We start from the raw sequence: 72,089 nt of genomic DNA, 5'->3' as shown, positions 1-72,089 counted from the left end.
AGGAAAACTTAAAGGTCACAGTAGAGTCGATTTCAACACAAATGGACACTTTGAAACTTGGTTCAGAAAAACACACTGAGGAAATGTGTTCACTATCGGAGAAAGTAGCCGAACTTTCAGATCAGTTCATTAACTTATCTACAAAGGTAGATGATGATCTGAATGATACAGAAGAGTGCGAACAAATTAGGAAATTCAAACAAAATCAGAATCAAATTAATACACAACACCTAAGAGAAATCCGGGAAGTGCAAGATCAGCTGACACAGGTAATACAAGAATTACGTATTTCAAAGGACAGTCGCGCTCCAACACGGGAAGAGGGACTTATAAATACGGAAAAGCCACAAAATAGTAACACAGGGCATTTCGGAAATTGTGAAAGAAATTGGCAAGGTGCACCGAATTTTGAGATGGAACTGCCGACACGACGTAACAATGAACGATATGCTACCCGCCGACACGATGATTTTGACTATAAGCTGTTCATTACTACACGTAAATTCAAAACATTTAAGAATTCTGGCAACGACATTCATCCACAAGCGTGGCTCCATCAATTTTCTCATTGTTTCCCCCCCCCCCCCCCCCCCCCAACTGGTCATTAGAGCACAGATTAGAATTTATGTGTGGCTATTTAGAGAATGAACCAGCTGTAAGAATGCGATCGGTCATTCACGATTGCCATAGTGAAGGAGAATTTTACCATGCCTTCCTCTCAGCATATTGGTCCCAAGCCACACAAGACCGAGTAAAACATGGCTTCATGATGATGAAACATTTCGAACAATCTGAATTTTCCAGTCTTGTGAAATATTTTGAAGACATGTTGCACAAGAATCAGTACCTGTCAAACCCATACAGCCCGTCAGAACTCATCCGCATTTGCTTAATCAAATTGCCTGAACATTTACGGTATATTATTTTGGCAGGCCGTTGCAAAGACGACATTGAAGCTTTTCAGGGACTCTTACAAGAATTAGAAATTGACACTGACAATCGCGGAACGCGAAAACAGGAACACAACAATTACAGGTCACATCCGTCGCAATTCCGCGATGAAAGAAATAATAACTGGACACGACAAGGCTATTCTCACAATACAAATCGTGACCAAAACAGACACCACCCGTATGACAACCGTTGGCAGAGTAGTAATAATTACAGGGAAAGGTCACCTCTCCGCAGTAATGACTATCACAGAGACAATCAGAGAAACAGACAATATGGGAACCAAAATAATTACTATCAAGGGAGACAGAATAACTTTAGTCGCAACGGTCCAGCGCGCAGTTACGATTCAGAGAGAAATTCTCCACCACGTGACCGACAAGAAAGAAACTATGGAATCTACCGACATGACGACAGACGATATGATCGTAACGACAGACCTGAATTGCAGCAGAACTGGCGGGAATCAAACAGAGCAGGGCCCTCTCGACAAGGTGAATTTGTAGAAGTTAGGTCTCCAAATCCCAATAACGGCGCGCGCCAACAAAGAAACAGACAATGACTCGCAACGCAGGCAACCGCCTGCGCCGACTGGCTCAGAGAAAAATAACATAAGCTAACCTTGAGCAAAATTCCAGTGTTCCTTACCGACGTAATCACATGATAATTGCTTTTCAGTTGAAACTCTGAGTACTATGAAGAGTAAAGCATTGCACTATATTTCACATGTAAAACCGTTTAGTGAGAGACAATCTGCTTTTTAACTTAGTCTTTACCATAAAATTTTTCACTTCACGCTACTAGTACAATTTGTCACACTGAGAAACTAACATGCGACAATGTTTTGAAGTTAACTATCCAGTCTAGAACCTACGGAACATATTTAAACAGAAATTACGAATGCATTGTTATAGTGAACAGACGTCACAGTGTTATTGTGTGTGTACATTTTTGCTTGTTAGTTGAACGATTACGTAACAATTATAAGGCTGACATACTTAGAACATTTACCAGTACTGCTAATGAGATTTTAATGCAACATTTTGGTTTAGTTGAAAAGACATTCTGGATTTAAAGTACTTTCTGTGAGATACCTGATGACACAGTGGTTAGTTTATGTGACAACTACACGATTTTATCACGACGCTATTAATGAGTGACAATTTACAATGTTGCTTTTGCACTGTATCTGTTTTATATCTGCATAGTTTTTCTGAATTCTTCTGGAAAGGAAAACATGTTTTAGTAGTAACTTAGTGGTATAGCTACAATGAGACACACTTTATCGTAGCACAACAATACGTTACATTATAGCACTTTCTTGAACACGGTAAGGTACGTAATAACTACGATATCTATACGGAAAGCATTTCACTTTCGTTTATGATAAGGTAAGTACATTGACTTCAGCAGAACTTTGCTTACAGAGGACGATAGCTACGACAGTTCCACAGAATTATCTTACAGCAAAACGCACATTTAGCACTACAGGGCACGTATTTGAGTGATTAATTTTGTACTTAAAACATTTATTTTTAAAGATATTTTAAGTACAATGATACAAAGGTTTTCCGTGATAAATTTCATTCCATTGCTGTAATCGGTAACACCTGAGGGTATAATTACATTATTCCTCAGGGGGGTGCACGCTTACTTTGTGTACCATGTGTTTGGCAAGCACAAGGAGCCCTAGCTAATATGGTATTTGTTTATACAACTTTACACATCGGTACCATATTTCTCTAACACAGAGTTACACAGCTATCTGATTATTTGACAGAGAAACAAACATATTTTACTACGTCAGTGACACATGTTTACGCAATTACGCAGGTGGATAACTTCACACTTATGAAATTATATTTTGTCTGTACTTTGTGAACTGTTCATATTTTTTCGGAAACATTGTGATACTATGAGAGCTTTGAATGACATATTTGGTATGGGATCACGATTTTTAAAGTACGTTTGAGGCAGATGACACTTTTGACATGAGCAGAGAATTTTTTTTAGGTTTTGAAATTATTGGAGGAAGCTACGGAGATTTTGAGAATTTGACTGTGGTGTTATGATGTTATTATTACGACGACGATGTGAATTATGCTGCTGAAGATGCTTAAGCTGATGCTATATGAGTTATTTGGTTATGCTACGAATCTGTTATGATGACATATTGAAGAAGTGTGACGAATATACATATGTGTAATAAGGTAAGGAATAATGAGTAGTGGTTAGGGACTCTGGTTTGTGAAAAAGGATGTTGGAAACCAAGAATCGTACTTTAAGAGTTATGAAATGTGTGTATACACGTGAAGGTATCACAAGGCCGCCAAAATTTTTTGGACACAATTATATTTAAATGATTTTATTTCTTGACCTGTGAATTTTTTTATATGAGACTGCCACTGTAGCGGAAACTGGTGTCGTAAATATTTCGATAAGACAGTTAAGTGACCACCTGCATGTAATGCGTCGTGGGTACCCAGCTGCGCGACAACCACCTGACAAAAGAAAGCCATTAGTGTGTGCCTGTCAGAGGCACAGGTGAAAAGAAAAGAGGCCATTATCCTCGCTATTGAGATTCCTTTGTAGAAAGCATCGCAAATACTACACACCCAAACTTGAAAACATACGATTACACTGTGGAGCTCTTAATTTATGATATTTACTAAAATGCCTAATGAAACGACGAGAAACATTTCATGGCTATTGTCCTGCTAGTTGAGAGAAATGCCATGTGGCTTGCTTTATGCATTTATTTACTCATTTTGTTTAATATCTAGTTTCTAACTGCACTGAAGCATTGGTTAAAATAAATTTTATGGATGTACTAATATAAATATTTTATGCCTACAGATCCAGTAAATAATAACTTTATGATGTACTTAAAAAAACGAAGTAGCACAAAAAGACATTTCCCTTCACAGAAATTGCATACAGAATTGTCTTTTCAAGTACATGGTAATATTTTTTTACAATAAATTTTTGTGGTGCACCACTTTAATTGCATAGACATTAAGATGTGAATAGACATTGTCCTTATCTGCATTGTTGTCTTTAGTGTAACATTTTTTCTGATTGAGCTTAGTCATGTTAAGGTATAAGTTATAGCATTTGCTGCGGCTGTTTGCCATTCATAATGTTACTGAATTTGACTTTGTATTACTCTGTTAAGCCAGTTTTACTAGGGATTTATTTGTCTTGTTTGATGCACAGCGCCTCATATTAGTTGTAATATTGTTGCTTGCTTTGACAACTTTCATTTTTTTATTGTCTTATATTAGTTTTAATATTGCTGCTTGCTTTGCTTACTTGCATTTTTTTGTCATTGCTGTTTGTATTAATTGTTTTGTGCTGCTGCATTGCCTCATCCCTTAGTTAAGCATCTGAGCTCAGTAGATTTAAGTTAGCTTAAGAGGGGGTAGCCTATATAAGAGAATGATTTGCGATGGATTGGAAGAAATGCATTGAGAAGTTATACGAAAAAAGTACAGAAAGCAGGTATAGATAGGACTTTTTGGAAATAATGAAGAACGAAGGGAGATCTCCGAGAAGTAAAGAAAGTTTTGTTTGCAAAATACTGCAGTAAAACAAACCCTGTCCTTTCCTTTTGTGTTATCCCACTATGTGTTTGTGTACTTTTGTGTATTTGTTTTCTTCTTGTCTCTGTGTGCTGTTTCATAGAATTTTTTCTCTCCTAATACTAAGCTACATTCACTATGATGAGGAATACTGTTATCCTCAAATATAATTTGCGTTAATAACATGTTATTTACTTCGTAAAGATGTTTACACATTATTTATTCTGTTTTGTTCTAATGCTCATGTGTGAAGTTGATGTTTCAAAAGTTATTCTGATCTTTTATGTATGTACTTATGTCGTAATTTTTGTAACATTGATGTATTTGTTATTTCGATTCTTTTGTAAAGCCAGTATTACAGCAAATGTTATCTGTACTATTATGTTCTTTACTGATATATTTTGTCCTTTGTTATTGTATTCTTATGTTATAAAATTGTAATTGACACCAGTTCATCAAATTAAGTAACTTGTAAATTACATTTCACTGCACACGTTTCTGTTGGTCATAGTATATGGACAATATGTGAGAAGTAGGGGCTGATAGTGTTTACACATGTGTTAATAATTCAGTAAGGGACTGGATAACAGCATTGCTGGTTGTAAGGACATTTCAAAAACAATTTTTGTGAGTGCACAAGTGGTGGTTATGGACTTGCTATATTATCCGCAAGACTCTTCAATGGTGATTGTGCGCCTGCACAGTCAAACAGATGGCTGCTGGCTATCTCTACAAGGACTAAAGTGGGTCTACACCTTTGATGACCCACCAATACCATTATTTCTACAAGGACTGCAGTGGGTCTGCACCTCTGGTGGCCCACCAATACCGTAATCTCTACCAGGACTACAATGGGTCTACTCTGTGACGACCTACCTAACAATATTCTTTAAAACTTCGACTGACTCTGCTGTGGGTTTGCTCTGTTGTGACCCATTACCTGTCTGCATGTCAAGAGCCAGCACTGTCTTTCCGTTGGAAGGACAACGCTACTTCTTCAAGACTGCATGGAAATCCACTACTTCCGTGTGCATTTTCTTTTACTACTCAGACTTTGAGAAAAACACTGCAGTTTTACATTGATGAATGATCATGACTGTCTTTATGGACTGTGAGAAAATTTTAGCTTTTGACCAACATTGTATCGATAAGTGTGTGCATTTCATCTCTTTGTTATTGTAATTATGAAAAAACTTTTCAAATCTGTATTGGCCACTGCCCAAAACAACTTGTAAATTTTTTTGTGGGGAGAATGGGGGCTATGTAAGTAGGCTGTTTAGGTTTTCTTATTGGTAACGCCACATAGCGCTCTGTATGAAAAATCACTGGCTGTGCTGTGCGCAGTCTGTGGCTAGTTTGCATTGTTGTCTGCCATTGTAGTGTCGGGCAGCGGCAGCTGGATGCTAACAGCGCGTAGCGTTGCGCAGTTGGAGGTGAGCCGCCAGCAGTGGTGGACGTGGGGAGAGAGATGGCGGAGTTTTGAAATTTGTAAGAATTGGTGTCATGAACTGATATATATATTGTGACTATAAAGGTAAATACATTGTTTGTTCTCTATTAAAATCTTTCATTTGCTAACTGTGCCTACCATTAGTTAGTGACTTCCGTAGTTTGAAACTTTTAGTTAGCTGGCAGTAGTGGCGCTCGCTGTATTGCAGTAGTTCGAGTAACGAAGATTTTTGTGAAGTAAGTGATTTGTGAAAGGTATAGGTTATTGTTAGTCAGGGCCATTCTTTTGTAGGGATTTTTGAAAGTCAGATTGCGTTGCGCTAAAAATATTGTGTTTCAGTTTAAGCACAGTCTTGTATAATTGTTTTAAGGGGACGTTTCAAGCACTGTCCACGTGGATATCGCTATGCATGAGATAGCATGCGCTCCGTAATATGTTCTAAAACGCCGTCCATAAAAGTTGGATCGATCCGATGTTCATACCTCAGGTTCTGTTCGTGACAGAAAGGTAGGGTCAAGCGTTTTGCATAGCCCTTGGGCTATGGACCATTTGTATAGCCAGCAGAAGCATCTAATTAGTGCCACAGTACAACGTCAGAATGTTGATATTACACTCTTGCTCCTGCTTAGGCAAACGGAGCAAATTGGTTGATTCTTTTTGCACTTTATGTGGTCTACGATGGGCTTCATGGGAATTGTAGTCGGACCGTTCTAGGGCTATTCCTCGGGAAACCCCAAAAAAGGTTTTTAGTGTATAGTATGGTAACTTTTGCATCCAATTTCCGAAATATGATACACATCTCCGGCTGTCTGGTACGCACTAGACAGAGTGAGTACTACATATTCACACCTAAGGTACGCTCGATATAGAGTACAACATGTCCGGCTCTGAAGAACACCAGAAACGGGGTGGCTATTACATATCCACATCTAAGTAACGCGCGATACTGAGATACGTGTCCGACCGTCCAGAACGTCTGGAACAGTGTGACTAGCGCAACCGCAGTACTTCATCTCCCAGGCGCGCCAAAGCGATACAAAGCCGAAGCACTTCGGTTGCAATATCGTTACTCTTATAGTTCTCATAACTAGTCAAACTTAATAAACAAAAGCAACTGGCTCGTAGGTTAACCATGAGAGATTGTCATACTAAAAACTGGGTTAAAACAATGAAAAGTATATAAATAGTTAATAAGAGAAGTTAGGCGTTTTGCCACCTAGCACCCGAAGGTGACGACCAGTGAGAAGCAAGTTCAGTACAACAGGACCGGTACATACTGCACCATCTGTCGCTATTGTACCTCTCTCCACTTTTGTACCGTATGCTTCTTCACGTGTATCAAGCAGCGCCAAGGCGAGCTTCTACCAACGTAAAATACCGGCTGCCACAGCCAGGAATATCACAACTTACTAATGGAAGAACCTGAATGGCGAGACATCTATTAGAGCGCCCTGAAATTATTTATTCGATGCTCAGTAGGGACAGACAAAGGCTAAAGTATACTGAAAACTCTGTTGAAGGTACTGTGTACAAGTCCACCAAGTCTTAGAGTGGGTGTAGAGATTAAGAGATTAGCGGAAGCGGGATGGAGGACGACTTCTAACCAGTTTCAAGACCGGAGTCCTCAGAAACAAAAGCTTGTCCGACTAGTTAAGAGTGAGAAAATATTAGTATTCAGTACAGCAAAACAATTTGCGACTGACGTAATTCGCGGCTGTCTTTTTCTGGCCATACTCCCTCACTGGTTCTCACTATAAAAACGCAATGATTTGTAATGTAAAATATCCTGTTTCTTGCAGGTAACCACATTAATTGCTTGTGAAGCCGGTCGCTTTGTAGTGCTGAGGTGTGAGCGACCTTCGAGTAGGCAACGCGAAATTTCCCGGTCTCTGAAGTCACGCTGACGACGTGTACCGTAGCAATGTTTCCAGGATGTGAGATGCTCCCTGACGAGAGCAACTGCTGTCTGGTTTTCAAAATACGAGAATCTGATGTTTGTAAACGCTGAAAAATCACGTTTATGTAGAAGGCATATCTCCAGTTGATTTTGTTTCTTCACTTTCGTCTGTTTGCAGTCTAGCTTGCGCCTTAACCACTATTGGAAGTTCGTCAGCAACTACAGGCATAGTTTCAGGAGATAAACACTAGAGATGAAATGATGAGAACAACACAAAGACCCAGTCCCCGGGAAAAAAATCCCCAACCCTGCAACCCTGCCTGGAATCGAACCCGTGACCCTGTGATCCAGAGACATCAGCGCTAGCCACTTTTTTTTTTTTTTTTTTTTTTTAAATCTCATTTTGTTCGTGTTTGTTCGTTGCTTCTGCTCGTGGCGGACGTCGCAAGACGCCCGTTTCAGTTCGTCGTTGATCAATTAACTCAGTTTTTTTTATTACAGAGGGCAGCTAACCCTCTGACCGAACACGCTGAGTTAACCGTGCCGGCCCATCACTAGACCACGAGCTGCGGACTGGATAAAAAATGATTTTGCTGCAGCCCTATTACTTTCTAGTATTCTGGTAATTTATTCGTTAGTGCCTGTTTAGGAAACCATTATCCATATCTACATTTACGTTTGTACTCTGCAAACCATCTTGCGGAGTGTGGCGGTGACTACTTTGTACGCCAGGGTCACTTTCCCCTTTCCAATTCCTATCGCGTATGGTTCGCGGACAGATAGATTGTTGGTAAGCCTCCGTGTGGACTGATTTTATCTTGATGGTCTTTTCGCGGGGTATACGTAAGGGAAAGCAGTATATTGGTTGACCCTTCTAGGAACGCACGCTTATAGGTAGCACACCGCGTGTAGTACACATCCACCGAGGCGCTCGGTGGCCACAGCACAGTTGCGACACCTGAGGCTGGGCTTGTGAGAGACCGAAACTGGTCGTCAAAATTAATGAAATTTACGACTCAAGCGGTATTTTGAACCTCTCATATAATGCTCAGTTGCGGGTGTTCTTCCAAAACGATTATTTGTAATTTTATATGGTAGTTCCTCTTCAAATCACACCATACGTACACTTCTAAATGTTTTATCGAAGTAAATGATTCCACTGATAGTTCTGCAAATGTGTAATCATACAATAAATGATTTTTCTGTATTTGTATTCGCAGTATGTTACATATGTTTGAGGGTCAATTTCAAATCTCCGTACCAAGCGTCGATTATCTACAGGTCTTCTTGAATTTCGCAACAATTTTCTAGTGCCGCGACTTCTCTGTATAGAACAGCATCATGCGCGAGAAGCTTCATAGAAACTCCGATGTTATCCAGTAGGTCATTTATATGAATTGTGGAAAGTAATGGTCCTATACCACTCCCCTCGGGCACGCCAGAAGTTACTATTACGTCTGGGAACTTCTCTGCGTTCAGATTGAATGCTGTTTTCTGTTTGACAGATACTCTTCAGTCCAGGCACGCAGCTGCTCTGAGATTCCGCACCCTCGTATTCTGCTCATTAGGCGGCAGTGCAGAACTCTATCGAATATCTCCCGGAACACGGCATCTACCTGGGCTCCTGTACCTACTGCTTCATGCATCTCGTGGACGAGCAGTGCGATCTGTGTCTCACACGACCGTTGTTTTCGATACCCATGCTGGTTACTGCAGAGGAGATTTTCGGTGAAACTTCCTGGCAGTCTAAAACTATGAGCCGGATTGTGGCTCAAACTGATAACCTTTGCCTTTCACGGGCGAGGGCTTTACCAACTTAGCTTCTGGAGCACGCCTCACGACCCGTCCTCACAGCTTCGTCATGTTCTACAATTTTGGAAGGTAGAAAATGAGATACGATCGAACTGTGAGAACGGTTCTTGAGTCGTGCTTAGGTGGTCCAGTATGTAGAGCACTTGTTGACGAAAGACAAAGGTCCCCGAGTTCAAGTCTCGCTCTGGCAAACAATTCTGAACTGCCAAGAAGTTTCCGATTAGCACACACTCCACTACAGAGGGTAAATATTAATTCTGCGATTTTTGATCTCCAGAAACGCCATAATATGTTATCTTTCAAAATTCTGTAATAGATGACGTCAGAGATACTTCAGTGTGTCTATTCGACGACTCTTCTTGAAACGGATATCACCTGCGTTTGTTTCCATTAATTAGGTACGCATCTGTCTCTCTCCTCCAAAGACCTACGGCACACTGCTGCTGGAAGATGGGCGAGACTTGTTACATACTCTGTGTAGAATCTAAATCAAACGCCGTGGTGTGACGTCCAGTGGCTTTTTCTCTGTAGACCGTTTTCAATTGCTTTTCTATGTCTTGGTCACTCGTTTCGTTATCGGTCACCTTGTCGTTTGACTGACGATGTAAAGCACTCACTACTCTGCGATCTCCCTCTGAGAAACAGTTTTGAAAAAAATTCTTTTAGTATTTCGGCCTTTTCTTTTTTGTATCAGCGCAATTATGGTCACGAAGTGCGTGGAAGATGGCTTGTATTCGTTTATTGACGTAACATAAGATGCGCACTTCTAAGGAGTTTTTGTCAAGTTGGTAGATGAGTTTTACTTTGTATTCGTTTAACACTTCCCCTATACCCCTCCTTACACTAATTTTGGTGTTGGTCTTAGAGCAGCTTCCTAAAAAGCTTGTCGACCCACAGTGGTGCTTGATGAAGGTATCTCGGGTCTCCAGCAGTGTGGTGGCGTTGATATCTCGCGACGTTTCGGTAAGTTTCACACTACTCATCTTCTGGCGAAGAAGAAAAACGCTACCACCCGGCTGAAGGCCCGAGAAACCTTCATCTATAGTTTACGCCGGGAAAGTCTACAGTGGGGCTTTTCCATGCCTTGCAATATTTCCCCGTCCATACTTGTCTAAAGCGTGCTGTACCATGCTCTCAACGTTTTCGTTATCGTTCGACTCTGGCAGTGCTGGAGATGATTTTATGATGACCTGCCAGCTAATCTGAAATCTGTCTCATGTCGCTATTTCTCAGCAGGAAGATCTTCCTGACTTTGTTTGTATTCCTGCTTACAGCCGTATTCAGTGATGCTCTGATGGCTGTGTCACTGATTCCCTGTTCTACGCTGAGTCGGAACGTTCGGAACTGTTGGTTACCAGCAGTCTGCTTGCCATCAGATGGTCTAGTATGATATCTTCACAAGTCAGGTCTCTGACTGAAGGTAATTTTCGGAAAAGGCTTCGAACAGTATCACACGGTTCTCTGTCCCTGCTATCCGTCGTAATCACCTGTCTCCCAGTAAATAGCTGGTACGTCAAAATCGCCACCTAAGACTACATAACACGTCAGGAAATTTACATTTCCCTCTAGCCTTCGGGCACTACTATTGTTGAGGCTGTCGGTCCATAAAAGTACCCGAGGACCATTTATGATACATCTTAACACTTATCTACACCCGAATTATTTCACATTCTGAGTCTGTGGTAATCTCACTACATATTACATTTTTCCGTAACATATATACTACTGGCCATTAAAATTGCTACACCACGAAGATGAGGTGCGAAATTTAGCCGACAGGAAGAAGATGCAGAGATATGCAAATGATTATCTTTTCAGAGCATTCACACAAGGTTGGCGCCGGTGGCGACACCTAAAACTTGCTGACATGAGGAAAGTTTCCAACCTATTTCTCATACAGAAACAGCAGTTGACCGGCGGTGCCTGGTGAAACTTTGTTGTGATGTCTTGTGTAAGGAGGAGAAACGCGTACCATCACGTTTCCGACTTTGATAAAGGTCGGATTGTAGCCTAAACCGGTGCGGTTTATCGTATCAGGAAATTGCTGCTCGCGTTGGTCGAGATCCAATGACTGTTAGCAGAATATGGAATTGGTGGGTCCAGGGGGTGTAATACTGAACGCCGTGCTGGATCGCAACGGCTCGTATTTGCGATGGTGTACTCAACGACGAACCTGGGTGCACGAATCGCAAAACGCCATTTTTTCGGACGAATCCAGGTTCTGTTTACAGCATCATGATGGAAGCATCTGCGTTTGGCGACATCTCGGTGAACGCACACTGGAAGCGTGTATTCGTCATCGCCATACTGGCGTATCACCCTGCGTGATGGTATGGAGTGCCATTGGTTACACGTCTCGGTCACCTCTTGTTCACACTAACGCCACTTTGAACAGTGGACGTTACGTTTCAGATGTGTTACGATCCGTGGCTCTACCCTTTATTCGATCCCTGCGAAACCCTACATTTCAGCAGGATAATGCACGACTGCATGTTGCAGGTCCTGTACGGGCCTTTCTGGATACAGAAAATGTTCGACTGCTGCCCTGGCCAGCACATTCACCAGATCTCTCACCAATTGAAAACGTATAGTCAATGGTGGCCGAGCAACTGGCTCGTCACAATACGCCAGTCACTACTCTCGATGAAATATGGTATCGTGTTGAAGCCGCATGGGCAGCTGTACCTGTACACGCCATCCAAGCTCTGTTTGACTCAATGCCCAGACGTATCAAAGCCGTTATTACGGCCAGAGGTGGTTGTTCTGGGTACTGATTCTCAGGATCTATGCACCCAAATTGCATGAAAATGTAATCACATGTAAGTTCTAGTATAATGTACTTGTTCAATGAATACCCGTTTATCATCTGCATTTCTTTTTGTAGCAATTTTAATGGCCAGTGGTGTATATATATATAAACACACCTCCGCCAAAAGCATTCAATCTACCTTTGCAATAACTATTCAAGCCCGAATTTAGAATGCCACTGCTGTTAACATCTGGCGTGAGCAAGGTTTATATCCGTTGTGCTATGTGGGCCCCGTTACCGTTTATAAGCGAGACTTGTTTCAGGACCTTTCCATAGACGCCCCTTGTATTAAATCTTCTCCGATATACTATGACTAATGCTACTCTTTCTGGACTCAGAAGGCATCTTAGGAGGCCTGCGGAAATTTTTATCCTAAGAAAACTCACTTGTGCGTGGAACACATCCTCCGCTACCCTAGTAGCTTCTTCCTGCGTGTGATGCACGCCTCGCACTAAGGGTTACCCTACAATTTTGCACCCAACGGAGGTCGAGAATTTTGCAACCGGTACCACCGGAGAATCGTCTGAACCTCCAGTTTAAAGCTGCTCCAAACGAGCGAACCCCGATCGTGTATGGGAACGATGTTGTTTCACAAGATTAGCCAGCCGCTTATAGGAACCGAGGGTTCGTCTGAACCCAGGCAGCAGGCGTCATTGATGTTTAAATGAGCCACGTTTTGCAGCTTCGTGTTCCCAGTGTGCACAGTCGCTGTCAGCAGAGCCTCCTCCACACCTAGAGGGAGATAAAATTAGTCGTCGGTAAAGCAGATGCCAGACTGACATTCATTGGAAGAATCCTAAGGAAATACAGTCCGAAAGCAAAGCAAGTAGGTTACAGTACACTTGATCGCCCACTGCTTGAATACTGCTCGCCGGTGTGGGATCCGTACCAGATAGGGTTGATAGAGATAGAGAAGATTCAACGGAGAGCAGCACGCTTCGTTACAGGATCATTTAGTAATCGCGAAAGCGTTACGGAGATGATAGATAGACTCCAGTGAAAGATTCAGCAAGAGAGACGCTCAGTAACTCGGTACGGACTTTTGTTGAAGTTTCGAGAACGTACATTCACCGAGGAGTCAAGCAGTATATTGCTCCCTCCTGCGTATATCTCGCGAAGAAACCATGAGAATAAAAGCAGAGGAATTAGAACTCACACAGAAGCATACCGACAATATTTCTTTCCACGAACAATACGAGACTGGAATAGAATGGAGAACCGATAGAGGTACTCTAGGTACCCTCCGCCACACACCGTCAGGTGGCTTGCGGAGTGTAGACGTAGATGTAGATGTAGACTCCATCTCCCCTCTCCTCCCCCCCCCCCCCCCCTCCCCCAGCAGGCAAACAGAGTGGCTTCTTTCCTGATCTTCCCGCGTTTTTGCTGAGGGGCTCCATGACCTACCCAGCGCCGTAGCCCCCAATAACAGTCAATCTCGCCATATACAAGTGCTAACCGGCCTCTACGTGGGTCAGGTGGTGCAGCGTCATCAGGGACCACAGGCGCCCAGTGGGCCCCAGAGGTGCCAAAGCGTTGGCCTCCGGCGTCCCAGCGCCACTGCAGCCCAGGGCAGCAGCCCGAAGCGTGCCGCTCATCGCCAGCACGTCTTCCAGACGTTTACAGACAGTGCCGTCCAGTTGCATCCATACACAACAGGCACAGTGCATGATACGTTGCTTTAATATTGTATGTACACTCTAAGCCAAAAGGATTATCGCACAATTAAAGCATTATCCTTGTGGGATACAAGTCGTTGGATATGACGTATATGTGCAGACAAACAAATGATTACAGTTTCACAGAGATTGGATGATTTATTCAAGAGAAAAGCTTCAGAAACTGAGCAAATCGACAACACATTGGTCCACCTCTGACTCCTATGCAAACCAGTTATTCGGCTTGGTATTGACTGATAGCTTTGCTGGATGTCCAAGTGGTGCGTTAGATTGTCAAAATCCGAGCTGGTCAGATGGGCCTGTCCGTAGTGCTCCAGACGTTCTCAGTTAGGGGGAGATCTGACGACATTTCTGGCTCAGGTGAGGTTTATCAAGCACCAAGACAAGCAGTAGAAACTCTGGCCGTGTGTGTTCGGGTGTTGTTGAAATATAAGCCTGTAACACCGAAAATGCAGGATGCATGGCACCTGCTACCGATATATAACTGTAATTTAAATTCTTTCTTTTAATAAGTAAGGACATTGCTTCACTGTATGTATACGTTTAGGTAGAAGACTGTTGTCGTTTCATTATATTTATCTGTGTTTTACCGTGAAACTTATAAGCGCTGGGAAAAAGCCAAATGAATTGTTATTTGCATCAACTAGCAACGATAATAGCAGTGCTTGTGCGTTGTAAGATCTTTGGGTAGGGGGTTGTTGAGCAGAGCGCGAGGAGAGAGGGAGAGATGGGTTCAAGCTCTGGTAGTGTTCGGAAGTGTGGTGTTAACGCTCTCGCAGTAGAGAGTACCATATTCAGCGGCATCATGCACGCGCGTCGGCCAGATGTCTAGAGCAGGAGTATGGACAATGGGCGGGCGGAAGAGGCTGTATTAATTAATGGTTCAAATGGCTATGAGCACTATGGGACTGAGGTCATCAGTCCCCTAGAACTTAGAACTGTTTAAACCTAACTAACCTAAGGACATCACACACACCCATGCCCGAGGCAATATTCGAACTTGTGACCGTAGCGGTGGCGCGGTTCCAGACTGTAGCGCCTAGAACCGCTCGGCCACCCCGGCCGGCTGTATTAATTACGATTGCCCGTTCCTGTAATCAGCCGTGACTCCAGAAGATGCTACCGTCTTCAACAACAGCAGCAGTTCCAGCAACACAGTTTCGTTGGCGGCTCCGAGTTTCGTCGTATGCACAGTACTGAAGTAAGACTGTTCATTGGTAGAAAGTATTAACGGCTAACCCAGCAGCGCAATTGAATGTGATTTCACTGATAAGATTTATTTAAATAATAATCAGTTAAACTCAGGGTGGTTGTGTCCTCAATGCCCACAGACATTGTTACCAAGCAGAATCCTTGTTCCTTTTTTTCCCTAATATGCTAACTGCGTGTCATAAGAAACAAATTGAATAGTTTATTAATGAATAATTTCTCTTTTAAGAATTTTAGCCTAAGTCTACTTTCAATTAACTGTTGTACAACAGAGGCTTCAATATATGACTAAAATAAAGCAATTTCATTTTTCAAGTTTGAGAATCAATCACTAGAAAAAATCCAAATGTAAAGAAATGCACAAATTAAGAGTGCGGAAGTTTTATTTATTTCAGATATAGCTTCGAGCACACGTCTGTTTGGTTTGGTACGTATTCTAGTATTTAATTCTGTTCAAGTCAGTAAAAAAGGCTCCTCTGTTCAGACAATAATATGAAATCCAGTTTACAAAATAAGTAACGGTAAAGTAAAAAGTGCTTTTTTTCTAAATTTGTTTGTTGACGTTATGCTGAGGTCACTGAAAGTCATTGTTCACGTAACGAAGTTCAGTACTAACATACAGTTTAACTGCATATTTTCAAATCATTGCCGCGAGGCATTAGCCGTGCAGTCTAAGGCGGTGCAGTCATGAGATGTGTGGCTGGTCCCGGCGGAGGTTCGACTCCTCCCTCGGGCATGGGTGTGTGTGTGTTTGTCCTTAGGATAAGTAGTTGGTTAAGTAGTGTGTAAGCTTAGGGACTGATGACCTTAGCAGTTACGTCCCATAAACTTTTACACACATTTCAACATTTTTTTTTTCAAATCATTACTCGATTGCCTTTTTCAAAATTTAATGCCAAAAATAACGTAAAAGTGACTTCTCAGTTTTCTTTATCATTAAATACTCACTTAAAATAAGTGTACAAAAACTTTTTTTTCTCATCATCTTGTACACGATTTTGGATGTGAACTGCCCTGGTAGGCTGTCGACCGTTAATTACTTCCTCTTCGTTTATTAGTGTAACTTTTGGATTCATGATCAATGGTACCCCTTCCTGTCCAACGTTCTTCGTGAATGAATGCACAAATTAACTTCCATTTTTCAAATTTTAGCCCTGTTCGGTTTAATTACTTTTATTTTTAGTAAGATTTCCATTAGAAGGGTAGGTTGTACACTTTCCTCCTACTTATCGGTATCACTTCTTCGGGGGCCTTATACAAAAAGTCCATTAGGCCTACACGCGATCCACGGTCATATTTTATATCGCAAGCAGGATAGGCTGCTTAGTAACAGGGAGGTTACAAGCCCAGGATGGTTTTCCGTTTCAAAGGCACAAAACTGGACTTAGAATATCATCAACATGTTGCTGTGCTATAAGGATGTCGCAGATGACAACCAAAGGGAGCTGCTATGAAAGAAATGGCACCACAGACCATCACTCACAGTTCTCAGGCTGTACGATGTGTGACAGTGACGTTTATATCTTGACATTGGGCGGAACATCCCCAGACACTTCTTCGGCCTGGAATATCTTCGACTGGAGCCGATTTGTCTTTAACGATGGATTCTGCTTCGAAATGAGTCCCGACGATCAGCGAAGACGTGTCTGGAGACGCCTCAAACAGCAGTGCCTGATCGTCGCTCGCCATATGACCCGACAACCAGGAGTCACGGACTGGCGTGTCATTTCTTTTCATAGCACGATCCCTTTGGTTGTCATTCGCGACACCCTTACATCACTACCGTATGTCGACGATATTCTACGCCCCGTTTTATTGTCCTTCGTGGCGAAAGCCACCCTGAACTTACATTTCAGCCAGATAACACCTGTCCTCACATGGCGAAAGTTCCTAGTGCTTGTCTCAGTGCTTGCCAAACCACAGCTTGACCAGCAAGGTCGCCAGATCTCAATTGAGAACCTTTGAAGCATTGTTGACATGTCTCTTTGACAAGCTCGAATTTCGACGATTCAGTACGCCAATTGGGCAGAATTTGGCAATGATATCCCTGAGGAGGACATCAACAACTGTATCAGTAAGTGCCAAGGCAAATAAGTGCTTGCATAAGGGACACGCTGACTCTCTCACTTTGTGAAGCTTTCTCTTGAATAAAAAAAATGTTCAAATGTGTGTGAAATCTTATGAGACTTAACTGCTAAGTTCATCAGTTTCTAAGCTTACACACTACTTAACCTAAATTATCCTAAGGACAGAGACACACACCCATGCCCGAGGGAGGATTCGAACCTCCGCCGGGACCAGCAGCACAGTCCATGACTGCAGAGCCTTACACCGCTCGGCTATTCGCGCGCGGCCTTCTCTTGAATAAATCATGCAATGTTTGTGAAATTGTAATCATCTGTTTGTCTATTAATGTATATCAAATGTACTGATTTCGGCCCCATTTGTATAATTCCTTCGAGATGCAATTTTTTTTCTTACAGCATACATTCGAGGATGGAAATTAGACATTCATTTTAAAGAGCTCTTCTCATGCGATACCAGAAATTGATCTTGAAATAGGTATATCTTGAATTGCCGTTGTCATCCACCTAGTATAGCTTACAATGGTGCATATTTTAGGAAACAATTCGCTGTTTACTGGACTCCCAGCAAGAAAGGTCATTAACTCCAAAAGTTATTAGCTGGTCCCACATGAGCAGATATTGGCGACAGACCAAGGGTATTTCCGATGCAGTCTGGGAAACCCGCAGGCCGCGCCCGCTGCGTTAGTGGCGACCTTGAGATGGTCACCTGCTGTTCCGGGAACCAGCGACCCCACCTCCCCTGCTGGAAGCAAACCAGAGAATTTTTGCTATGATCCACGTTCGAAAAGTCCTGAGTGTTCCTGCAATTTTTACGTTTTCGTTTATTAACTGCTTCAAATATGGTGACCAGTGGAGGAATGACAGTATCGAAAAATAAATACAATGGTACCCGAAATACATAGTTTGTGTAAGTTCGCATATGGACATTACACGAACGAGAACGTAAAAAGTAGGGCATATGAAGGGTATGAAATATTCATAGAGAACGTTTCAAACGTGCAAGAAAGTGCAACAGAAATAAGCAACAAAGTGTGATGCAAAATTTCAGAAGAGTCCAGAAATGTACAAACCTCTTACAGAACCGATGAAGGGAGGGCGTAAAAATGGTATAACCAACGCTGAGTGCCAATAAAATGTTGCTTGTACTATTTTCATTACTGTATTACTAATAACTGTGCTACGTCCATTACACAGATGTTACAAAATTGATGGTATACCTCCTAATATCGTGTCGGACTTCTTTTTGCCCGGGATAGTGCAGCAACTCGAGCTGGTATGGACCCAACAACTCGTTGGACGACCTCTGCAGAAATGTTCCATGCGACTTCTATAGTCGTCCATAATTGCGTGAAATTTCAGTGGACGCACCAGGAGAAGGAAACAACTAAATGGGCAACGGAAAGGTGCAGGCCATTTATCGCAAGTCATTTGTTACTTCACAAGAGTCCAACGATCTTTTATTGTACAGATACCCACAACACTAACAAAATACAAATGATTCAGGCAGTTACACCAAAACAGCTTCATTTGAATCACTTGATGACCAATCAGTTAACTTAACCGAATAAAATGCATCAATTTAAGAAGGACTAACAAGTAAGTGGTACAGTAAATTATAACTCAAATATACGTTTAGCACTGGACAATCAATGATAGCAATGATGCTAAAAATTCCAAAATTTGGCTGGCCAATGGGGGTACTAGGTATAGTTAATTACACATGACTTGTGCAATGCCAGTGTACAAAAATGCAGAGATAGCAGATGCCCACTTGATGTAAGGATTAGCTGACGGCAACGGCACTCACCCCCAACGTTTGTACCGGGAGAGGCTTCCAGGTCGAAGGTATCGAGAGCATCTACTACAGAGGGTGGTCCACTGATAGTGACCGGGCCTAATATCTTACGAAATAAGCGTCAAATGAAAAAACTACAAACAACGAAACTCGTATAGATTGAAGGGGGAAACCAGATGACGCTACGGTTGGCCCGCTAGATGGCGCTGCCATAGGTCAAACGGATATTAACTGCGCTTTTTTAAAAATAGGAACCCCCATTTTTATTACATATTCGTGTAGTACGTAAAGAAATACGAATGTTTTAGTTTGACCACTTCTTTCGCTTTGTGATAGATGGCGCTGTAATAGTCACAAACGTATAAGTACGTGGTATCACGTAACATTCTGCCAGTGCGGACGGTTTTTGCTTGGTGGTACATTACCCGTGTTAAAATGGGCCGTTTACCAATTGTGGAAAAGGTTGATATCGTGTTGATGTATGGCTATTGGGATCAAAATGCTCAACAGGCGTGTGCTATGTAAGCTCCTCGGTATCCTGTAAAACATCATTCAAGTGTCCAGACCGTTCGCCGGATGGTTACGTCATTTAAGGAAACAGGAAGTGTTCTGCCCAGAATATAAGTTACATGAAGTGGAGTAACATGAAATTACGCAAGTCTGGTATCAACACGAATATGCAATATTCTATTAATCAGAGAAGCCCCCTTCGATATAATCAAGATATGGACGTGGAAATGCAATTTAACAATTTGAGAATTAAACCAGTATTAGTACTATTACCTTAAAACCAAACTTCATACAGAGAAAACATAGAAGGGGCAGATACGGCAGGACAGGTGTGAATACGTTGTTTTGGATTAACGGGGACTACCAGTTAAATTAATGCCCGATTGCTACGGGATAGAAACTCAACTTATGAGGAGTTCCGTAATAAACTAGGAGGCCGCAACGTCTCAGAGGCTAAGGTAAGAGGGGAAGAGGCGTGTACGCTCACAGCCGACACCCGATGATCTGTCGGGTAACAGGAAACACCCCGGGGCAGGGCCTCCAAATGCTACGAACAGCTCGGAAAGTCGAGAGCAAACAGTCAGACGTATAACTCATGCACAAGAATAACAGAACATATGAAAACGCTCAAACTAAGGCAAGAAACTCAATACGGGCGCCGGGCAGGGTGGCCGAGCGGTTCTAGGCGCTACAGTCTGGAACCGCGCGACCGCTACGGTCACAGGTTCGAATATTGCCTCGGGCATGGATGTGTGTGCTGTCCTTAGGTTAGTTAGGTTTAAGTAGTTCTAAGTTCTAGGCGACTGATGACCTCAGATGTTAAGTCCCATAGTGCTCAGAGCCATTATTTTCAGTGCGAGCGTCGCCCCAAGCCGCAACCAAAGTTCACGTATTCTAACAAGAATATTACAATAAAAATTACTAAGAGGATTAACCGGTTAATCTACATTAAATACAACAACAAGATAATGTAATAAATCACACATATTCAAATACGTTAAATGACTTAAAAAGCAACAGGCAAATCCTGAAGACTAACACTCAAACAACTACCACATTAATTGTATTTAGAATAATAAATATTAACCTTTGAAACGGGCAAAATCTCACCAGAGTTGTGGAACGCAATTACGCAAATGAGCCCAGATTCACTGGGCCGCTTGTGTTAGCTTACCACGGCCGCAGGCAATTTTGTAGTCGTTACGTCAGCGAGGAAAGCAACAACTCCCAATACAAATGAGACTTAATTTCGACGTCAGTGGTCAGTAACACACGTGGCGGCCTAGAACGTATGACACAGTTAATTTCAGACTCGAATGACAGCGTACAGGGAGCATGTGTTTCAATCAAGTAACGAGTATCTTACCGCCAAAGGGCCGAACAGACAGCACCACAAAGTGAACAGCACTCCAAGACCCACATCAGCAACTATGCGTCCTCAACACCGGGTAAACCGGCTGCGTTGGCAAGTGTGGCCGTCCAACACAACTCTACCGACTACCGGCTGCTTGGAGAATCGTGTACCCGTAAGCTTCGCGAACAGTTCGCCGTACGTCACATGTGCCTCCTGTCTCTGTCTCTCCCCTGACTGCGACCAACTACTTCCAAGAAACTGAAACAAGACTCAACTGACAGGCGACCGAAGCGCCACCTGGCGACTAGATAGAGGCGGATAGCGCCAGTGGGCAAAGATGCAAGAAGATAGAACGACCCGACACGGCTCATGGTGAAAGTGTTTTCGGTGAAGGGTTTTATGGACCAACTCACCCCTCGATTACGTCACATAGATAGGTGGTCATCTGAGTGGCTAAATCATTCGCTCAAAGTGGGCAAAACGTTCTTCAAATCAATAATGAACTATTCATCTACATCTACACCGTACTTCGCATGCCACCTAATTGTATGTAGCGGTGGGTACTTTCGGTACCACCATCTGATCCCTCCAATCCTGCTCCACTCGCGAATAGTGCGTGGGAAGAACGATTGTCGGTAAGCCTCTGCACTGGCTCTAATTTCTCGAATTTTCTCCTCGTGGTCAATACGCGAGACGTATGTGGGTGGAAGTAATACGTTGTCCAACTACTTCTGAAAAGCGCTGTCCCGAAATTTAAATAATAAATCTCTCCGTGATGCTCAACGTCTCTCTTGTAACGCCTGCCAGTGGGGTTTGTTTAGCATTTCCGTAACGATCTTTCGCCATCTAAACGATCCCGTGACGAAACGAGCCGCTCTTCGTTGGATCATCTCTATCTCCTCTATCAGTCCTACCTGATAGGGATCCCAGATAGATGAACCACACTCAAGATTTGGGCGAACAAGATCGGAAGATTCTTCCGATGAAATTGAGTCCTTTCTCTGCTTTTCCCACTAACTGTATTATGTGGTCATTCCGTTACAGATGAATCACACTTCCACCTGAATGGATACGTGGATAAGCAAAACTGGCGATTTTGTGGTCCCGAAAAGCCATATTGGTGTGAAGCGAAACACCTGTATTCTTCTAAAGTTACTGTGTGGGCTGCAGTATGCAGCAGAGGCATTCTTGGCCCTTTTTTCATTCAAGAAACGGCCACTGGTGCACGTTACGTTGCAATTTTGGAACAATTTGTCGCCACTCAGCAAGCGTTAGAGGATCGACCAGGTACTGAATGGTTTATGCAAGATGGAGACTGACCACATCGGACCGAACAACTGTTTCGCTTTCTTTAGGAATATTTGGGGAATCGAGTCATTGCTTTGGAATATCCCAAATTTACTGGTGCAGGCATGCATTGGCCTCCATATTCGCCTGATTTGACTCCCTGTGACCTTTTTTTGTGGGGCACAGTGAAAGACATGGTCTACCCGCAGCATCCCGCCACGCTGGACGAGCTTGAATCGGCGATCTCTGTGGCATGTGAATCCATTTCGGTTGAGACACTACGAAATGTGATGGCGAATTTCATTCTTCGTCTGCGCCATCTCTGTAGTGCCAATGCTGAAAATTTTGAAAACATTGTGATGTGATTGTTTGCAAAGGATGTTTTCATACGATTATTTCACTTATGTATGCTGATATGAGCTGTACAGCGTAAAGCGCCATCTGTTAGCAGCTTCTGTAACTATTATTTCAAACTGCTGTATATACTTCTTACAGCTTTCACAATAAACATACCGTTTACTGCATTCCTCTATCGATCTTTGTTTTCGAGATACTTAATTTTGAAATCAGGGAGCCCTTTTCTGGACACTCTGTATGTGCATGTCGCTATCCCATGACTTCCGTGACCTCAGTGTATTTACAAATATTAGTTTAGAACGGATGTTCAACGCTCTCTCCTTAGAATATAGAACATTCACGATTGTCAGAGTAATACCAGCGATTCCGATAGATATGCCTGAAAATCCCATTATGTGAAATTCTTCTTTCAAGAGATGTATGAGTACGTAGTGTCCAAACTGCTGGGACTGCCATAATCTGCTCCATACTATTGCCGATGCCATGTTGTCGTCGTCGATATAAACGAGTTTCAAAATTTAAAAATGTATTGGCATAAATTAACGGCAAACGCTTCGCACTGTACGACGTACTTCCGGCGAGGCAAAGCCACAACCCCTGAAAACCGTCCCCCGTGGCCTCTGACCTGCCGAGCATGCACCACAGTCGACGGTCCGGGAGTATACCACGAAAACTGGCCAATTTACACCAGGGACGCGACCTCCGGACAGATCAGAAAAAACTGGATCCGACTTCCGGTGCCTGCACGTTATAACAGTGGGAAACACCCGGAACTGCGGTCGGCAGCCCGGATCCTTGAAGAAAGTCTGCGCGACTGGCCCCCGATCTGGCCCCTCGCAGAAATTCGCAAGTGTGTTGTTAGCTGTACGCCTGTTGCTTCTGCGGAAGCTGCTTGTGCTCAAGAAATTGAAGGAAGGCAGAAACGACACCATGAGGCACCTTATTGCCACCAACCTTCTTGCCAAGTTTAGTCTAGATTTCACTAAATCTTTTGATAGCGTAATGCCTGATCGAAAGTTGCAACCGTCAGTGAGTCGAAACAAATATTCAAAACTAACTCAAAAATGATATGGCCCAAAGGCAATAACGATTAAAATTTTATTCTGCATTTTCACAGACACCATTTGGTCGACCTGTATTCCTTATCGTCATACAACAGCAGATTTCCCCCATTTTGTCCGTCAACTAATTTTGCCACTGTTTGGCGAGCTGTCATACCTTTATTTTCTCTTGAACAGTTTGTGATATCCGGGACATTAAAGAGAGAACAGTATCAAACCCTAAAACTGTTGCAGCACGATAATGGATTTGAGACTGGAAGATACTGTCGCTATCGAGAAAGACATTAGACGTGATGGGAAGCACGTCGTGAGCATTGCACGTCACACAGTCCAGATCTACCTTAGAACATACAATGACTACCACAGGTCCCACGGAAGCGATTGCCCACTTAGCATAATTCTGACCCCAACTACCTTTGTCCACTCCACGATACAGTTTTCGAGCCGCCGTCTATTTGGATACAACTATCTTAGAACCTGCAATGATCCCACAGGTCTCATGGAAGCCGAACTGACCACCCTCTTTACATTTTTCGAGCCGCCGTACATCTGTATACAGCTATCTCACAACATTCACTAACCCCGCAGGACCCACGGAAGCTGAAATGTCCGCCTCTTAGCATAGTTCTGCCTCCAACTACCTTTCTACATTGCACGATAGATTTTTCTAGACGCAGTCTATATGGATACTTAGAATACTCAAAGTCTAGCACAGGTCCCATTGTAGCCTAAATGATTGGCCTGTTAGCATTATTCTGCCCTTAACTGCCTTTGACCACTGTGCGATACAGTTTTCGAGGTCCCATCTGTTGGAAGAGAACTACTTTAGAAAAATCAATCACGTCATGACGTCATGTTTCCATCAAAATATGAGAGGTATGAGAGATAAAGTTAGTGAACTGTTTATAGATGTTGACTCTGCAATTATTGGTATATCGAAGCACCACTATACTAATTTGACAATTCTGAGGCGTCCTTTACCAGGATACAGATTGGCTAGCTGTTTTACAAGGAGTTCCTTGCGGGTTGCGGGAGTGGACACGTACATAAAAAAACAATATTCCATTTGAGTCCATATCACAGCACTGCAGTGAACAAATCTTTGAATGTTGTGCAGGGGAAGTTTAATTTAGTGGTACTAAACTTCTAATTGTTGTTGTTTATAGGTCCAACTCTGACTTCAGAGCATTTCTGCTCAAGCTAGAGAGAGTTCTGGATTCACTTCATAGGAAGTACCAGAATTTAATTATATGTCGTGACTTTAGTATTAATTTTGTATATGACGGGGCAAGAACAAGGATGTTGATAGATCTCCTAATTTCATATGATCTGATGCAGACAGTGTTTTCTCCAGCTACGGTGCACGGGAACAGTAACGCAGCCACAGACAACACTTTTATTCATTCTTCGTTACTAAATGCGCATTCTGCTAATAAAAGGGTGAATGGCCTTTCAGACCATTATGCACAAATTTCAACACCAAGAGGTTTTTGTACTCGAACAAATGTTGTAAAAAAAACTACAAAACATGTAGAAAAGCTGACACAACGGCAATAGGAGTTGTTTAAAACTCCTCAAGGAAGAAGAGTGACAGGATGTTTATAGTGCCGATAACATAGATGACAAATATAATGCTTTCGTTAAAACATTTCTCATGTTCTTTGAGAGTTATTTCCATTAGAACATTCTCAACGGGGTAATAGCAGTAAAAGACAGCCTGGGTGGCTGACTGGGGGGTAAGGATATCATGTAGAACCAAGCCGGAATTATATCAGTATGTTAGAAGTAGTCACAATCAAGCTACTGTAGCTCATTACAAACAGTAATGTAATGTGCTTAAAATGTTATTAGGAAGGCAAAGAGTATGTGGTACGCAAATAGGATAGCTAATTCACAGGATAAAATTAAAACCATATGGTCAGTTGTGAAGGACGTCTCTGATCAGCAGAAAAAGGTAGACCATATAAAGTCAGTTCATAGTAGAAGTATTTCTGTTACTAATAAATCAGATATATGATAATATTTTACAATCATTTTCTGAGCATTGCTGGGGAATAAAATGAAAATTTAGTTTCTATAGGAAATCACATAACTCTCTTGGCAAAAGCCTTTCCAAGATTGATGGCTGAAATACTCGTCTGTGATACAGACACTGGGAGACTGAATCACTGTAGACTAAGGACACTCATGGATAAGATGGAGTGCCTAGCAGAATATTAACACTAGGACCGCCGAGTGGTCAATTTAACCACTTTTTATATTTTAACATGTTATTATTCTGTCAATTTCTAATATATGCTGTTGTGAGTTAATATTGTTAGTAAATGTTTATGTAGATCATATAAATAGTCCAATATTTATTTTATCTTCATTAGTTTTCTTTGAATGACCACTTATACATAAAACCGCCGAGTGGTCACTTTGACCACATTACATGTATATTTGAAAACAGATTACTTACAGATTGTTGTGTGTCACTCCCCAGATTTATTATTAGCACTCGTCAACAATGTACTAAATATGTTGGTTACTGAATTTTATTCGCATTGTTTGAATTTAAAAGCTCAACAATGCAATATGTCATTTATTGTTTGCTATTGGGTTTCGCATAAACAACACTAATTATTTGAGTACTTGTCTCAGAGCAGTAGACATGGCTCAGATGTCACAGCGATACAAACCACAGCCACGACCACTTTCAGATGAAGAAATTGTCACATTTTCGTATGAATCGGATGCTGAAAATGATCCTGAAGTTGAGGACCTTGTGGAAGATTCTATAGATGAAGATTACCAACCTGTCGCTAATGTGGAGCGTGACAGCTTCGAGACTGAAGAGGAAGGTAATTAAATTGACTTATATTATTATTATTATTGTTATTATTATTATTATTATTATTGTTACTATATGAATAATGATCACTATTATAATTGAGCTGACACTTCTACTGCTACTTCTGTTACTGCTATTTTATTGTGTGGTATGTTATCTTTATAATGAGTTGTAGGTTTATAATTGTATCTTTCCTCACGCAGTTGATAAACCAGGACCGAGCAGTAATATAAACAGTGCTAGAGGAGGCCCTACCCTGGGTAAAAAAAAGAACTGCACCTCCTGTAAGTGGACCAATACAGAATGGACGTAGAAGAGGAGAACGAAGTGAGGGTTCACTTCCAGAACCTGGCTCAAAACTCCTGGGGAAGCACAGGTTCACGGAGTGGACTGAAGCAGACGTCTGTGCTACTACTTACTCCAGGTAGGATAGGTCGACAAAATATATTGAAAGAAACACGGGGACCTACTCCACACGCAAAGCAGCACGTCTCAAATGATAATGTTTCGAGTGCCTGGCGCCTTTTAGTTGATCAATCAGTGTTGAAACACATAAAGAAATGCACAGAACCAGAGGCACAACGGCTTCTTGGAAATGATTCCTGGAGTTTGCATTTAGAAGAATTAGATGCATTTATTGCTTTATTATATGTTCGTAGCGCACTAGGTGACAGATGCATTGAAGCAGATGAGTTGTGGTGGAAAAAGTGGGGAGCCCCATTTTTCACTGACACAATGAGCAGAAACATGTTTCGAGAAATTTTGAAATATCTGCGTTTTGATGGAAAAAAAAATACACGGTCGGAACGTTCGAAAAGTGACAAATTTACACTTATATCAACTACTTGGAACCATTTTATAGAAAACTGTCAGTTGAATTACATACCTGGATCAAATGTCGCAGTGGACGAACAACTTTTCCCCGTGTTTGCAATATATGCTGAACAAGCCTGATAAATTCGGAATCAAATTCTGGCTTCTAGCGGATGCAGAAACGAAATATCTTTGTAATGTGTTCCCTTATGTAGGAAAGAACGAACAGAGGGTACCTGCTTGGAAACTTCCAAAACAAGTAGTAATGAAGTTGGTATCTCCATATCGCAATAAGGGGCGAAATGTGACTACTGATAATTTTTTCACTACGGTCACACTTGGGGAGAGACTGGAAATAGAGAAAACTAGTCCTGTCGGCATTATCAACCGTGCAAGAAAAGAAAACACTAAAAAATGAAAACTCCTCTTTATACGTCTGCTCTCTTGAAAAGGGAAGGTGATACTCTGACTATTTACCAAGGGAAAAAGAACAAAAATGCTCTTCTGTATAGCACCATGCACAGAAATGTTGATATAAAAAATAATTCGAAACACCTTTCCGAAACGGTGAGGTTCTACAATAGCACAAAATTTGCTGTAGGTGTCTTGGACCAGATGACGAGGAAATATTCTGTCCACTCTAGTGCTCGTCGATGGTGTGTACGCGTATTTCACAATATCCTTGATTTAGCAGCCATCAACGCATGGATCATTTTGAAGCTAGTGACAGGGATCAAAATAAGTAAGAGGACTTTTATCCTAAAGATAGCAGAAGAATTACGTAGAGCCTGTATGGAGACCAGAAATCAGGAAAGGATGCCAAGGGATGGACAAGAAAAGGAAGAAAAGGACGATGGTAGAGAAGAAGCGGAAATTCCTGCGAAAGTAAGAAAACTATGCTAAACGAGGAAATGCAGAAACAAGACAAATGAAGTGTGCAGTAAATGCAAGAGATATGTTTGTGGGCCGTGTACATACAAAGTAATAATGTCACTAGTTTGTAATGCTTGTAAGTAGGATTAGGTACTATACATGGTCATATTTTATGATTGGTCTTTCTCTTAACATATTCATGGGTACGTAGTTTCTCCAGTAAGATTAATTTATTTTAATTTTAAAACTACTGCAATACAATTAGTATGGTTGCAGATAAATATTGTGAACTATGTTCTTTAATATTTGTAATATTACGTTCCCATTGTTCTTGTAAAATACAATGAAACTGTTATTAAACGTAATTAAAGTGATACATTGTTATCAAGGTCATTATTATTTACATTAAACAGCACAGCTTGTAGTTACAAAGAAAGCGGTCACCTTGACCACCTCGGCGGTTCTAAGTATAGTACTAGTTCCGGAGGTTCTAGTGTTGAATATGTTAGACCCGTATTTAGCCATATTTGTAATTTTTCTTTTAAGAATGGTCAGTTTCCTGAACGATTAAAGTACTCAGTAGTAAAGCCACTTTATAAAAAGGGAGAAAGGGCTAATGTAGACAATTTAGACCTATTTCTATGCCGTCAGTGTTTGCTAAAGTTATTGAAAAGGTTGTGAATGTATGGGTATTTAATCATTTCATATCACACGATATACTTCCAAATGTACAATTCGTCTCTAGAAGTCGTATAACAACTGAAAATGCTATTTTCTCTTTTCTTTGTGAGGTACTGGATGGGTTAAACAAAAGGTTTCGAAAGTTGGCCATTTTTTTTTAACTAAGGCATTTGATTGCTTTGATCACAAAATATCGCTCCAGAAGTTCAACCATTATGGAATACAAGGGGTAGCTCAAAATCAGTTCACCTCTTACTTTAACAACAGGCAGCAAAAGTCATTATTCACTATGTTGAGAATGGCTGTGATGTGGGGTCTGAGTGGGGTACAGCCAAGTGGGAGGTGCCCCAGGGATCAATGTTGAGGCCACTCCTGTTCCTTATTTATGTAAATGATACGACCTCTAGTATTAAGTGTAACTCTAAAATATTTCTGTTTCCTGAAGACACTAGCTTGGTAGTAAAGGATGTGTGCAACGTTAGCTCGGTTTCAGACAGTACATTCATGAGAGAAGTTCATTGCTAGTAGAAAATAAACTAACGCTAAATCACAGTAAGACTTTTTTAGTTTCTAACAACACAATTCAAGAAAACCTGACGATTTAATTTCACAGAATGGGCATATGATTAATGAAACTGAACAGTTCACATTTCTGCATGTTCAGATAGACAGTAAACTGTCATGGAAAGCCCACGTTCAGGATCTTCTTCGAAGACTTAGTGCTGCCATTTTCACTATTCGAACGGTATGTGAAGTAAGTGTTCGTTCGACGCGAAAACTGGTCTGCTTTGCGTATTTTCATTCTGTTATGTCGTATGGTATTATCTTTCTGGGGTAACTCATTCATTCTAAAAGGATATTTTTGGCTCAGAAACGGACGGTTCGAGCAATAAGAGGTGTAAGTTCACGAACCTCTTGTCGACCGAGGTTCACGAGTCTGGGAATTTTGACATTCACCTCTCAATATACACTCCTGGAAATGGAAAAAAGAACACATTGACACCGGTGTGTCAGACCCACCATACTTGCTCCGGACACTGCGAGAGGGCTGTACAAGCAATAATCACACGCACGGCACAGCGGACACACCAGGAACCGCGGTGTTGGCCGTCGAATGGCGCTAGCTGCGCAGCATTTGTGCACCGCCGCCGTCAGTGTCTGCCAGTATGCCGTGACATTCGGAGCTCCATCGCAGTCTTTAACACTGGTAGCATGCCGCGACAGCGTGGACGTGAACCGTATGTGCAGTTGACGGACTTTTAGCGAGGGCGTATAGTGGGCATGCGGGAGGCCGGGTTGCTCAACACGTGGGGCGTGAGGTCTCCACAGTACATCGATGTTGTCGCCAGTGGTCGGCGGAAGGTGCACGTGCCCGTCGACCTGGGACCGGACCGCAGCGACGCACCGATGCAAGCCAAGACCGTAGGATCCTACGCAGTGCCGTAGGGGACAGCACCGCTACTTCCCAGCAAATTAGGGACATTGTTACTCCTGGGGTATCGGCGAGGACCATTCGCAACCGTCTCCATGAAGCTGGGCTACGGTCCCGCATGCCGTTAGGCCGTCTTCCGCTCACGCCCCAACATCGTGCAGCCCGCCTCCAGAGGTGTCGCGACAGGCGTGAATGGAGGGACGAATGGAGACGTGTCGTCTTCAGCGATGAGAGTCGCTTCTGCCTTGGTGCCAATGATGGTCGTATGCGTGTTTGGCGCCGTGCAGGTGAGCGCCACAATCAGGACTGCATACGACCGAGGCACACAGGGCCAACACCCGGCAACATGGTGTGGGGAGCGATCTCCTACACTGGCCGTACACCTCTGGTGATCGTCGAGGGGACACTGAATAGTGCACGGTACATCCAAACCGTCATCGAACTCATCGTTCTACCATTCCTAGACCGGCAAGGGAACTTGCTGTTCCAACAGGACAATGCACGTCCGCATGTATCCCGTGCCACCCAACGTGCTCTAGAAGGTGTAAGTCAACTACCCTGGCCAGCAAGATCTCCGGATCTGTCCCCCATTGAGCATGTTTGGGACTGGATGAAGCGTCGTCTCATGCGGTCTGCACGTCCAGCACGAGCGCTGGTCCAACTGAGGCGCCAGGTGGAAATGGCATGGCAAGCCGTTCCACAGGACTACATCCAGCATCTCTACGATCGTCTCCATGGGAGAATAGCAGCCTGCATTGCTGCGAAAGGTGGATATACACTGTACTAGTGCCGACATTGTGCATGCTCTGTTGCCTGTGTCTATGTGCCTGTGGTTCTGTCAGTGTGATCATGTGATGTATCTGTCCCGAAGAATGTGTCAATAAAGTTTCCCCTTCCTGGGACAATGAATTCACGGTGTTCTTATTTCAGTTTCCAGCTTTCATTCAGTGCATACTGGGGAGAAATCAAACCTGCATTTGGATCTGACTTCTTTAACTCTTGTGTAGAAAGTTGTGCAGTATACTGTTGCATGTATTTTCAATAAGCTTCCACATGAATTAAAAAATCTTAGCAGTAATTCACGCGCTTCTATTCTGTCGAGAAGTTCCTTGAAAAATCAAGGTGATTCTTGTTGTATTATTGTCTGCGTTTACTTAAATTTGTGCTTCACCTTTCTCGAGTTCATAAACATTTTATTTTTTTCTGTTATTACTTTTATGTTGTTTTTCCATGACCTTGGAAATTTGCTCCTCAAATTGTTCCTACGCAATTGACGGGTAAATAAATAAATAAACAAATAACCCCAGGACCCATGGAAGTAAAAGTGATTGACCTCTTTGCAAAATTCTTTCTCCAACTGCCATTGTCCACTGTTCGATACACATTTCGAATGCCCGTCATTTTTGATACAGCTATCTAGAGCATCGAATGGCCCAACAGGTCCTATGAGAACCGAATCGAGAGTTGTCTTAGCATAATTGTGCCCCCAACTGACATTGTCCACTGCGCTACTCATTTTTCGAGCACCTGCCTATTTGGATAAAGCTATCTAAGAACATAGGTCCCATGGGAGCCAAAAAGACCGATCTCTTAGCATAATTCTGCTCCCAACTGCCTTTCTGCACGTCGCGGCATCATGCTCGGCTTATTCATCGCGCTTTCCGCACAGAAGGGGCTGGAAGATGGAAGCAACACGTAGGTTATAGACAGCACGATAGAGGGTGGCTTCATTGATAAATTGAGATTAGGAGCCCATGTACGGAATATATTACGCAAACAGGCGACCAGCTTCGCTTTTTCACCTCTGTCCGTTCCGAGGCGCAGGGAAATAACACTCCGCCCTTAGTCAAAGTGGCTTATGCTAACGTATTTCCCCATTTGCGTTCCATATCGGCCCTTGAATGATTCACCATTCGCCTCTTCTGAGCGAATATTGTTTTCTTACCGCGTCACGTGGTCTCAACGCCACAGGGCGGCATTCAGTGCTCATAACGTTTTCCGTCATCAGTGTAATTCTGCTACACTCAGTGTAACGACACTCTAGCCACACATACAACGTCACTACAAAGTGTCGAAGTAATGCTGGGAGACTCCTGAAGGTAGTTCACCAATTCGATGGTTGAATTTTAACCCTGCTAGACAAGACACTGGTCATCTCTTCCCTGGTTGCAATGACAGCTGCAGATGCCGTGTAATGCGTCCTCACCAGTCTCAACAGTGTAGAGAACGTAGTGTTCACAGCGTTGTACCACATATTTGCTGACCATTGGGTGGCCTACATATAGGCGTTCTCCCCAATGACTTGGGCGCTCTGCAGCGTCATTCCGTGACACTTTCTTTCCAACTGTGAGCGTGGGGTTGATCTGTTATTCTGTTATTCTGTGCAACGGATTAATCTGAGGTGTACACTTTACCCTCTGGCTCCTGAAAGATGCAATTTCCACCCCCACAGAAGTCAGACAGACGCTCCTAGCTTTCTAAAGAGAACTGCCTGAAAAACTTTCAGCAATAAATATCTTCTGGAGTCGTCCGCTGTAAGGAAATGACACAAAAATTCACAAAATTTCTTACGTAACTTGGGGGGTACTTGGGTACTGGAGTAGTGCTAATTAGTATAAGAAAATCGTGAAACTAACGAAAATTATTATTTATTTTGCAAAAATTCTGAGAAATCACAATGGCACTATTAGTTATTAATTGAAAAAGTTATATCCTGGTTCTTTTTGGAATGTGCAGTTACTTCTCAAGGATAGAATTCGCTAATGAAATTTCTATACAAAGTTTAAGATTGTTATTGACTTGGCAGAATGGCTGAGAGGCGCGCCTACTCAACTGGAATAATTATCATTTAGAATGTTGCTAGGTATGGACGAGGCTGTCGCGTGTGAAATGCAGTGAAGTGTACTGTTGTGCAGGAAATATGGGACTCACAATAGCTGTACCGTACAATACCGTAAGCTGCAATGACTGCTGTCTGCGCCGCTCGCTGCTGACAAATAAGATAACTCTCGTTCTATCTGGATTGACCTTCGCCAATCAAACTCTCCCTACGCCTTGATGAAGTCAAGGATTCCTATTCGCCACTATAGTTCAATTCTTTTACCTTGGCGGCTCGCGCATGCTCGCCCAGACGCGGGAGATTGCTTCGCTGCCAGTTGCACGCGACGCACGCGCCAAGAGAAGCAGCGCCATAGTATAGTATAGTTCGCAAGCTTACGCGCAATTCATGAAGTAAACCCGGCATGGCCACATTAACCCTTTCGCTGCTACAAAGACGTGCTCCCTGCATTCTGCGCTGTGCGCGATTTTGTCACTGCACTGCTCGCCTGTGCAAACACATGGTGTTCCGACTGCTTTGACACTCTTATCATTCGATTCCACAAAAACTATTTGGCCCAAAAATTAGATTTTTACACATCTTCTTGACTGAAAGCTTCCCCCCATAAATGACTTAATTTTGTATCGATGTTCAACGCAGTTATTATGCAGCATTATACACTCCTGGAAATTGAAATAAGAACACCGTGAATTCATTGTCCCAGGAAAGGGAAACTTTATTGACACATTCCTGGGGTCAGATACAACACATGATCACACTGACAGAACCACAGGCACATAGACACAGGCAACAGAGCATGTACAATGTCAGCACGAGTACAGTGTATATCCACCTTTCGCAGCAATGCACGCTGCTATTCTCCCATGGAGACGATCGTAGAGATGCTGGATGTAGTCCTGTGGAACGGCTTGCCATGCCATTTCCACCTGGCGCCTCATTTGGACCAGCGTTCGTGCTGGACGTGCAGACCGCGTGAGACGACGCTTCATCCAGTCCCAAACATGATCAATGGGAGACAGATCCGGAGATCTTGCTGGCCAGGGTAGTTGACTTACACCTTCCAGAGCACGTTGGGTGGCACGGGATACAAGCGGACGTGCATTGTCCTGTTGGAACAGCAAGTTCCCTTGCCGGTCTCCGAATGGTAGAACGATGGGTTCGATGACGGTTTGGATGTACCGTGCACTATTCAGTGTCCCCTCGACGATCACCAGAGGTGTACGGCCAGTGTAGGAGATCGCTCCCCACACCATGATGCCGGGTGTTGGCCCTGTGTGCCTCGGTCGTATGCAGTCCTGATTGTGGCGCTCACCTGCACGGCGCCAAACACGCATACGACCATCATTGGCACCAAGGCAGAAGCGACTCTCATCGCTGAAGACGACACGTCTCCATTCGTCCCTCCATTCACGCCTGTCGCGACACCACTGGAGGCGGGCTGCACGATGTTGGGGCGTGAGCGGAAGACGGCCTAACGGTGTGCGGGACCGTAGCCCAGCTTCATGGAGACGGTTGCGAATGGTCCTCGCCGATACCCCAGGAGCAACAGTGTCCCTAATTTGCTGGGAAGTGGAGGTGCGGTCCCCTACGGCTCTGCGTAGGATTCTAAGGTCTTGGCGTGTATGCGTGCGTCGCTGCGGTCCGGTCCCAGGTCGACGGGCACGTGCACCTTCCGTCGACTACTGGCGACAACATCGATGTACTGTGGAGACCTCACGCCCCACGTGTTGAGCAATTCGGCGGTACTTCCACCCGGCCTCCAGCATGCCCACTATACGCCCTCGCTCAAAGTCCGTCAACTGCACATACGGTTCACGTCCACGCTGTCGCGGCATGCTACCAGTGTTAAAGATTGCGATGGAGCTCCGTATGCCACGGCAAACTGGCTGACACTGACGGCGGCGGTGCACAAATGCTGCGCAGCTAGCGCCATTCGACGGCCAACACCGCGGTTCCTGGTGTGTCCGCTGTGCCGTGCGTGTGATCATTGCTTGTACAGCCCTCTCGCAGTGTCCGGAGCAAGTATGGTGGGTCTGACACACCGGTGTCAATGTGTTCTTTTTTCCATTTCCAGAAGTGTATATAGTAAACCATTGCACGAAATTTTGAAGAGTTTGCAAAGTCCATAGAGTATACTTTCCGTATGGTCGATTTTAGTTGGCACAGTGTTGAGAATGAAATGTGGAAAAGATACCAAAATTTCATGTAAAATTTACTGTATAACAATATCTCATTTAAGTACCACATAGGTGTCGTATGTAATATTGAGAATTTTCCGCCTTTCGCGACTGTAACAAAAGTCCATGAGTATACTTTCCGTATGGTCGATTTTAGTTGCCACAGTGTTGAGAATGAAATGTGGAAAAGATACCAAAATTTCATATAAAATTTACTGTATAACAATATCTCATTTAAGTACCACATAGGTGTCGTATGTAATATTGAGAATTTTCCGCCTTTCGCGACTGTAACAATAGTTTTATTTACACTGGGCACGTTTGGCTTTATTTTAAAGCACTTCAATCAATCAAAAGGAAGTAGACAAAATATATTAAACAAAACTGTGGACTTACAAAATCATTAGGACTTGAATATACCGTCTATCAGTGAAGTGCTCTGAGCTATGTCAAATATAATTTTTGTGTGTGGCACACACAAACATAATTTATTTGCTAAAACACTGATCAGCCAACACAAACATTGAATATTGTGTTACCGTAGCACAAAACTACGAAAGGTGACTTGGCAATGGAGGAGACAAAATACTGTCCACTCAAGATGCTTCAAAAGAGAGAAACGCGTCTGGTCTAAATAAGTCGCTTATTACAGTTGCAGAAGTATTTCAGTACCATTGGTAAAACTGCGACTGTGGAACAAAAACAAAAAAGAGAACACGAGTACCACTGTGTATGTGCCATACCTTTCATTGATCGAAGTGCTTTAAAATAAAGCCAAACGCGTCCGGTGTAAATAAAACTTTTATTACAGTCGCGAAAGGCGGAATATTTCTCAATATTACATACGACACCTATGTGGTACTTAAATTAAATGAGATATTGTTATACAGTAAATTTTATGTGAAATTTAGGTATCTTGCCCACATTTCATTCTCAGCATTGTGGCAACTGAAATCGACCATACGAAAGTATACGCTATGGACTTCTACCTCTGCAAACTCTTCAAAATTTCGTGCGATCGTTTACTACATTTAATGCTGCATAATAACTGCGTTGAACATCGAAACAAAATTAAGTCATTTATGGGGGGGAAGGTACCAGTCAAGAAGAGGTGTAAAAATCAAATTTTTGGTCCAAATAGTTTTTGTGAAATCGAATGATAAGTGTGTCAAGGCAGTGACAACACCATGTCTCTGCACAGGCGAGCACTGCAGTGATTACAAAATCGCGCTCAGCGCGGAATGCGGGGAGCATGTGTCTGCAGCAGCGAAAGGGTTAATGAAGAGACAAAGCAGTAGAAATTTCAAAAAATTGCATTCAAACGAATACAATTCGTGATGTAAGGCACTTCGATATTGTTTTTAAATAATTAAAATATGAAGCACCACACAGGCTTTGAAATCACAACCTTTCGCGTAGAAGCTCTCCTAAAACGGGAGAATGTCGTTTCGTTGAAGGCGACCAATCCGGTAATCTGTAGTATCGGCGTTTGGCGTTTGCTGTCTCCCTGTGAAAATCTCTGAAACTGCGCGCTATGTGTAAAGAATTCGTAGGTTGGACGCTCCCATACAATGTAGCGGAAATTGCTTTTAAGCCGAACACGGGGTTGTTCCCCCTTTCACTCGGGAACACGTCCTCTGCTCCACGGGCGGCTGAGGTTGACTCGTCCTCTGAAGCAACCGGCCTCCCGGTATGTGGTCTGCCTCTCTCGAACGAAAAGCTCCTGTGACCGTCGTGTCTGGAATGTATGTGTGTATGCCAGCCTCGAATATTTCGACCCCAGTGCGCACTTGTTATTTGCATATCGTTTACATGAATTCATCCAACATTGACTTTATCTTATCGAGTTCGGGTTCGAATGAAGCATCTTGGTGTGGGGAATATGATTGTGAGGGCGGAATATGTAAGCAATGAAGGTCAGCAGACCACGACGTCTTACACAACTCATTCACTCCAATTGATTAATCATGGGAAACACACATGAACAGGATGGACCAGCATATCACATGGAACTCCTTTTCACAGGAGATTTTCAACATGCTCTCCGTGGGCACTGATAGATGCATCAACCCGGCGATGTAGTGAATCTTGGATGCGCTGACGTATTCCTGGAGTATTGCGTATGGTTTCGAAGCCTTCCATAATACGGGCACGGAGACTGAATATCTAGTACTGCGGTTCCCATAAGAAAGTGCAGCAGTCCTCTGGAAGGTCTGAAATATTTTAATTGCAGGTGCTCCCTGATATTGGGCAGTAATACGTGTGTTCTGCGACCGGTTTCTTCATTGTCCCACTGTTCTTGCCAGAGCTTTTCCCCCCTGCATTTGATTTCCATTTTGTTTCCCACGTGAATCTCCATTAGTTCGATTATCTTATACCTGTTTCCCTTTTTGACCCAGTACCATGTCGCTTGTTCTCTGATGTTCATATCGAGCGGACAGAGCCCCATTAGCACTGTTAGCGCTCCTCCCGGAGTTGTAATGTATGTCCCTACTGATCTCAGGAGCGTATTTCGCTGCACTCTTCGTACAGCCGTGGCAGGCATGACCCTTGTGAGCCGGTGGGCCCAGACTCCTAACCCATATCCTACAATTGATGTCAAAATGCTATTATGTTATATAGGCTACGCCCTCTAGCACATCATCTCTCTTCTGCAGGTTGTCCAAGAGGGTTCCATGTTAATGTCTCAGAAGAGTGTCCCCAGGACAGATCCCTGTGGACACCCCTTGGTAATCTTTTTACTTATTCTTCCGCTAGGGGACAATAACCAGACCTCCCTATTCTCACAATAGCTTCTAAGACAGCCATATAGCGACCCTCGACACTCCTAATCTCCCAAGTGGGAGAAGAGCGAGGGCCACTACAGGTTGTTAATGGCGCCCCTGATGTCCACCATGATGCTGACCACGTATTTGTGTGGGGTTGAGGCACAGACCTCCGCAGCCAGAGCGATGGCGTCAGACGCCGATCTCCCGGACCTGAAACCGAACTGTCTGTCGCTCATCCCACACAATACTCGGTGTGCTGCCACTCTGTCTGCTAGCAACCTCTCAAAAAGTTTCGACAGTATGTCCAATAAACAGATGGGCCTTTAATATTTGGCTTCTTTAGGCTCTTTGTCTGGGCCCTTCTTGATTATCACTGCAGTTGCCTTTTACCATATTTGGGGGAATTTCCCGAGCCGCAAGCACTCGTTGTATAGCTTTGTGAGAGGTGCCACCAGCTGGGGTCCAGGAATTGTACCACCTTTGCAGTGATGCCATCTGGGCAGAAGCCTTTCCGCTTTTAAGGGCATTTATCTGGGCAGCTACTTCGTCTTAGGAGAAGGAATATACCATATTGTTGCCCCGGCATTCTTCTTGATCTTGTCTTCTGATCCGTTGTTGTGCCTCTGAGTCATCATTCTCGCTATCGTCAGACAGCAGGACGCCGAGGAGGACGTCAGCAATTTCCTGCCAGGTTTCCGTCATCCTGTCCTGATCCCTAACGGTAGACAACACCATGGGTGACCTTATCTTCTCCCGTACTAACTTGTACAGGATGCCCCATGGATCTCTGGCTAGTTGTGTTTGCACATACTTCTCCCAGCTCTGTAACCTTACTGCCCAAAGTTCCTGTTGAATGCGCTGCTTCGCCTCTCTGTATCTGTGCAACCACCGACGCTTTTCCTCCCAGACGACAGTCCGCTGATAGTACCTCCTCGCCCTCCTTACAGACAGGCGCATATGTCCTAGTTCGGTTTACCATGGTGACGGAGTCGCCACTACGGCTCTCCTCCTGATTGGTACGGCAGCTTCCACCGCCCAAGCAACTGCTTTCACCAGTTCCTCCGCGTATCCTTCTATATTTTCGTCACCTTCTGGCAATGACGGTATTTCACACTACATTGACAGGCGGTCCCAGTCAGCCCTATTGTAGTTTAACTGTGTCTCCCACCCCATGTCGCAGCGGCGATCCTCGTCTCCCAATGAGAATGCGATAAGGTTATGGTCACTGGTTGTTACTTGGTCACAGAACCATCCAACTTGTTACTCTGGTGGCCAGATTGGGCGTGACCAGTGTGACATCGATGTTCGTGCCTTCGCCCACACCTCCTGCATAGGTTCCCTTGTTTGTTGGCGACCATTAGCTGTAGCTCCATGATGGTCTCCTCGACTTTTTCTCCCGATCATCCCGTGTGCCGCTGAACCATAGGGGGGACTTTGCATTTATATCTGCTGTGATGATCCATCGACGCCCCCGCAACGCCGTGGTTACTTGTGTGAGTTTATCCAAGAACTCATCTATTGCCCTGCCGTACTGGAAGTACATGTTGATGACGTACAGTACTCTGGGTGGCGACTGCAGTTCCACGATGTTGCAGTGGTCATCGGAAAACTGGGAAAGGACTGTGGCTCTTAGCACTTTATTGATGATCATTATTGCAGCTCTGGGTTCTACTCCACTGTGAATTACTTGCCAGTTCGCTGCTGCAAATGGGATTCGCTCGGCTTGGGAGTATGGTTCCTGCAAACAGAGCAAATCCAGACTCCTCTCCTCCACGACTCTGCGGAGTTCCTCAATGACTAACTTACTGTTATGTGAATTAATCTGTCCTACTTTTAAATTGTTCACGTGCAATGTATGTTCTGACGTGTGATTCTGGCCAATTTTTGCTGCAGTCGTGGGCTATTCTTCCGTTTATAATGACAGATTGATTTTAGAGTTCGTTCGGCTCAAATTTCTTGTTTCTTCTCTCAAAGACTTTTTTGACTAGGTCACGCAGGGCTTCAAAGTCGGTGGGGAGATACCTTGTCTTGAGCTGTATTCTATCTACAGCCTCCATTACCGAGAAGGTGATGTCTCTGTCGTATCCATGACCAACACGCACCACATGTCTCAGGGCTGTCGTGAGGACCGCCGGCTCCTCCAGGCGCGCTGGTTGTAATGCGTGTTCTAGGTTGGGGTATACCCTATTGGGATCTACGCCCGATCCTTTCTCTGTTGAAGGGTTTGTAGAGGAACATGTGCTACTTATCATGTTCACCAGTACTATCTGTTTCTCAGGTGTTTCAGTTTGCTTTAGCCCTTTTGGTCTTTCTAGCTCTTCAGGCGACCTTGGTCCCCGGTTTTGGGGGAGAGGGAGCACTTATCTGACCACAAGGGTCCGTTTGTACACCTGCATCTCTCGTTTCTACTTTTTCGATCTGTGTTTTCGTAGCTCTTTGCAAGAACTCCCTAAATCTGCTGGCCCTTAGTACATCCCTTACCCTTTTACTCGGGGTCTTTGTTTTAGGCTTCCTGTTGCCTGATATGGACTCAGCCATAATCAGTCCTCGAGATAAGTTTCTGCTCCAGAACCCTATATGTAGGGCAGTTTCTTCCCGTGGCATTGCACTTTCTTTTTCCTCTTCGTGTGCAAGGGGTACATATCCGCGTTTTGCCACAGGTTTTCTTGATGTGATCTTCTGCGCCGCACCTGGAGGAAGCCTCCTTTCGCTCGCAGTATTTGTGTACGTGGTCGAGGTTTCCGCAATTGTGACACCGCGGAACTACGAGGTAGTCCCTTACGTTAATCTAGTGGAAACCCATATACCCGGTGATCAAAAAGTCAGTATAAGTTTGAAAACTTAATAAACCACGGAATAATGTAGATAGAGAGGTAAAAGTTGACACACATGCTTGGAACGACATGGGGTTTTATTAGAACAAAAAAGAAAGTTCACAAAATGTCCGACAGTTGGCGCAAGCAGCAAAATGTCAGTGACTGCGCATCATAATCGTGTATAAAAGGAACTGTAATGAGAGAGAGAATCAGATGCGCCAGCAGTCACAGCATGTTGACGTTACCTGAAAAGGCGCTTTTAGTGAAGCTGTATTATCAGAATGGGGAATGAGCCATTTCAGTGTTACGATTCTCTCGCCATAGGAAGGGGACTCGAACGGGTAAAGGCCCGTTGACAAATGCAGCTATGGCGAGAATGATTTCGAAGTTCGAAGCCACGGGTTGTTTAGACGATAGACCCCGTAGTGGCCGACCGAGCGCTAGACGTAATGCTGCTGAGACAGTTCAGGAAGAAATGGAGACTGTAGCGGGTTGACTTCAGTGTAGAGGAAAGGGTTAGTGAACATGCTGTCATCTTAGGAACTTTAATTACATCTAAATCTACACGGATACCCTGCAAATAACATTCAAGTGCCTGGCTTGATCAGCGCACACTCCACTGTAGAGTGAAAATCTCATTCTCTAGCTCGTTTTGTATTATCACGTAAAAGGGGAGAGAGTGTGGCAGATATGATACGCGAATTGGGATGGAAGTCATTACAGCAATGACGTTTTTCGTCGGGGCGAGATCTTTTTACGAAATTTCAGTCACCAACTTTCTCTTCCGAATGCGGAAATATTTTGTTCAGCCCAACCTACATAGGTAGGAATGATCATCAAAATAAAATAAGAAAAATCAGAGCTCGAACAGAAAGGTCTAGGTGTTCGTTTTTCCTGCGCGCTGTTAGGGAGTGGAATGGTAGAGAGATAGTATGATTGTGGTTCGATGAACCCTCTGCCAAGCACTTTAATGTAAATTGCAGAGTAGTCATGTAGATGTAGATGAAGTATTATGAAGTCTTTTCTGAAAGTTTTTGTATGGAGTGTAGCGATTTATGGAAGTGAAACAGGGACGATAAACAGTTTAGTCAAGAAGAGAATAGATGCTTTTAAAATGTGATGCTAAAGAAGAATGCTGAAGGTTGGATGGACAAATCAAGTGAATTATGAGGAGGTAATGAACATATTCAATATTGCACAATGCTTTTCTCAACATTTAAAGCAAGCAGTGAATCTTTGTAACCTCTTGGAAATGTTATCAAGATGTGCTTGGATATTTGTGTAGTTTTTTCAGATAGTACATTCGAGATAACTGATTTATTAGAGACAGTATGACAGTATGTAGTCTGTCAAGCCACAATACATTGAATTGTAGAAATGCCAATGCAACTCAGTGGGGGATGCATGAAGTTGCTTCTCCATCTGTCGATGGCTATCTGTCCAAGACGATATGCTCGGTCCTCGCTACCAAGGAATACTCAGTCAATTCAAAAATTTCGTTTGACACTCAATACGATCGTACTTCCATCAAAACGCGTTGGCGTCCATACGCAGCATCAGGAAGGCTGGTGATCTATCTTTGACCGAGGGCAGATTGTGATGGCCTGAAGGCTCAGCACGAGCATTTCGGAAACTGCACAACTGGTCGGGTGTTCAAGAAGTGCTGGGCTGAGTGTCTCCAAAACTTGGTGAAACCAAGTCCAGACGTAGTGGGATTGATGGCCACCCCTCATTACAGATGTAGGACGTCGTAGGCTGGGAGGAACGGTAAAACAGAACAAGGGCGATGCTGGGCGGAGTACAAATTTGTCTGAAAACACAGTGCAGCGGACATTTCTAACGATGGGTGTCCAATGCACCTGCCAGTGTTAACACCGCGACCTCGGCAGCTACGAGTGATATGGGTACGTGACCGTCGGTACTGGGCGTTGTCGCAGTGGTAAAGCACTGCCCGGTCTGATGAGTCCCGATACCTTCCTGATCATACCCATTGTCGATGGGATGGCGTGAATCCGTCGTCTCCCAGTGGATGGTTCAAATGGCTCTGAGCACTATGGGACTTAACATCTATGGTCATCAGTCCCCTAGAACTTAGAACTACTTAAACCTAACTAACCTAAGGACAGCACACAACACCCAGCCATCACGAGGCAGAGAAAATCCCTGACCCCGCCCGGAATCGAACCCGGGAACCCGGGTGTGGGAAGGGAGAACGCTACGTACGACCACGAGATGCGGGCTCTCCCAGTGGAACAGTTCGTCGACACCTGTACTGCTGGACGGAACAAGCCAGCGGCGGCTCCGTTATGCTCTGGGGAAGATTCACGTGGGCACCCGTGGGCACAGTGGAGCTCGGGCAAGGCACCATGACGGCCAAGGAGTAGACTGGTTGCAGATTAAGTACACCCCTTCATGACGCCAGCCGCTGTGGCCGAGAGGTTCTAGGCGCTTCTATCCGGAACCGCGCTGCTGCTACGGTCGCAGGTTCGAATCCTGCCTCGGGAATGGCTGTGTGTGATGTCCTTAGGTTAATTAGGTTTAAGTAGCTCTAAGCCTAGGGGACTGATGACCTCAGAAGTTGTCCCATACAGCTTAGAGCCATTTGAACCATTTCAAACCCTTCATGATGCTTATGTTTGCCAACGGCAGTGACATTTTTCAACAAGATAATGCGCCATCTCACAAGGCCAGGAGAGTGATGAAGTAGTTCGAGGAACGTAGTGGAGAGTTATAAGTGACATTCTGGCTCTGCAAGTCACCAGATATGAGCGCGATCGAACATTGGGGGTTGTGATTGAACGTGGAGATCATTCCCCAACAACCCCCCACCCCCACCCCCAACCCGGAATTTAAGGAAAATAAGTGAATTGTATGTGCAGACGAGGTGTCAACTTCCTCTAGCGACCTACTAAGACCTCATTGCCTCCATACCAGAACGCGTCGCAGTTGTCGTACCAAAGAATGACACAGCGGCTAATAGGTAGGAGGTCATAATGTTCGGGCTGGTAAATGCATGTGTCTGCTTTCATTGCTGGATTTCGGGATGCTGTGTGCGACAAGCATGATTTGCATTTCATGGGACAAATGTTTTCAGAATCTATATTGGTTAGCAAGGAGCAGTTCAGAATATAATCTATAATAGGATGGGCAGGAAACCACGATCAGCAAGTTTTCAATTAACTTAACATATAGCTTCGTGGTTACACAGATCTGGAAATGTATTCTAGGTGACAAAAATAATGTTCCCTGCCCGTAGAACGTTTGTCTTCTGGTAGAGGTCACTCAGATTACAGTGCTGGTGTCACTCTACGAAAATATGGCATGTACTTGCGTTCTGTTCTGCATGTACTTCTGGTGACTGCTACGGCATATGATCGCATACTGTTTTTCTTCCTCCGTGATGCTATTCTAAACGTTTGCGTTATAATGACAGATTCAAGCAGATTCCCAATTGAAGATCGTCTTCTTCTTATCACATGACGGCATGAACAGGAACGAACGTGTGAGACGCGTGATGAAATTAGGGAAAACCTTTTTAATCGTTTCAAGAAAGAAGCCCTGCGGGAACTAATTTTCGGAAACTGAAAGGAAAGGCTTTAACAACTGTGACAGATTCACCACACAGTGGGAGACACAAGAAATATTACAACGATAATGAGGTCGCTGAACCCCTAAATGCATAATTTCTTCGTTCGCTAGCAAAATCGGCAAGGAAGCAGTTGGCGTAGATGAACACTCCCGGAACACACATGCGTCGTTGGATGAAGGAATGCGTTACCGTTCATTTCGACACAGCAGCGTCAAAGAATTAAGTGATCATGATATGATGAATCGTGAGTACAGTTACTTGCCGCTTTTCCAACATTATCGGCTCGCTGGAAGGCTCTGATGGCAGATAAAGGTGCTGAATCTTAGCTCCCGGTCACAAAAGTTTATATCTGGACGAAAGGCAACCCTGAGAATGATCGCTTCCGAAATGCCGCGGCCGACTTGCAGACGCAAATGTCAGCGTATCTAACTCTGCGCCGAGAGAAGCGATCAACATATAGAGTAGGATGTATGCAAGAAGTATGTAAAAACATTCCTTTCTCTATTATTTCCTTCTTGCATCTATCTACTTCTGTTAAATCCTATTTCTGCAAAAAATAGGGAGTCGTTTTGAACCGTGTCACGGCTCAGATCATTTGATTTACCCGCGAGATTATTTCACTTGTTTTCGCCGCAGCGATAGGGGGCGTAATCGCTGAGCGCAGTTGGCGCTGGTGCGCGAGGCAGCAGTTTTGGGAGGACGGCAGGGTCGGGAAAGGGCGACACAACGAAGTGGCGGGGAGTCAGCTGGTGCCTGCCGATTAAGGACTGCGATGAGCGTGGCTGTTTGCGAGCATGTGGGGAGGACGGAATGCTCGCTTGCTTAGCGTGGTTCTCCATGACCAGCTGCAGTTTGGGCCTAGCACTCGATTGTAACAGGAAACTGCATTGGTGTGGTTCTTGTCAGCTGGCTAAGGCCGAAATTTTCATGTACTTTTATTATATTTCATGATCATTACTTTATTATGGAGTTGGTACTTGTACAAAAACTAAAGAAAAACCCCAGGTACATGAGACTGTCGCAACCGTAGTGATCAACAGTCGAAGCATTCACAACAGACTCCCAGATTCTGAAGCACTTCCAAAAGCCAGTGGAGCCTACACAACTGTAGGAATACAAAGCTGTCTAAAACCTCAAACAGCCAGCAATGATATGTTTCATGTCAATCTAGGTGTACATCGAAGCAATGTACATGGTTCATTTGTCGAAAAAAAAACTGAAGTCGACAGTGTTAGAAACTGAAGTTTATAACAATACCTCCACTAACAGTTAATTCGTTCAAAAAATATCACCTCGAACACTCAAAGTATGATCTTTTTATTGCGCAACTAAAACGCCTTTAATGTGGCAGGTATTTCTACATCTGTTGATTAGAGTCACTGAAGAAAATTGACAATAATATCACTTATCTTGTATTTGCAATCCAACGACGATCTCGCTCTGGCTTTGGCTCGTAATTAAAAATGTTGTCTAGGTTGCATGACTATCGCTGTTGGTGCGAAAGGCACTCGGATGTTAAATACGCCGACTTGAAGAACTTACGAAGACAAGCTTTCAGGATTAATTTGATAATTTATGTCTTTCATTGCAATGTGCTTCATACTTTTTAAACAGTGGTCACTTGACACTTGACACTCACGTTTCACAAAAATTTTCATTTAGTAAACTTTTTATACTTTCGCATGTTCAAAACATTACTTTATCATACACTTTCGCAGCCATTACTGCTCTTAATAAAACTTACAACATTTTTCATTGTCCACAACTCAGACTCATGTTTTTATTTCCAACACAAAGTCAAGACTGTTCATATTCAACACAAAAGCTTGACTACTCTGTGCGCTTCCGCGCCAAAAGTCGCAAAACAGCATCAAGGATAACAATAAGTTCAAAGATATTCACACTAGATATTATATCGATTTCAACATCTCAAAATATCGACGTACATAAATATAAAAATGAAACCAAATTTGAGTAGAGTGGAAAATGTGAGACATTACGTACAAAAATATTCATTAATCTACGGTATCGAGAAATAGGGTTGGCGGGTGATAATGGTTTCGCAAATAAAGAACCATTACAAGTTGTAAGTAAAATTGTCTGCACAAGAAGCAATTTCAAGGATGAGCGTTACCCTAAAATCGGGACCTTGTATCGACCTCCAGACAACGTGCGGCACAGTTTCCGGTATGTTGCAGTGTTTTAGATAAAACTTAAGGCGAAACCTCAGCTGATTCCTTGCCTAGTAACATAGTCATAAATTGAAGGAGACTCGTGGATAACATATGGACTGAAATTGAGCTTAGCAAAGCAAAACCAGAAATACTTCCGTATTCAAATATTCCTTTACAGAGCAATGTCCAAGAACACTAACCCAACTCAACTGTCACACTACTTAAAAGATGAGTAATACAGGTTATACTGTCAGTGGAGATGGGAAATAGCTGAGATCATCACAACGGAAGAGACCCCAGGACCAATATTAGTTTCTGTACATAATTTGGGGCTGAAAGTGCCCCTGATTTAAACATAATACATCGTGCGTCTCTCGAATACTGTACCTAGTAATTGAAAAAAATATCAGGTCATAGTCGTCTACAACAAGGGCAACAGAAACGATGCAAAAAACTACCATCCCACATCACTGCTACGGGCCACAAGTCACGAACGGAAATATTTAATTTTATTGTGTTTAAACGAGAAGCAACATGAATCGTGTGATGTACAGACGGTAGCAGAGCCATCTTGGGGAAGATGTAGGCACATTTATTTGGTCCAAGCATTGTTAACACAAATTTATTATTTAACAATAATTGGTTATACATCCAAGATAATACAATTAACAGTTTAAAAGGAAATTTTAGCAATATTTTTTTTTAAAGAAGAACATGCAGCCTCACTCTGAAACATTACATAAAGCTACTGTCAGTAAAGGGTATAATATATCGTACAATAGTGCAACATGTACAAATATTAACAATTACACCAGAAAAATATTGAACTTGTGATTAGTACTGCATTTAAATCAAACCTTTAAAAAATCCAATTTGGCAAGAGTGCAACAAATTCCCTACTGCTGGCTTAAAAAAAATGTGGCAATGATAATCAGTTTCGTTTATTTTTTTTATTTCCTGATTTCACTTATGCTTACCACGGTCTCCTATAATTATTGTCAGCTATCAGCTTGTTTATATGAAGAGTCACGCAATCGATAAAAATCTTGTATGCTTACTACACACAGCTGCCTGGGTAGGAGCTTATAATGTGTAGCACATTCGTCATTTATGGAGACTCCATAATTCCAGTCTAGAAGTAACAGTCTATGTTGTCAGGCGACTTTCAAAGCCTCTGATCCAAGCCCTTCACTTGCCTCAGAATAAGCTCTCGATCAGTTCTGAGGAAATACTGCAGATTGTGAGCTTCGATGACATTTCCACGAGCAAGGACGGTCTCTTCAGGTTTCTCTGCTAATCGTTGGACTCATCCGCGTATGGCTTCGGAGCTGAGACGATAGGTATCGTTCGTCCCAACGTAAGTCGCAGTTGACAGTTGGTTGCGGCTTGTTCCTTCAGAGTAGGGTAAGGATTAAGAAGAATGAGAAAAAGTGGTCAAACGAAAATTGTGATCGTTCCTTTCAAAAGACTGCGGCCATTTCCCTGCCCTAATCCAGCCAAATTCTTGCTAGTGACTGATGCCCCCTTACAGTAATTTACGTTTTCTCTGATTCGTTCTACGATGTAGTGGAACAGAATGGTTTAAATGAGGAGCCCATTTAGCCCCAAATTTGTCGAATTTGTGTTCTATCCTAATAATAAAAAAAGGACATGTATTTTTCTCATTTAAGACGCTTAATTTTGTGTCATTAATCGTAAAACTGAGCGTATTTTATTAGACTACTGTTAGTCACGTGTTTCAGAGCACTGTTTGTGACATTTTTTTACTATTTTCAGTTGCAGCTCCATGTGTGCACTCACAATATACCCGTTGCGGCCGTGTCGCGACCCTGCGATAGAGCGGCCTGCCCCTTACGTAACGCCCGTCGTCCCCTCTCGTAGTGCCTAGCTGTGTAGCTGTGTGCCAGCAGCGCGATTCAAGGACGCGCTCCTGCGGCCGCTGAATCAGTTCATTGGCCCGCGGCTCACTCACTGCTCCACATCGGCTGCCCGTCACGCAGTGCTCGCGATTCTGATGCACAAAACCTCGTTCCTCTCATCAGCGATGTCAGCGTCGCGAAAACAAACACTTACGTTTGGGAATGCCTGTTTACAAACAGTGTCACTGGAGAATGCGTTAGCAAGGTCTATTCGACAGCTGTTTTAGTTTTATACATACGGGCGATAGGCAAAATAATATGAACAGTGATAGTAATGAGGTTGGTTCTGTTTGACGGTCAACAATGCAGGTAAGGCACGTGTCTCGCTGGACGTGTTCAGTACGGACCACGCATCAATACAGGTAGTGTGAGAGTAGTGCACACTTCGTATTTGCATTCAGAGGCCGAGGTCGACGTGCAATGAAACACCTAACAGTTCCAAAGATGTCATATTGTGGGGGCGCGACTAGCTGAAGCATCAATAACCAAGACAGCCAACTTATCAAATGATTGAAGAGCAACTTGTAACGTTCCCTCTTTCTGTTTATTTAGGTTTGATTTGTTTGATTGTTATTCTTTATTTCTATTATTCGGAATCCTTTTTTTTTATTATTAAATTGAGCCTGAAACTTACGTAATAAATACTTCGCGTGAAGTGCGATTTGCAGCATAAACAAAAATTAATTTCGGAAATGTAATCCACTGAATATTAAAAGTAAAGCTTTTGAACAACGCGCGTGACTGACTAGATACATTCAGAGGGTACGTACATTCGCGTGCGAGTGGTTGCGGTCTGATGAAAAATTTTCATTGTGAAATAATTTCGTCGTAACACACTCGGAGATTGCGAACGTACATTCAGAGTAGAGGCACGTACGTTCTATCATTCCCCGTGGCCTGGGTAAAAGAATGGCAATTATTTAAATCTAAGAGTATTTCTTTTGCATCGGACTAGTATTTTTATAAGAAAAAGAAGATTGCAGGTTCTGAATGTCTCAGCAAAACGAATCGGAAGTAATTTTAGCGGCCACGAAAGGAAAGTAGAGAGCACAATCACGTACCTCTATTGTTGAGCAGCGCCGTTTTGAAGATCTTCGGTTCCATCTAAAACTCGCCTTCTCTGCTTAACATAAATACTCCATAGGCATGGGAATAAGGCTTGTTGTGCGATGAAAATAATATAAAACACATCTTGCGTCTTTTAACTCATTCATTTACCACACACACACACACACTAGTAATTAGACAGTACGACATCCCACCAGTCCATCAGAACAAAAAGGTAGTCGTTCATACCAGAAATAAAAAACGAAGGGCGAAATTGTTCCTATGTCTCTCAAAGATAAAAAGTTTACCAGATATTTCTCTGGTGTGTCACTGGAACAATTTTTCAGCACCTCTGCGATTAAATCACAATATTTTCAGTTCCTTTACATCGCCCCCTTGGGCGAATTGTCTGAAGAAATGTCAATTTTGCGGGCAATGAGCCCAAACACTTTGCACACTGGTAGTCCTTGACTGTTATTCACACGTAATGGGATTGCACTGTCAGTGTCTCTCTCCCGATCACTTCATTCTACAAACATGGTTTTGATGCCAGTTTTGACACATGACAATGAGGACAAAACATTTATATAAGGATACACAGAACACATGTAAAACACACATAAACTTACATACTATACACACAAAATTATTACATCGTCCTTGACACAAAATCATCACATTTGGATAATTGTTACATCCTCCTATTACCTTCTTTCTTCTCTCTCTTTTTTTGTATTGTATACACAAAATTATTTTATTATCGCATTATACAAAGGTATTACATTGTTTTATACATAGTCTATCGCTATATAAACAGTCTTCTTTTACACTTGCTGCTCATAAAATTCATAATTCCTAAGTCTTTTTTTTTTATTAAAAAAAATTTTCAGGAAAGTCACATATTTATTAGAGTGTTCGGATCTAGATTGTGGGTTAATAGTCGTGTCTGGGGCAGCAAGAGGCGTTAGCTATTGCTTAGAGTTGGTTCTGCTTTCCACTGCTTCTCTCTTCTACGCCAAGATCTGCTTAGTGACATCCTTTCCGTATTTTACTATTGTCTCGTCATGGGTAATATAAACATGTAACAAACAAAAATTCACATGGATTAATACTTAGTCTAACTTAATACTAATACATATATATACATATAAACATAGGCGTTGTTCAAAGGTAACGTGGGGCGTGAATCATGAGCTGGGGTAGTCAGACTTTATTTCGGGTTTCATGAATCTGTGTTTCTACATGTCTTGGCACTTCGTTGGGTGTCCATTTAAACGGAGATTTTGCTTTGCATTTAAATTGTCCTTCTATGTTATGCCGTTAGCCAATAATGTGTCACATGCACATAATTGCACTCGCAACAATCAGTTTGGTGGCGCGCTGCGCGCCGTGTGGAACTCGGCAGTTGCGCGGGCCCACCGCCGTAAAGCGATGCCGCGCGTCTCGGCCCAAACTTTTCAGTGTCTCGTGCAGTGTTCGCAGAGTTTGCAAAAAAACCAACCGCACTTGTTTCCACTTGCTGTACACCTTGGCTGTGGGAAGGGACCACTCGGTGCCTCCGAAGTCCACTGCACAAAGGTAAGTACTGCACTTCACTATTTGGCTAGCAACGGCACACTGTCCTATGTAGTGCACAAACACTTGTACCGCCGCAGTCTTCGTCGATTCACTATGTCTCTTTTACCTCGAAGGAAAAGGTTCGTGATATGAAACGTATTTTCACTTGTCTATTTGCATATAGCTCACAGGTCACTGACACTGAATAACATTGTCACACTGTCCTGTCCATTCAGAAACAAAACTGTAGCTCATGATATCACTAGCTTGTCTTTTATGATAAATGCCCACGTTCGTTATTTGTTCCAGCGATTTTTTACTGAACCTTGTCGGCGTACCTTTTTGCTCATAACATTTTTATTACATAAATTGGTAGGTGATTGTGTTCTCAGAAAGTACGTGCCTCTAATACTATATTTCTCGATCGTGACACTGTCTGACATCTCATAGAGCATAGGAGAACACGTTTGAGAACAACAGCACTTTTTTACTCTATGTCGTACTACTGATGCACTTATGTATTGAAATAACAATACTAGGACATGAACGCACTATAAGTGCTTTTAGAAGTTGTCTCCAAATGTGGCAAAGTTTGTTCATTCTCTACCCGCGAGTTACTATGTGGGAGGGGGGATTCTTTCATCCTTTCGTCACCCAAGTTTGTAACAACGCATGGTACACACACATCATAAACATAAACGATAAAAATAATAATAGGAAATGGGTAAACAGACATAAATAAATCACTATACATAAATTGCTAGGTAGTACAAACAACAGATTAATAATGAAGCTTGGCTGCTGTGCGCTACTGCCTCTAAAGTCTGTGCTCGCGTATATGGTGTTTTTTTGTTTTGTGTTCATATTTGTGTTACTTCTTCTCCTTCCATCAAATATCTTCCGCTCAGATTGGTCAAAATATTATAAACACATAAAAAGAATATAATCAATGTACTGCATCCCTCTAAAGTCAGCGTACATCCTTCGTATTTTCATTCTAAAAAAATAGATTATTAAAATTCTTTGGCGTTACTGGGTATCACGTAGTGTGTTTCTCAGTGATCTTGGTAATGTTTTATTACGTCAATCGTCAGTCATAGTGACATTAATATAACTTCATGACTTTTCCCCGCCGATTGAAGTCTCGCAGTATCTCGCCGAGCGCCACCTGTAAATAATTGTGTTTGTTTCGGCGTTACCTCATTTTTTCGGCTAGTTGGCTACCTGTAACTTACCTTATACATACTCCTTTATTTTTTTTTTTAGGGACGGTGTTATGTTTGCTTCTGTTAACATTCACAGATTGTATCTCAACATCGTACTTGCATTCAAACATGTATATAAAGTTAAAAAAAAATTATCTGTATGACAGTAAGATCACACAAGTTGTTATTCATGTATCCTATCTTTAGGTGCACTTTTCTTAGATCAAGTTACTGTGCGTATGGTATATATATATATATATATATATATATATATATATAGTACCCTACACTTTCATTAGCAGTTAGGAATCCTTTTTTATAATTGCAGCATACAAAAAAAATTTAAGGTCGTGTTTTGTGCGATATATTTATAGATAAAAACTCGTGGTGTGGATACGTCAAAGACACAAAATACTTTCTCAGCAACCTATCTTGTACTTGCGTCACAAATTTAACCTTTGTACCTTAGGGAGTCCAATATTTTTCTTTGTAACTTACCCTGTACCTTACTGCCTTGATACACAAGTGGCAAAAAAAAAAAAAAAAAAAAGAATAAATAACTTACATCTATTTTGCTGTGAGGTCTGTGCCAATTGTTCGCTCCAGGGACCTCCGTACATAAACTTAAAACTAAAATACCACTGTGACCAAACAAAAAACATTCCGTCAAAACTTACAAGTACACTTCGTGTTAAACATCGCTAGTCACCAACTGACGTGTATGTCCTAGCTTACCTGTGTCTTGCGTCCACGTTCACTGACAAATGTAAACAGAAATAGTGAAATGCTCTGATTCACTTAGCTGCATAAGATGTATTTTCTTTATCCTAATCGTGCTCGTTCCTTTTTTTACAGTAACTTATTTTATACTTGTGCATTATTAGATATGACGTATGATACTTAATTATAGTAGAATTTTCTTAAGTCTCTGTGTGCATACAGCCCTTTGATCTTACCACTGTGAGGGTATGCAAGTAAATAACAACCGTCGTGCGGAATATGTGCGATTACGTACGGACCAGTATATTTCATTTGCCACTTAGCGTTTTTCTTAGTTAGCAAGGAAGATTTCACGTGAGTTTTGAGTAACACCTTTTCTCTGATTGTAAATCTGGTAACACCATGTAGCCGTTTATCATAATGCTTCTTTCGGCATTGGGCCTGTTGTGTGATAGAGATTAATACTTGCCTTATTTTTTCATTTAGGTCGACGGGTTGTCTAGGAAAAGACGGGATAGGGTTTACCCATTCATTATTTTCTTTCTTATTGCATATTAGTTCTGACGGCGTAACTGCAGTGTCGTATATTGGGAGATTGTTTACCACCTGTTCAAAAACGTTTAAGTATTCAATCCATTTAGACTGCTTGTTGGCTACGTATGTCCTCATAAACCTATTCAATTCACGGAATATTCTTTCAATAGGGTTTGATTGCGGGCTATACCGGGATATCAGTATTTGTTTAACCTGTTGTTCTTTCAGAAATTTTTTCCAAGCATGGCACGTAAAATTGGTTGCGTCATCTGTTAAGATCGCCTGTGGTTTCCCAACAGACGGGAAGTAGTCGTTTAGCATACGTCTGATAATAGGCTTAGCTGCAGTTGTTTTCGTGGCATATAATTTCACATACTTTGAAAATACATCATATACTCCAATAATATATTTTACACCTCCCCTGGCAGAGGGTAAAGGACCCATAGCATCTATGCATACTAGCTCTAGTGGGTTTTTTGGTAAAATAGGATGCAACTCTGTCTCGCAGTTCAGATTGACAGGCTTAACCTTCTGACAAATAATACAAGTTTTCAAAATTTGTTGTGTGCGTCAAAGCATATTGGGAAAGTAACAGTACATATTTAATTTCTTATAGCACTTGCGGGCACCGTAGTGTCCCCAAGCGTAGTGAGTATGCCAAATTAAACTTTATGCATATGCTTCGGGCACCCAAACGTACCATGTATCGCTGTACATGTTCCTCCTGTAAAATAATACATCCTTGTGTAATTTGTAATGTTGTCTTATGGGTAAAGGGGGGTTATTGTTTAACTGGAATCTAACTTTTCTCCACCGGTCATCTTCTTCCTGTAATTTGGCCATATTATTGCACATATCCAAAAAATATTTCCTGAATTTTGTGTCCTTGATGAGCATAACTTTAAATTCTGTGTTCTCTCCTACCAATTCTTCGAACTCACGTAGTCCTTGTGGTAATCTTGACAGTGCGTCGGCGATTACGTTATCCTTGCCATTCACATATATAATTTCAAAATCATAAGACTGCAAAAATAACGTCCACCGCGCAAGGCGATTGTGTAGCAACCTACAAGTGAGTAAAAAGCTTAATGCCCGATGGTCGCTGTAGATTCGTATATGTTTGCCAAATAGATAATAGTGGAATTTTTTAATAGCCCACAAAATAAAAAGGGCTTCCAATTCCGTTGTGGAATACCTGCGCTCGCATTCTGACAGAGTACGGCTAGCAAAACTAATTATCTTAACATTGTCGGAGCTAGCGCCTATGTCCAGCTGAAATAGACAGGCTCCTAGTCCCGAAAATGAAGCATCCGCCGCTATACAGAAATCTTTGCTCATGTCAGGATGTTCTAGTATTTTAGATTTAACCAAAGCATGTTTTATTTTTTCAAACTCGGTCTGGCATTGAGGCGTCCAGATCCACTGTTTGTCCTTCTTTAAGAGGCCCAATAATGCACGGCTATTGAGCAATTGGTTCGGCACGAACCTGCGAAAGAAAGAACACAATCCCACAAATGCCTTTAGCTGTCGTTTTGTGCACGGCGCGGGAAAGTTTTTTATGGCTAACAGTTTTTCTGGGTCGGGTCTTATCCCTGCCGGCGAAATTATGTGACCGACAAATTTTATGTCTTTTCTCACAAATTTTGATTTGCTAAGGTTTGCTGTGACACCTGCCGCGGAAAACCTCTGTAACATTCTTTCCAAAAGCTCTATATGTTCATCCCATGTAGGTGTTGCTATTAATATGTCATCTATATAAACTGTGAGTTTATCAAGAAGGTCAGGTCCAAAAACAGTGTCGAGCGCAGTTATGAAAACGCCGGCACTAACGTTCAATCCGAACGGTAGAACACAATACTGGTAGGACCTAACTGCAAATATGAATGCTGTATACTTCCTACTATCAGGTGATAGTGGGATTTGCCAATATGAACTACGGAGGTCTACACTAGTTAAATATTGCACCCCATGAAAACGCTGCAGCTGTTCTTCCAGGTTTTCAGCTCGGGTGGTTACTGGAACTATAATCTTATTAATTTCCCTTGCGTCGAGAACGAGTCTCACCGAATTGTCGGCTTTCTTGACCGCTAATAGTGGACTCAATAAGGCGATAATGAAGTCTCTATGATATTCCACGAGAGCATTTTCTTTATTTCTTGAGCCACTGCCTCTCTTTGTGACCAAGGTATAGAATAGGTATTCTTACAGAAAGTATCGTGGGGCCGGACATCCATGCTATACTGATACGTCCTAATAAACCCGGATCTTTTATCAAACACACGAGCATAGCGTAACAATACACTTCTAAGATCACCCTTCTGTTGTTGTGAGATTTCCGAGCATTCAGATGTTTTCTGTTCAATTTCATGCTGCTCTACCTGCTGATACCACAGTTCACTCGAGTCGCTATTTCGTGAAGTATTGACCTTTAGGATTTGGATGTGTATATTTCGACAAGCTTTGTCGTTCCTACTCTTGACTTTTATTAAATCCACACTACAGTTCTTTCCGTTAATATATAAATGACACTTTCCAGATTCCAAGTCAATTTTAGCACACTTTTCCCTTAAGAAGTCCATGCCGAAAATGCACCGTTCTGTCAACCCTTCTACAACTAGAAAAATTGACTGAAAAACAATGTCTTCAATCTGCACTTCGACCATGGTTTGCATTTTAATTAACTTGGATTTACCGCCTATGGCTCCTAATATCCTACAATTTTGTACTGGATAGGTCGGTAAAGTCGTGTGGATATTAATCTCTTTAAATAGTGCCTTGGACATCACACTAATTTTCGCACCAGTATCTACAAGGATATGCGTAGGTACTTTTCCTACTACGGCCTGTAAATTAGCTTGTACTATACCATCACCTTCACATGACTGTGGTTCTTCCTCCTTGGTCAATAAATCACGCATATCCGTTTCATCTTGGTACCTGAGCAATTTACTTTCATGACAGCATGGATCGCCCCCACGACAATCTATGGCCAACATTGGGGAGCATAATGAGGCCATGTTTAGTTTAACGCTCCACGGTTCATATCTGTTTGTGTTTCGTTTGCGACTTCAATTATGTTTACCCCTGACGTGTTGCTGCTTAGTTGAGTATTTCTGTCGTGGTTTTTCCCTGAGTTTAGCGGAATAGTGTCACCTAGCGTTTCTGATTGATAGGCTTGGCTGTTGGCAGGATATTGCCACTGCCTACTTTGATGATCTCCCGTGTGGTTGCGGCTAAATTCAGGCTGGAAATTATTATAACTATTTCCCCACTGGTTCCTATTGCCATTTCTGTACCAGTTACGTTTTCGGTCACCGGAATAACCAGAAAAATTCCTATCCCCGTTTTTTCTTTTTCTATTGTATTGCGGATGGCAGGTCTGATTGTAGCAGTTGTAATTTCCTCCCGAACTCGGGCCTGGCATCTGTGCTGTAGGGGCGCGATCGACAAAAGCCGGTCGCGATTCAGCCGCGCACGCTACATTGTTGACGCCGTAATGCGGCTGGCGCTGTATAGGCTGGTTGCTACCGCTGCCACGAAAATTGTTTTGGTAGGCTTGATTTTGCCTAGCATCCTCATTAATTAAATCGATAGAATCTAATACAGATAGGAAATATTCGAGATTGCTCTCTGGTACTTGTACTAATTTTTCTCTGATACTGATCGGTAGTTTTGCCTTCAGGATGCGCAGTACGTCTGTGTGTGTGACGGGCTCGTCCCAGAATCGCGTTTTGTTTAAGTATTTTTCAAAATACTTCCGGAGTGATCCAAATTTTGGATTGTATGGCTCCGGGTTAAACAGAGCTTTTCTCAATCTCTCTTGTACACCATGGGACCAATACTTAGATACAAATGCAGCTTCAAATTGTTCTAATGTCTGACAATTTTCCGACATTTCCATTGCCCATAGGGCACCATCCCCTTGAATATATCCAGTTACGTACTGTATTTTTTGCTTTTCAGACCAGGTCTTAGGCAACACATTCTTAAATGACTTTATAAAAATTACTGGGTGGACGGATTTTTTTTCTGGGATAAACACTTGAAACTGCCTGTGTTTTAGAAGGCTTTCCTCTAACAGAACAGCCGACAAAGTTGGTTCGGTTGTCTGGTGTCTCTCTCGTTCGTCGCGGTAATGTTGATTACCGTAACGAACTTGGTTTGGTGAAAACATGGGTACATCGGGATAAAGATAACTGTTTGCTGCGTCGTCACTCTTACCTGTGCGTCTGTCATCAAATTCCTCTTCTGAATGTTGTTCTCTTTCGTTCTGTGTATGGTGTTTACTCTTTAGTTGCTCGTCTACATGTTTTTTCCAGTCAGGTAAGTCCTATGTCAGAGTCTTTTGTAACTGAGCTAGGTCAGTTTGAAGTTTAGTTACAGACGCGTTTTGGGTAGTGTACACCTGTTCTACAGTGTTAGTTATTGCTTTTTTCAGTTCTGTTTCTAATGTATGGTTGATATGTTTGTCTTTTTCCTCTAAAAATTCGTCAAACTGCTGTTTTTGTTGTTTCGTCATGTCATCAACTTGGTCTACAGCCTCCTGCATTTTGACACTAAGCTCGGTCTGTTGAAAACTCATAGCTTCAAAATTTTCGGTTAAGGTACGGATCTGTTCTGGCATATCCTTAACTGTGGACTTTAAGTTATCAATGTCTTGGCTCATGTAATTTAAATCTTCGCGTACTACCTCTATCACTTGATCTGCTACCTCTCTTTTTAACTGAGTCAGTTGAGTCGTCAGATTATTTTGCATGTCGGTCAGGTTCTTCACGTCATTGTCTATTTTGTCCATTTGCGTCGTTACACTGGCTATCTGGGTAGTGACAGCGTTTATCTGCGCTGTGACATTGTCTGTGTGAGCTTGCATTTGTGCTGCAACATTTTCTACTCGTGTGTTAACAGTACCTATCTGAGCTGCAACATTTTCTGTGTGAGCTTGCATTTGTGCTGCAACATTTTCTACTCGTGTGTTAACAGTACCTATCTGAGCTGCAACATTTTCTGTGTGAGCTTGCATTTGTGACGCAACATTTTCTACAACTTGAGCTGCAAACTGCGACATTAAATTTGTCTGCATCTCTCTAAACATGCGTATAAGGTCTGTTTCTACTGGGTCTTGTGTATTCGTATTTGTTTCTGTAGTCGACATATTGTCGCCCGTCGCCTGCGACTGAGCACTGCCGGTCGCTGCGACTGTGTTTTCGGTATTCGCAGTACTTTCGGCCTCAAAGTTTTGTAAGGGTTGGACTATTGATTCCTCATCTGACGAACTATCCATGGTTTTTGTCTGAGATCTGAGTTTCACCATGCCGATTCACAACACAAAACAGCGTGCAGCCGAACTTCACTATCACTACAGCTCGTACTACACGTAAATAAATCACAGATGGCTTTGCACTCGTCCGTGAAAATTCACGTAGTAAAATATGTCTCTGGCAAAACAGAAGACTGATAAATGACTCTTACTTTTTTCGCGCTCAATCAATAAAAATTGTCCGCCATCTTGTGATGCATTTACATATAATAGAAAATGAACTAATGCAATTTTTACGTAAACTAAATAGAAATGGAAAAGAATTTGGAAAAAGGAACTGATGCGTTCTACGCAGTGGGTGTCGAAAAAATGAAAAAAAACTGTCCCACATTTACTTTGAACTAAAGCGGATTAGTGCTGTTGTTCTTACCTTACGTGTGTTTTCTGACGGTTTTGTAGTGAGAAGAATTAACATTAAATGGTCCAAAACTTTTTTTCGAAAATTAGTAATTTCCATGTGGTTTTTCGTTTCTGGTACGTAGCTCGCATGACATGCAACAGAAACAATATGTTGTAGTGGCAATAATGGATGGCAAGAAAAAAAGCTTAAATATTTCAACTAACAATTCTACTGATTTTTACTGAAAATATGGTCATGGCACTCGGTCGCCATTGTAACGTTCCCTCTTTCTGTTTATTTAGGTTTGATTTGTTTGATTGTTATTCTTTATTTCTATTATTCGGAATCCTTTTTTTTATATTAAATTGAGCCTGAAACTTACGTAATAAATACTTTGCGTGAAGTGCGATTTGCAGCATAAACAAAAATTAATTTCGGAAATGTAATCCACTGAATATTAAAAGTAAAGCTTTTGAACAACGCGCGTGACTGACTAGATACATTCAGAGGGTACGTACATTCGCGTGCGAGTGGTTGCGGTCTGATGAAAAATTTTCATTGTGAAATAATTTCGTCGTAACACACTCGGAGATTGCGAACGTACATTCAGAGTAGAGGCACGTACGTTCTATCATTCCCCGTGGCCTGGGTAAAAGAATGGCAATTATTTAAATCTAAGAGTATTTCTTTTGCATCGGACTAGTATTTTTATAAGAAAAAGAAGATTGCAGGTTCTGAATGTCTCAGCAAAACGAATCGGAAGTAATTTTAGCGGCCACGAAAGGAAAGTAGAGAGCACAATCACGTACCTCTATTGTTGAGCAGCGCCGTTTTGAAGATCTTCGGTTCCATCTAAAACTCGCCTTCTCTGCTTAACATAAATACTCCATAGGCATGGGAATAAGGCTTGTTGTGCGATGAAAATAATATAAAACACATCTTGCGTCTTTTAACTCATTCATTTACCACACACACACACACACTAGTAATTAGACAGTACGACATCCCACCAGTCCATCAGAACAAAAAGGTAGTCGTTCATACCAGAAATAAAAAAAGAAGGGCGAAATTGTTCCTATGTCTCTCAAAGATAAAAAGTTTACCAGATATTTCTCTGGTGTGTCACTGGAACAATTTTTCAGCACCTCTGCGATTAAATCACAATATTTTCAGTTCCTTTACAAACTGTTTCAACAGTTATGACAGCCTGCAGAAAACTTGAAAAGACATTATCGTGTAAACCTGGTAGAGGGCGCAAATCAAAAATAAATACAGAGATCGTAATACGCTAACACGAATTGTGCCAAAGTAACACAAAACTACAGCGGCTAAAGTGGCTGTGGAGCTCAATAGGCCATCTTCGAGACCCCGCATCTATCGACACCGTCTGCCGAGAACTACATAAAGCGAAGATTCTTGGACAAGTTGGTATACCGAAATCGTTAGTGACAACAACCAACGCAAAGAAGCTGAAAACACGGTGTTGGGAGGCTAATCCAGGGTGGATGATCAGTGGAAGCACGTCATATTGTCCGACGAGTTAACGTTTTCGTTGTTTGCAACATCGGGCCAAGTTTATGTCTGGAGAACGCCAAAAGAAGACTACAATCCTGATTGCTTGATTACAACGGTTAAGCAAGGAGGTGAAAGTGTGATGGTGTAGGCAGCCATATCATGGTATTCTGCTGGTCCCATAATTACTCTCGGGCGCCGTGTTGCAGCCAATGATTATGTGACCATTTTAGCTGGTCAGGTGTACTCCATGATTGAAATGTTGTTCCTCAACAATGATACCATATTTCAGGGCGATACTGCACCCATTCAGACAGCCATGAAAGCACAATGGTGGTATGAAGAGCATGCAACTGAAATACAGCGTCTATCCTGGCCAGCACTGTCCCCTGACTTGAACGTTATCGAACCTTTGTGGGTGGTAACGGAACGGATACTATGGAGCAGATTTCCGCCTTCCTCGTCAGTACATGGGTTAGAAGAGGTTATAATCGAAGTGTGGCATAACATTCAACTGGAGACTATAGACTCATTATATGCCAGTATTACAAGAAGAATCGCAGTAGTATTATGGCCAAATAGGGGTCCAGCCCCTTATTAATAAAACATTCCCAAGTAAGTACAGGTGTTCACATTATTTTTCCTATCCACTGTATTTCGTTGTTCTAATTTTCGTTTTATTTTCGATTAAATGTCACCTAACCCAGCACACATACAGCCAACTAACTACATACAGTAGTAGGGTGAGAAGGGGGACATCACGCCACTCTGCATTGTTGCCAGATGTATCCAAGATGGCGGCGATGATGTCATCAAAGATGGCAAGTCTTTGCCAACAGCACTTGGCGTCATTCAAGATGGCGGATTTTGGTGGAAAGATAGGTGAATTGGGCTATCTCCACTAACCTCACCCTCCAGAGAAAATGATGAGAAGTTCAAATTCCAACAGGATAATGCATCACTCATAAGAAAATCGCTGGAAGATAAGTCACTTGAGTTTTCGCTGCTAATCTAAGAAAATCATGGGAAGAAAGTTAATTGGGCTACCTCCACTAGCCCAAGTCACCCGACCGCCACTTCTTCCTATGAACTGGCACCAAGTTTGAATTTAGGCAGTAAACAAAGCTCACTTGGGGTTTCGTTAGCAACCCAAGAAAATTCTTGCAAACGAAGCTCATCTCCACTAACCTAAGTCACCAGACTACCACCTCTTCCTAGGGGTTGCTGGGAAAAGGACTCAGCCTGCACTAGGCAGATGGATAGATGAAGGAATGTACTTTATTTTGGAGCAATTTATTTAGGGATGGAGTATATTTATCACAAAACACACGCTCTGACATGTCCCACAGCATACCGGCCTGCAAACTACTCCTACATAACTCGTGTGTAAGACTCTACACACACACATGCTTGCTAATTGTAAACAGTAAAAAATAACCCATTGCACAGGCTACACACACGCAAACCGCTCGTAAATAATAATACATTCAAGTCCATAGAGCCAAACAAATAGTAAATGGTCTCAATAATAATAATAATAATAATAATAATCCTTCTAAAAGACTCTGCTTGCTAATCGTCAACTGTCTAAATAATACACCAGTCTTTATTAAACAATTATAGATAGCACCACCACCACCCAGTGTGTTCGCCACTGAGTCCATAGCCCAACTGACTTAGTTCATATCCACACCACTAGATGAAGTTGTAGTGACGTCAGGTGATGATGCAAGTTCCGTGAACTGAGATGGCGCCACCTAGTGGGTTCACCACGAGCTCCAGACCCTCACTGTCTTAGTATATGTCGTCGCCACCAGAGGACGCCTCTGTGACATCAGTTGATGATACAAGTACAGTTATCCATGATGACGGCAAACTGTGTGTTCTCCATGAGGTCCAATACTCAGTACCACAAGCAAAAGACGCTGTCGTCCTTTTCGTGACGTAAACCAAGATGGTGAGGGAAAATGGTGGGAAAAAGACTCAGCCTGCTGGGAAGAGTAAGCACTCTATTTATTTTCAAACAACTTATTTAACGATAGAGTATATCTATCACACTGATACAAAAGATCCACCCTGATGCGACTGGGGACATGTTGCACAGCCCACAGACACGCAACCAACTCGTAATTTCAGTACACAGTAGCAAATTGCACCTAAATAATTCTTCATACACGCTCAGTACTCGTAAACTGTCTAAATAGTACATAGCGGGGCCTATGGAGCTGCTCACGAAATAATGCAATCAACGCGCCCAACCACAGACCACCGCCCCCTGTCTTGTAGCGATAAGTGACGCATCAGTCAGATGTCAAAGCGTGCACAGCCCCTGCTCGACATGAGGTGGCAGCACCCCCATTCATACGTAACACCTGAGAAATTCCTATCCGCTAGACACCTTTGATGACGCAATCACACGTAGGGTCGACGTGGCCGTCAGCTGTCAAAGCATTCACAGACCTCCATTTAGGGTCACGCGCCACAACACCCGCGAAGTGAGGCTGCCGCAGCTCGGGTCGCATGCGGGCGTGCTCCATCACCGTCCTCGATCCGGTGTCACTGCCGAACACTGGTAAGCGTTGCGTGCCTCTGTACACCCACCGTAATACTGCCATAGCATTCCAAAGCCCGTTCACGCCAGTCTCATATTCGAGGCACCTCCTGGCGCCACTTGTCTTTACCATTGAAGGCAGAACAGCACAGAGCGTGTTGACAGACGCGTTCAACCACATGTACCCACCCCAGCTCGACTCACACATCGCCATCTGAAACATTCTCAGTTTTATTCTTACGTCACATGGCCTTATGAAAAAAAAAATCAGCCAAATCTAGCTCTCCGTAATTTTATAGTGGCCCAGAAATAGCTAACGGTCGCTTTCTTGCTGTCTCAGCTTGTATGCGCCAAAATTCCTGCCCTAACAGAACCTGTTTACCAAAATAACGTGACATAACGTGATAACCTTCCTGCTCTCAACATAAGCAAATGTTCTCACTGCTCCTATACCCCACCACAATCAATCGAGCATTTTCTTTTTGTGGCTTTCTGTCGTTATTCTGCAAAGATTGCTAAATTGCAACGACAGTCCCCTCAATCTATACACAACTAACCAGTTCTTTCTTTCTATAGACGCTACACTCAGTGGTAATAAACTATTTTGCACTGATCACGTTTTCGCACCGAAAACTAAACATCGCAAAGTTGTCTACAGGTCATCAAATACATAATGATACTTGCAAGAATATTGGAGAGTCAAACCGATCTACAACGAGTGAATATATCAGCAGCACTATCTCGATCTAGTAAACATGCAATTCATATCCCCTTTATATCAGCGAACTGATGTCACTCTTTCAGAACTGATGTGAAAGACAGGCTCGCTCCCCCCCCCCCCCCCCCCCCCCCCGCCACATACACGTTACTGTTTGCTCTTTCCTGCTCGGCATCATTTCTATAGACGTCTCCACACTCGTCGATTAAAAGAACAACCATATTTGCCACATAATATTATGCAATTGTCGCACACAGCAGTAGCCTCCCGATCGCTAACGCAACATAATGTACAAGATATAGACTGTAAATTATTCCTCCACAAACACCAAACTTTAGCGATTAAACCATTTACTAACTAGAAACAAATAGGCTAAAATGATACTTGCACTCTCTAATACCGAAGTCGGTTTTGTAACAGACTCCAGAAGATCAATATTGTTTACAAACCAGCTATAGTCTTTCCAACGTTTAGAGAACAGGAAAACGTGTGTCCAACACACCACAATCGATATTCCCTCAACTAAATAAAGGCACCAAATGTACAGAAGCAGTCGACTGAATAATTTACATGGGAGGGAATAACGCTCTACCGCAAACGTACCATCTTATCAAAGTTGCACCTGATCACGAAAGCCGCCCAGCACATACTAAGTATTACTTAGCTATTCGGTCGTCTAGAACATGGTAAAGTTAATTGTGACACATTCCTACACTACAACAGGACTCTGCATTCGGAAGATTGCTACCATTAACAAGCGAATACGAATCAATATCACCACAGACTTTGCATACACGAACACATTCTAGAAAACCCCTCACATATATCTCCTATCATTATACTTACAATTAAATCTTACGATAGCGGTCTCAACTGAACGATATTCAGCAATGGGAGAAGTATTGGAAATACACTCTGTTGACCGCTGTGACTCTGGAAGTACCTGTACCTTCCTTACCACTAGACATACTCTTCCCTTCGCTATCACAGTACTCCAAGTCAAATCCATACCCTCCCTACAACAGCACATAGACATTTCCTTTACACGAACAGATATACTTTGTAAACGTGATGCTCAAATGCGAACATACCACACACCCGGCAGTAATACTAAGTATAATATTAACTCCTCAATAACTGGATGCATACGACACCAAATAATACTGACCGAAAATCATCGATGGGTATGCATGTCTCTTACGTTCTTCCTGCGAGTCATACCACCGTGTCATAGACATAATGAAGCACATGTTAAAGAAAAAATCCCAACAACTACTGCGTGTTACTGACACAAGCGTTCGTTGTTCTACAGGTGCACATGTTAAAACCTATAACTGCTTTACGAACTGAGGTACGACTTTACCTCTGAATGAAGTGGTGTTTCCCGGACAACCACCATGACGGTGATCGTAGAAATGTGTATATTAAGAGCCAATGATGCAACCTCACGATAAACTCAATGAACTTTAAAAGTCATTCAGCTAAGGAACGTCGTGTGCAGGTGCTATTTGCGACTCCATCACACCACACGCAACTCCATAATTAATTAGCTTTTGCAACGCATTCTGTCTCGAGACCATATCAGACATTCCTCGCTATATCCGCTGAGTTCTAGGCGATGACAGACAGCAGTAGTAGATGATGTGCTGATTGAGATACTAAGAAGAAAAATATACACTAACTTCTCAGATCTCTAGCCATACGCTATGTATTAGAAATTACATCCATTAGAACACATACTTGCATAGGCTCACACCCACAAGTCAATCATATCTCACGCACTCTCATATCTCTAAACGAGTCACCTACCTCGAATCTGTATGCTACAGTGAAATTACAACCTCCTTTTAATCACACTCTACACATCCTGCAGTCGCACGCATTTCTACAGCTTTCCATAAGTGCTAGTTCCAATTTAAGTTGGAGAAAGACATATCCAACGCTTTCTGCAACCCATGTAGAAACAGATCGAGTTGAGTTATTGCAACAGGACAGTGTTTTGAGCGTTCGGTGGAAATGCGCGTAATGTGGTGCGTACCCAAACTTGATACAAGTACTACAGATCCCCAACATGCTATCTTCGTTATTCTACACCCTCCCCCCTCGGAACATAGAAAAATTACGAACTATAAAAGCTTATCCTATTTACAAGTCACCTAGGCGTCGATGTGAGTGCAATGACGTATAGCTAGTGGGCCACCAGCGCGAAGAAAGACATTTCAGAATACTTCCCCAGAATAGCGTAGCATGCAGCCACCCAGGCATTCCTACTGGTTCACCAAGTCCGACACCTCAAACCGCAGCTGCCTATGTGGAGACGATCATATTAAATATACAAACACCGCATAGACCACTTTAAACTTTCGTCGCCTATACTCTAAGCGAATTATCGTATGAGACGCTCCTTCTGCTCCTGTTTCAAACACTGTTTTCTACCACGGTTTTGTACATTGCCAAACATTTCGTTTTCTACCACGATTTCGAGGTCTGTGTCATTCTAAACTGACATTAAGACGCTCTGATCCGCGACCTCTCACAGAAAACTAGACATTACACGGTGTAAATCATATTCTTACGGCGGACAGCTGAACACTGGATGATTTTTAAGTAAAACACACTTACAACATAAGGAGAGTTTGGCAGCGTTGTGGACAGTTTCCAAACTACCGTCAGAATGTGATTCACGACCTCTACATTTAAACTCGTATGTCACCGTGACGGAATTCCTAAGTTTGCACTCATGTATCCGACCGCTGTTTAGCTGCTAATAACCCCCAAATGTTGTCACCCATTCACAAAACTTCTTCCCCCAACTCAAACAAGCGATGTCACTCAATAATTAAGTGGTACACAATGCGCGGATGGGATGGAAAAGACACCGCCAACGTACTGTAATATTAAGCAACAGACTTGATACTGCGAAGAAGTGTACACTAAGTTCAGCACCGGCCAGTGATGTGACAGCAGGCTTCCCCAATTTCAGTATCATAGCTAAACCATGCACTCTCCACGATGCGAGTATCATAGCGAACATCGATAAATGACTGAGCAGTACCTTCAAATTGTTCAAATTTACTCTGAGCACTGTGGGACTTAACATCTTAGGTCATCAGTCCCCTAGAACTTAGAACTACTTAAACCTAACTAACCTAAGGACATCACACAACACCCATCCATCACGAGGCAGAGAAAATCCCTGACCCCGCCGGGAATCTAACCCGGGAATCCTGGCGTGGGAAGTGAGCAGTACGTCCATTAATTCTTAATTCTCGAACACATCAAAGTATACAAGGCAGCGCTTTACATATTTCTATCGCCTCGAGCATTTACGATCCCTGCCTCAGCGCATGGGAGTCACAAAGGATTCTCGCAGTCTTAGGGTAAAAGACCATCCTCCTACTGTCATTGACCAACCAGCCCTGCAGCACAATTTGCGAATTAACCTGCAACCGACCATATGAAGACCTCTACACTCCACGTCCCGTGAATGAATTGAGCTTTCCGGGTCCTAACCCGTCCAAGTGCACGAGATTACTCAAGATGCGACCATGTCGAGGAGCTTAGCACCCCTTATCGATGTATAGTAACAGATTCCAAAGTGCGGTCGTATAATAGCAGACAGTTCAGAACAAAAGATTGATTTTTATACGCGATGGAGCCACAGACAATGGAGATGAACGCATTTTTACTTAAATCAACCCAGTTATCAACTCTAAAGTATTTTTCTAGAGTCTACGATCCGCACCTGGAAGAGAGAGAACATAAACACACGCAGTATTAAGACTACAACGTTCTGCACGTAAAAACTGGCCATAATGTTAGATCGAATACGTTTCCGACGTGTCAGACACGCATCCTTCTTCCCCGTTTCTCTACCCTGAACTATCTTATCGAATCGTAAAACATTTGCGTTCCATGATACAAGCACAACATAGCTTTGCGGAGACGTATAGTGTCCACTGTTCACATCCAATCATGGTTCAGAAATTATACTATGCCTGCATCAGGCCTATATATAAAATGATAGTTAGCAGCTTCCTACAAGGAAACAGATAAATGCATAACAGCAGCGTCCGATGCGTAAATATTTGCACGTCATTCAGTTACTAAATACACTCCTGGAAATGGAAAAAAGAACACATTGACACCGGTGTGTCAGACCCACCATACTTGCTCCGGACACTGCGAGAGGGCTGTACAAGCAATGATCACACGCACGGCACAGCGGACACACCAGGAACCGCGGTGTTGGCCGTCGAATGGCGCTAGTTGCGCAGCATTTGTGCACCGCCGCCGTCAGTGTCAGCCAGTTTGCCGTGGCATACGGAGCTCCATCGCAGTCTTTAACACTGGCAGCATGCCGCGACAGCTTGGACGTGAACCGTATGTGCAGTTGACGAACTTTGAGCGAGGGAGTATAGTGGGCATGCGGGAGGCTGGGTGGACGTACCGCCGAATTGCTCAACACGTGGGGCGTGAGGTCTCCACAGTACATCGATGTTGTCGCCAGTGGTCGGCGGAAGGTGCACGTGCCCGTCGACCTGGGACCGGACCGCAGCGACGCACGGATGCACGCCAAGACCGTAGGATTCTACGCAGTGCCGTAAGGGACCGCACCGCCACTTCCCAGCAAATTAGGGACACTGTTTCTCCTGGGGTATCGGCGAGGACCATTCGCAACCGTCTCCATGAAGCTGGGCTACGGTCCCGCACACCGTTAGGCCGTCTTCCGCTCACGCCCCAACATCGTGCAGCCCGCCTCCAGTGGTGTCGCGACAGGCGTGAATGGAGGGAGAATAGCAGCCTGCATTGCTGCGAAAGGTGGATATACACTGTACTAGTGCGGACATTGTGCATGCTCTGTTGCCTGTGTCTATGTACCTGTGGTTCTGTTACTGTGATCACGTGATGTATCTGACCCCAGGAATGTGTCAATAAAGTTTCCCCTTCCTGGGACAATGAATTCACGGTGTTCTTATTTCAATTTCCAGGAGTGTATATAAAGAACACATCAGTCGGGCAAATGTGTGCACAGGGATTTTAGCGCGTCAGCAGTAGAAAGAGGATACTGGTCGCCAACCAACATCCTCTCCTTGTTTCCCATAGTAAAAGCGTCGTCGTAATGAGATGACACAAAAGTTCTCATATGCTTGTGCCACCTCATCGAGTTGTGCAATGTTATGCCGAGATATTCAAACGACTTGACTTGTCAAGCAAGACACTATTAATGCTATATCCTAACATTGCAGGCTTGATCTTCCTACTCATCCTCATTAACTTACATTTTTCCCCATTTAAGGCTAGCTGCCATTCAACACAGCAACTGGAAATTATGTCTAAGTCGTCTTGTACCTTTCTACAGTCACTCAAGTTCGACACCTTACCATACACCACGGCATCATCGGCAAACAACTGCAGATTGCTGCCCACACTGTACGCCATGTTAAGTATGTATATAGAGTACAACAGCAGTCCTATCACACTTGCCTGGGGCACTCCTGACGATGCCCTTGTCTCTGGTGAACACTTGCCATCGACGACAATATACTGGGTTATATTATTTTAAAAGTCTTCGAGCCATTCACATATATTTGAACTCATTCTATACAACTTCGTTAGCACCGTGTCAAATGCTTTCCGGCAATCTAGAAATATGGAATCTACCCGTCGCCCTTCATCCATAGTTCTCAGTACATCATGTGAGAAGAGGTCAAGCTGAGTTTCGCACGAGCAATGCTTTCTAAAACCATGCCAATTGGTGGATATAAACCTCTTCCGGAACGTATTTCATGCACTCCCAGGCAGGCACCCCAGATTTCTTCATTTAGCTCACATGCAGATGAAGTAACAAGGGTTGTCCATCTTAAGGTACGTTAAATAGCCGAAACAATCGTGTTCGACAATGTTCCTTGGTGCATTACGTGTTACCATCCTTCTCCAGTCAGACAGAAGCTGAGCTCATCCATGAAGAGCTCTTAATCCCATTGCTGGTTGATCCAATTCTTATGTCCTTGGCAATAACACAAACATGCTGCCTTTCTGCTGGTGCCAACGGAACACAGCATAAGATCGTCGGGTAAGAAAGCACCCCCAAGCACTCGCCGTGCCACTGTGGAACGCGAGTGTTATGGTGTAAAGTCAGCGCCCGCACAACAGTCGGGAACGACAGACAAGAGGTGGCTGTGGCAAGACGTCAGCCAATCGCGTGCTGACCGACCTCCCTCCAGGGCGACAATGCGACAGCAGCGACCCCTACGTGAAGAGGCCGACTGGTGGCAGCTTCAACGTTAGCCACTTCGTTAGCTGCCGCATCCTAGCCCCTGTCTTTAGCAATCTGTATGCAACACAGCCGGCCGGAGTAGCCGAGCTGTTCTAGGATGTCTGTCTGCACAGCTTCTATTACGTCATTTACAATTGTTCGCTCGTGCTCCTATTTTTTCAGTGCTCAACAGTCCTCCTTGTCATAGACACTTGTTTATTTTGGCGCATCATTTCACAACGGTTGTCTGTTCTGCGAGTTGAAAACGTTATGGAGAGGCCAATCAGATGAGGAGATAATTGTTGGAGCAGTCTCTTGATTTTCAAAACCCACTTAGTGAATGTGAATCTTCCAGTGACGATGATGAGGTAGATGTCGCTGGAAACTGAGAGCTACAGGAAGAAGATGACTGAAAAACCCCTTTACGAGCATGGAGAATTAATTCATTGAAAATTCTGTTGAGTGTGATCTATTGTTTTCTCGTAATGGGAATGAAAAAAGGGATACAGCTCCTCAACCTGGAATTTCTGGCGGGTGGAAAAATAAGGGTAGATTGAAAGAAGACTTAGGGATCTACAATTATTCGATTAGGAACTGTGATAGAGAAGAATCTTGTTATGTGTTGTTCTTAAATGTGTCCCTCATTGACAAAGAAAGAAGGAGCGTCGAATCGTTTACGAGGACTGAGTGTATATAAATATGCATGAAATGAAAAAGTTTATTGATATTCTGATCCTGACTGGAGTTTACAAATGAACAAGTGAAGGAACCAGTCAGAATTGGAGTGTTGAGAATGGCCGACCATTCTTCAATGAAATTACGTCTCGCAACCGCTTCCATGTTATTGTGAGGTGTTGTGCTTTGACAACTTAGCAGCCTAACTCGAGCTTAGGTCAAGTGACAAACTGGAACCAATCGGAGAAGTTTTTGAGAAGTGGGAAACTATCCTTAGAGATGCCTACATTCCAGGATGATACATGACTGTGGATGAACAGTTGGTCGCATTTCGAGGTCGCTGTCCATTTCGAAAATACATACAATCAAAGCCCAGTAGATACGGAATAAAATCCTGGGCAATTCGTGACAGTGCAACAAGCTGCTGTTGGAAGATGAAAGTGTTTTTGGGGAAGGAGGAAGAAAGCAGAGCCGTGTGACTTGGGGAGAATGTTGTGAAAACCCTGGTGTCTAAAGCTGAAAAGTTTCGACGTAATATCATCTGTGATATATCTTTTTACATATCTCGAATTATCTCATTATTTTCTGCCGAAAAAGAGCCGTGTTGCTCGATCAGCGATATTCCCGCCGCTAGTGTGGCTCATCTTTCCCGTGGTGTGCACAGAGCGCGCAGTGGTGCCACCTATCGAGCCGATCGGTGAGCTGGGGGTAAGCACTAGCAAGTAGCGAGCGTTTTGTTTTGGGACTCCTAGCAGTAACGTCGTTTGGGAAGTCTGGCGGACAGTACATGCACCGTGCGAGGCAGCAGGAAGAGCACATCTAAAAGGGGCGGTTTACCCGGGCGACGGCGCCGTAGCAAATATAGCTGGCGTGGAAGCAGTCACGTTACTGGAAAGCCGTTGGT

This window comes from Schistocerca gregaria, chromosome 8, assembly GCF_023897955.1.
Source record: "Schistocerca gregaria isolate iqSchGreg1 chromosome 8, iqSchGreg1.2, whole genome shotgun sequence".
NCBI classification, from domain to species: Eukaryota; Metazoa; Arthropoda; class Insecta; order Orthoptera; family Acrididae; genus Schistocerca; species Schistocerca gregaria.
Note: the sequence above shows the minus strand (reverse complement) of the source record.